This window comes from Pyrus communis, chromosome 14 (assembly GCF_963583255.1).
Source record: "Pyrus communis chromosome 14, drPyrComm1.1, whole genome shotgun sequence".
Lineage (NCBI taxonomy): Eukaryota > Viridiplantae > Streptophyta > Magnoliopsida > Rosales > Rosaceae > Pyrus > Pyrus communis.
Genome location: NC_084816.1, coordinates 6,266,332 through 6,338,420, shown reverse-complemented (window position 1 = coordinate 6,338,420; position 72,089 = coordinate 6,266,332). Strand labels below are relative to the sequence as shown.

General features: G+C 38.2%; 4 protein-coding genes across 4 annotated transcripts; 2 read left to right on the top strand and 2 right to left on the bottom strand.

Moving 5' to 3' along the window:
* Positions 1–29,041: 29,041 nt before the first annotated feature.
* On the top strand, positions 29,042–32,213 carry LOC137715043 (actin-like). The gene is made up of 5 exons (XM_068454258.1): positions 29,042–29,173; positions 30,037–30,126; positions 30,267–30,660; positions 30,959–31,572; positions 31,817–32,213. Exons 2-5 carry the CDS (start codon positions 30,067–30,069, stop codon positions 31,880–31,882), a joined length of 1,134 nt encoding a protein of 377 aa, XP_068310359.1. The 5' UTR covers positions 29,042–29,173; positions 30,037–30,066; the 3' UTR covers positions 31,883–32,213.
* Positions 32,214–35,260: 3,047 nt separating this feature from the next.
* LOC137716323 (U-box domain-containing protein 33-like) lies at positions 35,261–40,791 on the top strand. Its single transcript, XM_068455761.1, has 7 exons — positions 35,261–35,692; positions 36,055–36,173; positions 36,739–36,848; positions 37,758–38,247; positions 38,646–39,197; positions 39,296–40,018; positions 40,325–40,791. Exons 1-7 carry the CDS (start codon positions 35,296–35,298, stop codon positions 40,505–40,507), a joined length of 2,574 nt encoding a protein of 857 aa, XP_068311862.1. The 5' UTR covers positions 35,261–35,295; the 3' UTR covers positions 40,508–40,791.
* Positions 40,792–40,823: 32 nt separating this feature from the next.
* Positions 40,824–42,931, bottom strand: LOC137716325 (uncharacterized). The gene is made up of 4 exons (XM_068455764.1): positions 42,507–42,931; positions 42,114–42,236; positions 41,730–41,891; positions 40,824–41,580 (listed from the first exon to the last, which is right to left on the bottom strand). Exons 1-4 carry the CDS (start codon positions 42,644–42,646, stop codon positions 41,031–41,033), a joined length of 975 nt encoding a protein of 324 aa, XP_068311865.1. The 5' UTR covers positions 42,647–42,931; the 3' UTR covers positions 40,824–41,030.
* Positions 42,932–47,303: 4,372 nt separating this feature from the next.
* Positions 47,304–50,823, bottom strand: LOC137715323 (probable protein phosphatase 2C 4). Its single transcript, XM_068454606.1, has 4 exons — positions 48,964–50,823; positions 48,752–48,865; positions 48,114–48,378; positions 47,304–48,011 (listed from the first exon to the last, which is right to left on the bottom strand). Exons 1-4 carry the CDS (start codon positions 50,635–50,637, stop codon positions 47,896–47,898), a joined length of 2,169 nt encoding a protein of 722 aa, XP_068310707.1. The 5' UTR covers positions 50,638–50,823; the 3' UTR covers positions 47,304–47,895.
* Between the last annotated feature and the right edge of the window lie 21,266 nt (positions 50,824–72,089).

Genomic DNA, 72,089 nt, shown 5'->3' with positions numbered 1-72,089 from the left:
CTTCAGAATATCAAGAAAGGGTCAGAATCGGTTTCTGTTTATCTCCAAAAGATTAAGGATGCCAGAGATCACCTTGCTGCAGCTGGGGTAATTTTTGATGATGAAGACATTATAATTCTTGCCTTAAAAGGTCTACCTGCGGAATTTAACACATTTCGATGTGTGATCAGAGGCAGGGAGAATGGGATATCTCTCAAAGAATTCAGGTCTCAACTCCTGGCTGAAGAAGCTATCATTGATCAGTCTTTTGACAGTTCTTCTGGATTGGCTTTTGGTAGTGCCATGGTTGCTGGAATCCAATCTGACCAAGGGAAAGCACTTGTTCTTGATCAAGATCAACCCCGATCCTCTTCTGATTCATCTTTTAGGCACAATGAAGGTTCCAGTCTTCCTACTTCCAATCATACTCCTGGCTCATATAACACTGGGAGTTATCACAACTTTGGCCACTTTAAGAGTAACAATTTCAGGGGCAAAGGGAGAGGCAGATTTCAATGAAGGATTTGATTTTGGAATGCGAAACAACGGAGTTTTGAGATGGTTTGGATATCTATGACATGAAGGAGCCTCATGAATCGCGTAGGTTCAAGCATTTGTATTAACTCATAACTGCCTTTTGAATAAGTCAAGTTGATCAACATATAACCTGAAATGGAGTGTTATCCAGATTGAATCTTCGGTGTGGTTCTTTGTTTTCTGGTCATATATTTATTCCTGCAATACTTCATTTTGATTTGTTCTGTCAATGATTGTGCAATTTTGAATTTTTTTTGCTGTAGTTTATAATTGATGGGAAATCTGTATAAGGTGGGTGTTTCGTCGGGTTATGGTGTGATCATTATGTTGAATGAATGAATGTACACCTTATGGTTATGGTGTTACTATTTGTGTTGAATACACCTTATGCCTGTGTATGTTTATGAAATTGATGGGCGTTTTGTCTTTAGTTTTTCTATTTCTCTATTGTTCATATCATGTCCTACTGTATTGCAGTTAATACGTCTCTACAGCTGGTATTAGAAAATGGCCGACGCTGAGGATATTCAACCACTCGTCTGTGACAATGGAACAGGAATGGTTAAGGTATGTTTTTATCTCCAATCTTGCTGGCTATATCTGATTCTTCTCAGCTTTTGTTATGCTCATTGAGCATGGTATTGTGAGCATGGTATTGTGAGCAATTGGGATGATATGGAGAAGATTTGGCATCAACACTCCTGCTATGTATGTCGCCATCCAGGCTGTTCTTTCCCTCTACGCCAGTGGTCGTACAATTTCAGTTGATGTGGATTCAATGACTTGAACTAACTAATACATTATGCAATACGTCTGAGATGCTGTTAGTTAGCCTTTAGAAGAGCTTAGCTTGCAAATTGATTTGAGATCATTATTCAAGTGATCGTAAGATATAGCAGGTGCAACTGTTTTCTGGAAGCATTCAAAAGATATATCTCTAAATCTATCTCTGAATCACAACACACAGCACAAAGCACACCACTCGATTCCAACTAAAATATTGAGCATTCAAGGAATCTGAACTCATACATGATTACTAACTTATTTTCCACTCAACCAAATATGTGGTAAACTGCAAATAAAATATCCAAAACTTAAAAGCTGTACTGAAAAGTTGAAACATGCAAGGAGGGAATTTGAGATAGATGAAGAGAAGTAAAGGAATACTTTTGAGACCAAAGATGAAGACGACACAGTAGGATTAAAAAAATATATCATGCATATTCATTGTCGTTCATCTCATGCTTCTGAAAGTTAACATGCCAACTAAACCTTTCATATTACATTTTGCAAGTAATTTTCAGCATAAATTGTAAAGGAAAGGATGTCGATGGAACATCATGCTTCTGAAAGTTAACATGCCAACTAAACCTTTCATATAACATTTTGCAAGTAATTTTCAGCATAAATTGTAAAGGAAAGGATGTCGATGGAACGAAGACTCTTCTAATTAACTTCCAATCAAAACATTGGGAGTGTTAAGTTGTTGGATGAGGTAGAAAATATCAGATAAATGTTCTGATAACTATTTGCATGTATAACATAGGAGGCCATTCATAAAATGCAAACACATTTGGAAAGTGCTAAAAGTGCCAATGCTAAGGTTAGGAGAAATTTTGGAAATAACTCGGTGCTAAAAGCAAAAAGCCACCTATTTCGTTGTTCTCACCTTTTGTTTTCTTCAAGGCTCACTACCAACAAGACCTCTACGGCAAGAATAGACTTTCCCACCTTTCCTTTTCTTTGAGCTCCGATGAGTGGGTCTGCAACCAATGAGTCTGTAAAACCATACAAAACCATGAAATTTTTTTTTAGTAACATGAATTGCATGTGTTTTAAAAACTTTATTCCGATTTATGAAAATTGAAAGAGAACGAAAAAAAAACATGAGTTACTAAAAACAGTAATAAAAATTATTCATTACTCCAGCAAAATTAATAAACAATAACATAGGAGGCCATTCACAAAATGCAAACACATTCGGAAAGTGCCAATGCTAAGGTTAGGGGAAATTTTGGAATGATTGGTTTGGTGGGTCCGGAACTGTGGTCCTAGCCATCCCCGCTACTGGTGTAAGTGAGATTAAAGTAGGTAAAAAGAGGGGGAGGAATGAGGTGCCAACTGAAATAATTGAGGTTAAGCAGGAGGAGTTCTTATCAGGTATCAACATTATGTTTTTTTTTTTTTTTTTTGTGATCTTTTAGTTTTATCAATTGAAAGTGATTTATATCTTTTGACTTCTGCATTAATGCCTTGTTTTTCATTTATAACGTTGAGAGCTTAAGGAATTGTGTTACTAAATTTTGATGCATAGTAAAACTGTTAGCAGTATGTTTTTAATACTATGCTATGAATTTGAGATAGATGAAGAGAAGTTAAGAAAGGCTTTTGATAAAATATCATTTACAAACAGGGCATATTAGTGCATCTCATGCTTTTGAAAGTTAACAGGCCAACTACACCTTTCATATTACATTTTGCAAGTAATTTCAGCGTAAATTGCAATGGAAAGGATGTTGATGCAATGAAGACTCTTCAAGGCTCGCTACCAACAGGACTTCTATGGCAAGAATAGACTTTCTCAACTTTCATTTTATTCGAGCCCCGACGAATGGGTTAGCAATCAATGAGTTTGTACAACCATAAAAAACCATGAAAATTTTGTTAGTAACATGAATTGTATGTCCTTTAAAAATTTTAATCGGATTTACGAAAATTGGAAGTCAACGAAAAAAGAACATGTGAATCACTACAAACAGTACTCAAAATTCTTTATTACTCCAGCAAAATTAATCAAAATTTCAAAACACCGATTTTGTTTTATCTCTTCGTGTTGCTTCTGGTGACATGGAAATCAAAGGAGGATGGTGGTATGTTGTTGCCGTAGTGAATCCGAGAGTCAAAACTCATTGTTCGGAATTTTCTTCATCCTCTGCCTCTCCCCTCCATCAAGGTTAGTAGTTGGAATGGATCCAAGAACTAAAACGCCAGCCAAAATCATATGCTTTATTAACAAAGAGATTTGAACATTTCCTGAAAACCCAATTCTATGAACAAATAACTTTTATCAAATTTCCGAAAATTGAAGAGAACGAAAACTGAAAAGATAATCGCTAATTTTCGAGGAAGAATTGGTTCCCAAAGCTTCATTCTTCTACTAATTTTTGTCACTGAGTTTGTCAATCTTTTTCTGTAACATCCCGTCCCGAAACTAAAGAAACGTACATTTGAATTTACGTTTTTACCCCTAGTTCGTTATTTTACGGGTAGTTTTGTGAAGTGTGGTGTTGTAGGACCACACACACTCACACCTCACCCTCACTTTCCCGGGATTCCCTCCCTCTTTTCCTCACTTCCTGTCACTCTGTCTCTCAGTCTCTCTCTCTCTCTCTCTCTTTCTCCCCGAGTTCTTCTTCCTCACACACACGGCCATCACACAAACACATTCAAATCTTCACCAAACAAGAAACCAAGACCACCATCGTGTTCGTGGAGCTGAGAGGAGTCCAAAGGTGCCATTTTCAGGTAAGGATATCGTTGTTTTCACGTCGATATCACAATGGCCGATTTGAACACTGTTCATGCAAACCTAAACTAGCTTGTTTTTGGAATTTCTAAGCTTGTAGATGTGTTTGTGAGGTCCCAAGGAGCCTCGGAGTGGTTCGTTGGGTGAATTTGGACGTTGGGAAGGCTAGGTTCGAAGTTGGCCGAACTTGGATCGTTGTTGCAGGTGAGATTCTTTGATTTTTAGGCCTTAAAACTAGTCTAACGTTGTTCTACTAGTTCTAAGCTTCATTTTGGTATAAAGAACGTGAAATTTGGTTGAAAAACGAAGGAGAAAACAAGGTTTGAAAATTCCCAGTTTTCCGGCCACCGGCGCCGGCGAAGACAGGGGAATATTCCGTTAAGTCTAACGGAATATTCCTAACGGCAGTGGACGGAATCTGGTTAGATTTGACGGAATATTCCGTTAGTTGACGGAATATTCCTGACGGCGTCAACTGACGCCGTCAGTGTGCAGTGCACGTGGGGGCGCGTAGGGCCGTGCCTGTGACGGCGCGTGGGGGCGCGTGCGTGGTCCAAAATTTTTTCTAAAAATATGTGTGTGATCCTGAGGTTGTGTAGATCACATTGGTATATTCATTTGTCCAATTTGAGCAATGTATGAGAAGTTATTACGAGAAGTTGCTTAGGTGCTTTTAAATTAATGTTTTCGTAACTTTGTCGCGTATAGGTGATTCGTTTTCCGAGGACGAGCGTACGCACTCGAGGCAGGGGGGCTACGACCCTTCTAATTATCAGTGAGTGGGCTTTTGTTTTCCGTATATACCTATATACAGTTATATTCCCAGAAATTAAATAGAAAAGGTTAATTGTTTTATGCCATGCATTATATGAAGGTTGTTTACGCATCATTGCATGTATTATTGGTGACATACATACATATATACATGTGTATTTGGTGCTGTGGATGCACAGGTAAGTGCCAGGTAAGCGGTATTCAGGTGGTTATGCATTCCTGTTTATTATGCAATAGTAGTTGAAATGCTTAGAGAGCTCATAATCTGCACCCCCGGTGTTAGTGCTCCCGTCCAGGGCCAGGGCACAGCCTCCACGTGTATGTTCACCAGCACCGCATGCTCGTCTTGGATCCAAGTTAGGTGCAAGCCTGTTGTAGAGATCACATTAGGTGGTTCCGACTTGTAGGTGACCCGCGATTTATCGCCAGCTTCACGTGATCGTAGCACTAGAGCATACATATATATTACACCCAGCTTGTCGTGCAGACCACGTTAGGTGGTTCCGACTCGTGTGCAGATTCAGTGATTGAGTTGAGCGTGGAGCTCTAGGTGCAGCGGTACATGTCACGTTAGGTGACTCCCGGCTGCCAGATTATATGTTATTGATGTGATTTACGCTTGGGCATTTATATTTGATTATAAGATTCTGTTGTGGCATAATGTGAGCATGAATGGCATATCATGGAGCATGATTGACATATCTATACATACGTATATATGTTCATTTTCTGGGAAGTATACAGGTTTTACGGCGAGGGGTTAGAATGTATTTTGCTAAAGAGTTTTCAAAGAACTTTGTTTTTGCCCACTCACGCTTTTGTTTTTGCGCCCCTTCAGGTTCTAGTGGTCTAGCAAGTTCGGTGGTTTATCCCAGAGGGCGTCCCGGCATTTCTGACAGACACTCACCATTGTAGGGTCACCTTCGGGTGTATTTCTGTTGTATCTTGTCTTTTCGGCTGCTGTAGATTGCTCTGAAAGTGTGTCTCACATACACTAGTATTTGTATTAGTACTTGGTATGCTATTAGGTTTTTAACTATTAGTACTTTTATATTACTATCTTAATAGCTTCCGCACGCGCACATGGTTACGTCACCTTCGTGTGACGGCCAGCATGCCCTGATCTCGGTCGGGGTGTGTCAGCTTGGTATCAGAGCCTAGGTTTGGCAGTCCTGTGTCTTTGTGAGTATTCTAATAGTTGGTGTCTTCTGTCAGAATCATGCCGCCTCGTCGGGAACCACGTCGCTCAGATGAGTCTAGTTTACCTGATCTTACTCAGTTGGGGGAAGTGATTGCTACAGCCCTTCAAACAGTGATGCGCCCTCCCCAGAGGACCCCTCTGGAGACTATGTATAACCTGAAGTTGGATAAGTTTAAAGGTAATGAGGGTCACGAAGGCGCAGAACGTTGGTTAGAACACATAGAGAAGACTTTTCGTGTGTTGCATAACCAGGGGAACCTTCCTATGGATAGGTGGGTTGAGACAACCTCTTGGTTTCTGGAGATGGAGTCTGCAGCTTGGTGGGAGCAAGAACTTCGTAGGTTGACTCCAACTCAGAGGACCGATTGGAATGTTTTCAAAGACGTGTTTCAAAGGAGATTTGTACCCCCTGAGTATATCGACCGTAAGAAACAGGAATTCACTGAGTTAAAACAGCGAAAAATGACGGCTAACGAGTATTATCGTAAGTTTACTGATTTATCTCGTTACTATCCTGATGTCGCTGGTAATCAGGCGGAGATGCTTCGTCGTTTTCGCTTGGGCACTAGGAAGAGATGGCGTTCTATGGCCACTACTACTCACTGTGAGTCCTACCAGGAGTTTTATGAGATACTGTTGAGAATAGAGGACTCAGAGAATATGTCTAGTGACAGTGACGAAAAGAAAGATGAAAAGGGGAAAAGTCAAGTGTCACTTGGGCCTCGCCAAACTCAGAACTTTAAAAGGGGTGGTGCCAGTTCGAGTTCGTCTAGTGGTGGTTTCAGTGCCTCTGGACAGGGACGTGGAGGTAGATTTTATGGAAGTGCTCGAGGCCAGAGACAAGGTGATGGTGGCCGAAACCGACCTCCATTTTGCCGTAGGTGTAATAACCGACACTTCGGCGAGTGCAGGCAGATCAGCGGTGCTTGTTTTACATGTGGACGGTTGGGACATAGAGCGGTGGATTGTCCCCAGAGTCAGCAGCAGAAGCCGCAGCAGACCTTTATGCCGCCACCTGCACCGATTCGGCAAATCCAGGGTCCGAGTACTTATGGGCAAGCAGGTAGAGGTGGTGCCTATCACTATCAGGGTGATGTTGTTCCCTATGCTCCAGGACCGTATCAGTACCCCCAGGACCCGTATTCACAAGGTGGTTATCCCCCGTATCCCAGCAACTACATGCCGTATCCTCCAGCTCCAACGGGTGGTTCTCAATGGTACCAAGGAGGGCAATATCAACAGGGTGAGAATGCTACTAGTAGTGCCGGGTCTTCGAGACAGATGGGTCAGTCCAGTCAGGGACGTGGAGCTCAAGGTCGCGGTGTTCAAGCGAGCAGAGGTCGTGGCGGACGACAGCAGGGCCAAGGGCGTATTCACAATATTTCCCTGCAGGATGCTCAGAACAACCCGGACTTGATAATGGGTACGTTAAACATTCTTGGTTATTTTGCTAGAGTCTTAATTGATTGTGGAGCTACACATTCCGTTATTTCTCATACATTTGCTCAAATGACGCAACCTCGCCCCACACCTCTAGGGTACGATTTAGAATTCGCTATGCCTAGAGGAGAGAGATGTGTTGTAGATTGTATGTACCCAGGATGTCCAGTGTTAGTAGAGGGTGTTGTTATGCCCGCCGATCTTATCCCGTTAGATATTGTCGATTTTGATGTGATATTGGGCACAGATTGGTTGCACTTCTATCGTGCCAACATTGATTGTTACGGGAAAGTAGTTACATTTCACCGTCCTGGATTACCTGAGGTTACTTTTGTGGGTGAGCAGAGTGGAGTAAGACATGGTGTTATTTCGGCTTTGCGAGCAAATAAGTTGTTGTCTAAAGGTTGTCAGGGGTATCTAGCTCATGTGGTGCTAGAGGAGACCGTTCCTAGCAGAATTGAGGACGTGAGAGTGGTCAGACACTTCCCTGATGTTTTTCCTGAGGATTTACCTGGTTTACCCCCAGATCGAGATGTGGAGTTCAATGTTGAGTTGCTTCCAGGTACCAATCCTATTTCTTTAACTCCTTATCGTATGGCTCCTGCTGAGTTAAGGGAATTGAAAGTGCAGTTACAGGAATTAGTGGATAAGGGATTTATTCAGCCTAGTACTTCGCCTTGGGGCGCTCCAGTGTTGTTTGTGAGAAAGAAAGATGGAACTTTGAGGCTGTGTATCGACTACAGACAATTGAATCGGGTGACGATTAAAAACCGTTATCCATTGCCTCGTATCGATGATTTGTTTGATCAGCTGAGAGGTGCTTGTGTATTTTCTAAGATAGACTTGAGGTCTGGGTATTATCAGCTGAAGATTAGTAGGGATGATGTTCCTAAGACGGCGTTCAGAACTCGTTACGGTCATTACGAGTTTCTAGTTATGCCGTTTGGGTTGACTAATGCACCAGCAGCTTTTATGGACTTGATGAACCGGGTATTTCAGCCTTACCTGGATAGATTTGTTATTGTCTTCATTGACGATATTCTGGTGTATTCTAAGTCCAAAGCAGAGCATGTTCGACATCTTACTTTGGTGTTGAAAAGGTTGAGGGAACACCAATTGTATGCTAAGTTTAGCAAGTGCCAGTTCTGGTTAGATCAAGTTGCGTTTTTGGGGCACATCATTTCTGCTCAAGGCATTCTAGTTGATCCTCAGAAGGTTGCAGCTGTGGAGAGTTGGGAGCAACCACGAACCGTCACTGAGGTGAGAAGTTTCATTGGTTTGGCGGGATATTATCGGAGATTCGTTAAGGATTTTTCGGTGATTGCCTTGCCACTGACGAGGTTAACAAGGAAAGACGTTAAGTTTGAGTGGAATGATAAGTGTGAGCAGAGTTTCCAGCAGTTGAAGCATTGTCTTACTAATGCACCTGTGTTGGCACTCCCGGACGATAGTGGTGATTTCGAGGTTTATAGCGATGCTTCCTTGAATGGTCTGGGATGTGTATTGATGCAGCATGGTAGGGTGATTGCTTATGCTTCGCAACAGTTGAAACCTCATGAGATGAATTACCCTACACATGATTTGGAGTTAGCTGCTATTATCTTTGCGTTGAAGTTGTGGAGACACTATCTTTACGGAGAGAAGTGTAGGATCTTCACAGATCACAAGAGTCTTCAGTATCTCTTCACCCAGAAGGAACTTAATCTTCGCCAACGGAGGTGGCTAGAGTTGCTCAGCGATTACGATTGCACGATTGATTATCACCCTGGTCGTGCGAACGTAGTAGCCGATGCACTTAGCAGGAAGTCACATGGTCGTATCAATGCGTTGTACGCTAGTCGTATTCCTCTTTTGGTGGACTTGCGTGCTACATGAGTAAGGTTAGAAGCAGAAGATCGAGATGTGGCATTACTTGCTAATTTTCAAGTTAGGCCAATCTTGGTTGATCGGGTGCTTGAAGCTCAGGTAGCTGATGAACAAGTTCAAGAACTAATTCGAGCTCGAGATCAAGGACGGAGGCGAGATCTCAGAGTTCGTGATTCTGATGGCATGTTGATGTTAGAAGGTAGAATGTTCGTGCCTAGTAATGTGGAATTGAAGAAGGAAATTTTAGATGAAGCACATATCTCGGCTTACGCCATGCACCCAGGGGCAACTAAAATGTATCATACCATTCGACCATTTTACTATTGGCCGGGTATAAAAAGGGAGATAGCTGAGTATGTGAGCAGTTGTGCTGTTTGTCAGCAGATTAAAGCAGAAAGAAAGAAGCCGTTTGGATTGTTGCAACCGCTTCCCGTTCCAGAGTGGAAATGGGAAAATATCACTATGGATTTTGTGTACAAGTTGCCGCGTACACATAATGGTTTTGATGGCATTTGGGTGATTGTTGATCGACTCACTAAGACGGCACATTTCATTCCAGTGAGAGAGAAGTACTCTTTGAGCCGGTCAGCAGAGTTGTTTATCTCAAAGGTTGTAAAGTACCATGGTGTCCCTGTAAGTATTGTCTCAGATCGTGATCCACGATTCACGTCGAAGTTTTGGGTAGCTTTTCAAGAAGCTTTGGGTACGAGACTACTTTACGGTACGGCATATCATCCACAGACGGACGGACAGTCTGAGAGAACTATTCAGACCTTGGAAGATATGCTGCGAGCATCGGTGTTACAGTTCAGTGATGCTTGGCACCAGCGGTTAGATTTGATGGAATTTGCTTACAACAACAGTTTCCATTCGAGCATTGGCATGGCGCCATTTGAAGCCTTGTATGGTAGATCTTGCCGCACTCCGTTATGTTGGTCAGAGGTTGGCGAAAGAGTCTTAGTAGGTCCGGAGATTGTCGTGGAGACTACTCAAAATATTCAGGTAATTAGGTCTAACCTGAAAGCAGCTAAGGACAGGCAGAAACGTTTAGCAGATCGACATGCTACGGACAGAACGTATGAGGTCGGAGATTGGGTATTTCTGAAGCTTTCACCGTGGAAGGGTGTTGTGCGGTTTGGAAAGAAAGGGAAGTTGAGTCCCAGGTACATCGGACCGTACATAGTTACAGAAAGAGTTGGTGAGGTAGCTTACAGGTTGGAGTTGCCTCCGGAGTTGGCTAAAGTGCATAACGTTTTTCACGTATCTATGCTCCGTCATTATGTGGCTGATCCGTTGCATGTGATACCTCCTCAACCGTTAGAGATAAATCCAGATTTGACGTACGACGAGGAACCGTTAACGATCTTGGATTGGAAAGAGAAGGTTCTGAGGAACAAAACGGTGAATTTGGTAAAAGTTTTGTGGAGGAATCACTCGGTTGAAGAAGCGACATGGGAGACAGAAAATAGGATGAGGGAATTGTATCCTAGATTGTTCTTCGACCAGTAGGGGTGTATTTGGTTATTTTGAATTTCGGGACGAAATTCTATTAAGGAGGGTATGTTGTAACATCCCGTCCCGAAACTAAAGAAACGTACATTTGAATTTACGTTTTTACCCCTAGTTCGTTATTTTACGGGTAGTTTTGTGAAGTGTGGTGTTGTAGGACCACACACACTCACACCTCACCCTCACTTTCCCGGGATTCCCTCCCTCTTTTCCTCACTTCCTGTCACTCTGTCTCTCAGTCTCTCTCTCTCTCTCTCTCTTTCTCCCCGAGTTCTTCTTCCTCACACACACGGCCAACACACAAACACATTCAAATCTTCACCAAACAAGAAACCAAGACCACCATCGTGTTCGTGGAGCTGAGAGGAGTCCAAAGGTGCCATTTTCAGGTAAGGATATCGTTGTTTTCACGTCGATATCACAATGGCCGATTTGAACACTGTTCATGCAAACCTAAACTAGCTTGTTTTTGGAATTTCTAAGCTTGTAGATGTGTTTGTGAGGTCCCAAGGAGCCTCGGAGTGGTTCGTTGGGTGAATTTGGACGTTGGGAAGGCTAGGTTCGAAGTTGGCCGAACTTGGATCGTTGTTGCAGGTGAGATTCTTTGATTTTTAGGCCTTAAAACTAGTCTAACGTTGTTCTACTAGTTCTAAGCTTCATTTTGGTATAAAGAACGTGAAATTTGGTTGAAAAACGAAGGAGAAAACAAGGTTTGAAAATTCCCAGTTTTCCGGCCACCGGCGCCGGCGAAGGCTCGCCGGAGAAGACAGGGGAATATTCCGTTAAGTCTAACGGAATATTCCTAACGGCAGTGGACGGAATCTGGTTAGATTTGACGGAATATTCCGTTAGTTGACGGAATATTCCTGACGGCGTCAACTGACGCCGTCAGTGTGCAGTGCACGTGGGCCGCGCGTGGGGGCGCGTAGGGCCGTGCCTGTGACGGCGCGTGGGGGCGCGTGCGTGGTCCAAAATTTTTTCTAAAAATATGTGTGTGATCCTGAGGTTGTGTAGATCACATTGGTATATTCATTTGTCCAATTTGAGCAATGTATGAGAAGTTATTACGAGAAGTTGCTTAGGTGCTTTTAAATTAATGTTTTCGTAACTTTGTCGCGTATAGGTGATTCGTTTTCCGAGGACGAGCGTACGCACTCGAGGCAGGGGGGCTACGACCCTTCTAATTATCAGTGAGTGGGCTTTTGTTTTCCGTATATACCTATATACAGTTATATTCCCAGAAATTAAATAGAAAAGGTTAATTGTTTTATGCCATGCATTATATGAAGGTTGTTTACGCATCATTGCATGTATTATTGGTGACATACATACATATATACATGTGTATTTGGTGCTGTGGATGCACAGGTAAGTGCCAGGTAAGCGGTATTCAGGTGGTTATGCATTCCTGTTTATTATGCAATAGTAGTTGAAATGCTTAGAGAGCTCATAATCTGCACCCCCGGTGTTAGTGCTCCCGTCCAGGGCCAGGGCACAGCCTTCACGTGTATGTTCACTAGCACCGCATGCTCGTCTTGGATCCAAGTTAGGTGCAAGCCTGTCGTAGAGATCACATTAGGTGGTTCCGACTTGTAGGTGACCCGCGATTTATCGCCAGCTTCACGTGATCGTAGCACTAGAGCATACATATATATTACACCCAGCTTGTCGTGCAGACCACGTTAGGTGGTTCCGACTCGTGTGCAGATTCAGTGATTGAGTTGAGCGTGGAGCTCTAGGTGCAGCGGTACATGTCACGTTAGGTGACTCCCGGCTGCCAGATTATATGTTATTGATGTGATTTACGCTTGGGCATTTATATTTGATTATAAGATTCTGTTGTGGCATAATGTGAGCATGAATGGCATATCATGGAGCATGATTGACATATCTATACATACGTATATATGTTCATTTTCTGGGAAGTATACAGGTTTTACGGCGAGGGGTTAGAATGTATTTTGCTAAAGAGTTTTCAAAGAACTTTGTTTTTGCCCACTCACGCTTTTGTTTTTGCGCCCCTCCAGGTTCTAGTGGTCTAGCAAGTTCGGTGGTTTATCCCAGAGGGCGTCCCGGCATTTCTGACAGACACTCACCATTGTAGGGTCACCTTCGGGTGTATTTCTGTTGTATCTTGTCTTTTCGGCTGCTGTAGATTGCTCTGAAAGTGTGTCTCACATACACTAGTATTTGTATTAGTACTTGGTATGCTATTAGGTTTTTAACTATTAGTACTTTTATATTACTATCTTAATAGCTTCCGCACGCGCACATGGTTACGTCACCTTCGTGTGACGGCCAGCATGCCCTGATCTCGGTCGGGGTGTGTCATTTTCTGTTTGGAATGAATAGAAACCACATAGTGAACACCCTTGCTTTTTGGTTAGTCAGCAAACATGTGACAATTTCTCGTTTGATCACTCAAAGAGTCCGATTTCGCGTGTGTTGCTCTTCTTGAAAGTGTATTTTCGATGAATTATTTTCATTTGGGTTAAGAGATCATGTGTGCAGTTGTGAAAATGGTAAAAAGGAAAAAATAGAAACATTGATACATGAGATTGAATTGTATGATATGAAGTAGTAGGCTCTCCATAATTAGAGAGGTGAGAGCATCTCTCCAATGCTCTGATTGAGTTAATTAGATTGATGTACCATCGGCGGCATGACAACTAGGATGAAAGGGAATAAGCCAATATTGCTACAAAATATGTGAGAGAAAGATCCACATGCGCTGACTTGCGCCAATCCTTTGTTACCGCGTCCTCCTCCTTCCTTTTTATTGGTCAACATCACCCTCCTTCCTCTTTTCCGACAGTACCCTTACTTATCCCACTTTTCTTTTCGCGCTTTTAATTCGCAAGGTAATCAAACCAAAAGGTATATGGGAATCTGATTCCCCATGACTACCATTACCATTAATTTGCAAGGTAATCAAACCAAAAGGTATATGGGAATCTGATTCCCCCATGACTAATTTGCAAGGTAATCAAACCAAAAGGTATATGGGAATCTGATTCCCCATGACTACCATTACCATTAATTTGCAAGGTAATCAAACCAAAAGGTATATGGGAATCTGATTCCCCCATGACTAATTTGCAAGGTAATCAAACCAAAAGGTATATGGGAATCTGATTCCCCCTTGACTACTATTACCATTAATTTGCAAGGTAATCAAACCAAAAGGTATATGGGAATCTGATTCCCCCTTGACTACTATTACCATTAATTTGCAAGGTAATCAAACCAAAAGGTAATCTATATGGTAATGGTAGTTTGATGGCATGGCATATGTAATATGTTGTATTACATGTGTTTGTGACTTGTGAGCGAGTGAGCTTGGGAATGTTGAAATATTATATAGCTTCATGCATGCATGCATCTACTTGATGTTAATTTTGAAAGAAAATTAACCCCATTAGTTATTAATTATTAATTCAATGTTTATAGTGTTATACTATGATTTAATAGTATAGGAATAGGATACAAGCTAGTTAGCTACTTAACAACTTCTATCAATGTGCGAGGCAACCTTAGTAAATAGGAACCCATGCTTTACATATTTAGCACATCATAATATAAGAAATGATCACTTGCAAAATCCCCACTCTACATTTTCTTCCAACACACTCTCTATATACTTATTTTTTACCAAACTAGTTTATACATCCCAATGCTTTTAGTGACAAATTAAACCCACAAACGCAGCTACGTGCAAAATTTCGATATTTATCCTTTGATTTTTCTTCTTGTACAATGGAAAGCGGGGGTAATTGCAGTCATTAGAGCATCTCCAAAGGAGATGTCAAAATTACCACATAGACATATATGGGAATCTGATTCCCCCATGACTAATTTGCAAGGTAATCAAACCAAAAGGTATATGGGAATCTGATTCCCCATGACTACCATTACCATTAATTTGCAAGGTAATCAAACCAAAAGGTATATGGGAATCTGATTCCCCCATGACTAATTTGCAAGGTAATCAAACCAAAAGGTATATGGGAATCTGATTCCCCATGACTACCATTACCATTAATTTGCAAGGTAATCAAACCAAAAGGTATATGGGAATCTGATTCCCCCATGACTAATTTGCAAGGTAATCAAACCAAAAGGTATATGGGAATCTGATTCCCCATGACTACCATTACCATTAATTTGCAAGGTAATCAAACCAAAAGGTATATGGGAATCTGATTCCCCCATGACTAATTTGCAAGGTAATCAAACCAAAAGGTATATGGGAATCTGATTCCCCATGACTACCATTACCATTAATTTGCAAGGTAATCAAACCAAAAGGTATATGGGAATCTGATTCCCCCATGACTAATTTGCAAGGTAATCAAACCAAAAGGTATATGGGAATCTGATTCCCCCTTGACTACTATTACCATTAATTTGCAAGGTAATCAAACCAAAAGGTATATGGGAATCTGATTCCCCCTTGACTACTATTACCATTAATTTGCAAGGTAATCAAACCAAAAGGTAATCTATATGGTAATGGTAGTTTGATGGCATGGCATATGTAATATGTTGTATTACATGTGTTTGTGACTTGTGAGCGAGTGAGCTTGGGAATGTTGAAATATTATATAGCTTCATGCATGCATGCATCTACTTGATGTTAATTTTGAAAGAAAATTAACCCCATTAGTTATTAATTATTAATTCAATGTTTATAGTGTTATACTATGATTTAATAGTACAGGAATAGGATATAAGCTAGTTAGCTACTTAACAACTTCTATCAATGTGCGAGGCAACCTTGGTAAATAGGAACCCACGCTTTACATATTTAGCGCATCATAATATAAAAAGAAATGATCACTTGCTAAATCCCCACTCTACATTTTCTTCCAACACACTCTCTATCTACTTATTTTTTACCTAACTAGCTTATACATCCCAATGCTTTTAGTGACAAATTAAACCCTCAAACGCAGCTACGTACAAAATTTCGATATTTATCCTTTGATTTTTCTTCTTGTTTATTGACATCTCTTTGTTTAACAATGGAAAGTGGGGGTAATTCTGTCATTAGGCCTCCCGTCCGCGGCTAGCAATGGCTTTTGGAGATCAAATCTTCTGCACTCAAAATATATGTGGCCTTTCAATGGCCTCAATAAGTATTTGACACATATTAAATTTATGATAACAAAATTAGAAAATGTTAAGATATTGAATACGTGTCAGACACTGTCACATAAAGACCATCCCCATTTGGGATGCAGAAAATTTGGTTTCATACTTTTTGTAGTCAAGATTTTCTTGTCGACATTAATTTAGCCAATTGTCCACCTTGGACACGCACCAATCGGGTGTGTTCAATTCAATCGTGCTTCGACATAAGTCACCTTGGATTTATCAAAATCCAAGCACCAATCGGGTGTGTTCAATTCAATCGTGCTTCGACATAAGTATGCCAAATTAGAGAATTTATGCCTTGAAAATTGATTAAATGGTTGAAGTTATTATAATTTTTAAAGTGGACTCTTATTTGTAGTCGTTTAATCAAATTTCAACGATATGGATCCCCTGATTTGGTGGATTAAGAGGAAATGATTTGGAAATTATTTTTTACCTTTACCTATATATATCAACCTGATCTCTCCTCCTCTCTTCTTTCTCTCATTACAAGCCAACTACATAGAGAGAGATAAGCTTCCTCTGAAACTGCAGGTCGTGTTTCAATGGAGGCAAAGGATGAGATGGATCATGACTTCCAAACTCACTCCCCTTTCAATAACCTGCCCCCCTCTATCAGGCCTTCGTCCCACCAAAGTCCTACCCATTCTCAGCCCCCTGCCACCCCCCACGCCTGCCTCGCTTCTTCTTCAACCGCAGCTGCAACTCGCAGCTTCCAATGCTCTTACTGCTCCCGCAAATTCAACAGGTACCAAGCCCTCGGCGGCCACCAAAACGCCCACAAGTCGGAGAGAGCCGCTGCTCGCAGGTCTTTTGTAGGCGCCGGTGGAGATGGCTTCCAATGCTCTTACTGCTCCCGCAAATTCAACAGGTACCAAGCCCTCGGCGGCCACCAAAACGCCCACAAGTCGGAGAGAGCCGCTGCTCGCAGGTCTTTTGTAGGCGCCGGTGGAGATGGCGGCTACCCCTCCCGTCCCACCCACTCTACTTGCCATCCTCATCATGTCCCTACTTTCAACGTCCCACCTGCCCCTTCTCAGTATCAGATCATGCCCATCAACGTGCCACGTCAGCCTCGTGACGTTGATGACCATGCTCAACATTATTCGTATGGGCCTCACCAATACCATCAGCTCCAGCAGAGCCACCAGCAGCAGCAGCCAGAGGCCGCCGTACGCGACAGCAGCAGCAGCTTTTCAATAGAGACGGGGCACACTATGCGGCAGGTCAACCAGCCACCTAACTCTTGGGCGATGGACCTCTCCAACATCAACACTACTAACTACCACCCCCACCACCTCATCCCCGCCGCCGCCTCCACTTACTCTCTTCCCCAGATGATTCACGGCCCCACCACCATTGAGCTGCCTCAACCCCTCTTCTCATCTGCACCTCCTTCTTCCCACACCCATCAATATTATCATGGCCATCCTCAGAATGCCACCGCCGCTCATTCTCCTGGTGACAACGACACTCCTCACAGCCTTGACCTCTCCCTCCACCTTTAATCATCATTTCTAATTTACGCTCTCTGTCAGTGCTCTCTCCTAAAATCTGTCACCCTAGCCCATTTCCTAGTTTTTTTCGTTTATCAGAGAAGACGAAAAACAAAAAAAAAGAATTGGATCTGCTCCGGACCTTAGTGTCCGGAACCTATGGATAAATTAATCTGGACCGTTGATTGATGTGCAAAAGAAATCAGAGCTGTTGGTTGTGTGTGGTGGGTCAGGAAAATGAATGTAATGGAGGCCGTTGAATTCCATTTGTGCGGCCCAAATTAAATGATTTGTAAGCTCCGAACACTAAGATCATGAGCGGATCCAATACCAAAAAAAAAAAAAACTTAATTGCTTTTGGAAATGGAAAGTGGATAAGTACGTGCTTATGTGTCCTTTCCTGTGGCTTTTTTTTTTCTTTTATTTGGTTATGGAAAATTGAAAATTTGATACGTTGATGAGTGAGAAATGCTGGGCTAAAGTTGATATGTTGATGAGTTTGATTTCTTGTTCAATCAAATTTTCAAGTTTTATGATCTGCATTAATCTCTCTCTCTTTTGTAGTACTGAACTGATCATCTCTTTGTCTGTCTGTGGGATTTTATGGATATAATCTTAGATGATGATGATCATGCATGTCAAAATTAAATTTCCATCCCAAAAACAACAATGTGTTGTGAAAACAGGGATGATATGAATCGATGTAATTTTTGAGACCATCGAGATGGGATTAGATCATGGATGATATAATGTTTTATATTACGAAACTACCCTTCTGAATTCTGGAAAAATGCCCTGCAATATGCGGCCCGCGCGATCGATTACGAATTTACGATATTGCTCATCATCCATGTAATTCTAAATTTTCTTGGGGTGTGCTATTTACACACCTTTTTTTACTTCTCACACACATTTGTTAATTTATGTCCATTGATTTTCTTCAATTCATCTGATCCGATGGTTGAAAATTAAAAAGGTGTGTGAATGTGTGTGGAACGAAAATTCACTCAAAACTCGTTTTAGGCGCACCAAACGTGAGACGGAACGCTTTGTCTCACTCTGTTCTGTCTCATCCCACGTACCAGACGGTACCTAAAAGGCCCATGGGTTTTCTGGATCTGACATGTATTAAATTGTACAGATGGCAAAATTCTAGTGGAACGTATCACCACTCAGCAATCCCAGCAGGTTTGCGTGGGATGAGGGGCAGATGAGGAGGGGGAATATGTTTTAAAGGAAAGGGGGAGAGGAATATTTTGACCTTTCTGTCCCCGCATTGAATTCAAAGGGAGACAGATAGATCCGCATCCATTTAATTAATTAATTCATTTGCACCTTTTTGTCCACGCGTCTAATTTACAAGGCGATCTTATTCTCCCTGATTCCCTTTTGTTTTCCATCATCAGCTTCTTGTCTCTCTTTCTTGTTTGCTTCTTTTCTTTTTCATTTCGTTTCCCATTCGTTTCCCGCTATGCAGCTCTCATAGTAAATAGGAACCCACGCTTTACATATTTAGCACATCATAATATAAGAAATGATCACTTGCAAAATCCCCACTCTACATTTTCTTCCAACACACTCTCTATATACTTATTTTTTACCTAACTAGTTTATACATCCCAATGCTTTTAGTGACAAATTAAACCCACAAACGCAGCTACGTGCAAAATTTCGATATTTATCCTTTGATTTTTCTTCTTGTACAATGGAAAGCGGGGGTAATTGCAGTCATTAGAGCATCTCCAAAGGAGATGTCAAAATTACCACATAGACATATAATAGTTAAAAATGGCAGCAAACTCTCTCCAAACGAGCCTCCAGTTTCTTAGGTGGCGCTGAGTCATTTGAAGGCAAAGCCTTTTGCTGTCAAAATTGACAGCAGATGTCAAATTTATTAAATGATATTTTAATAAATTAATATAATATATAATAAATGTTGTTATATTTTTTAAATATTTGATTGGTTGCTTAATCATTGGACTCCATAAAATGATAAAAAATTTATTAAATGACATTATTATTTGATATATCGAGTGAAACAAAATATTGTACAAAATATCAAATTACCACATAAATTATCAATTATTATTTTATTATTTAAAATTTAGTATCTTTTGTAAAGAGGCTCTGACGGCTTGCACCGCCCGCAATAGCTTCGTAGGCAAACTTTGTTGTCAACCTTTAGCCCGATTGTCCCCCTTATCAAAATCCACGCGCCAATCAGGCCTGTTCAATTACAAAATCAGATGCACTGGCCCGTCTACTCCCTTGCTTTATTTTTGATTCGGAGGAAATTCCTTCCTCGTAGTGCACAAAATTAGAGAATTTATGTCTTTAAAAGTTGATCACATGGAATAAAGTTATTATAACTTTTAAAGTGGACTCTTGTTTATAATCGTTAAATCAAATTTCAACTGTACGTATTCTCTAATTTAGTAGAGTAAGAGGAAACAATCAGGAGAGATGATTCCTTTCCTTCAGCTATATGTACATCAACCTGATCCCTCCTCCTCCCTTCTTCCTCTCATTACAAGCCAACTACATAGAGAGAGATAAGCTTCCTCTGAAACTGCAGGTGGTGTTTCAATGGAGGCAAAGGATGAGATGGATCATGACTTACTAACTCTGATGAACCCACCACCACCTCCTCCTTATCCTCGTCATCCCAACTCCTCTCTCGCTCTCCTTGTCCCTCCCATTTCCCTTTCAATAACCTGCCCCCCTCTATCAGGCCTTCGTCCCACCAAATTCCTACCCATTCTCAGCCCCCTGCCACCCCCCACGCCTGCCGCGCTTCTTCTTCAACCGCAGCTGCAACTCGCAGCTTCCAATGCTCTTACTGCTCCCGCAAATTCAACAGCTACCAAGCCCTCGGCGGCCACCAAAACGCCCACAAGTCGGAGAAAGCCGCTGCTCGCAGGTCTTTTGTAGGCGCCCACAAGTCGGAGAGAGCCGCTCCTCACCATCCTCATCATGTCCCTACTTTCAACGTCCCACCTGCCCCTTCTCAGTATCAGATCATGCCCATCAACGTGCCACGTCAGCCTCATGACGTTGATGACCATGCTCAACATTATTTGTATGGGCTTCACCAATACCATCAGCTCCAGCAGCAGCCAGAGGTAGCCGTACGCGACAGCAGCAGCAGCTTTTTAATAGAGACGGGGCACATTATGCAACAGGACAACCAGCCACCTAAGTACTCTTGGGCGATGGACCTCTCCAACATCAGCACTACTAACTACCACCCCCACCACCTCATCCCCGCCGCCGCCTCCACTTACTCTCTTCCCCAGATGATTCACGGCCCCACCACCATCGAACTGCCTCAACCCCTCGTCTCATCCGCACCTCCTTCTTCCCACACCCATCAATATTGTCATGGCCATCCTCAGAATGCCACCGCCGCTCATTCTCCTGGTGACAACGACACTCCTCACAGCCTTGACCTCTCCCTCCACCTTTAATCATCAGTTCTAATTTACGCTCGCTGTCAGTGCTCTCTCCTAAAATCCGTCACCCTAGCCCTTTTCCTAGTTTTTTTCGTTTATTAGAGAAGACAACAAATAAAAAAACAAAAAAAAAAGGATCCGCTCCGGACCTTAGTGTCCGGAGCCTATAGATCAATTAATTTGGATCGTTAATTGGTCTGCAAAAGAAATCAGAGTTGTTATTGTGTGTGGTGCGTCAGGAAAATGAATTAATAAAAACTATTGATTTTATTTGTGCGGCCCAAATTAATTGATCCGTAGGCTCCGAACACTAAGATCCGGAGCGGATCCAATTCCCAAAAAAAAAAAAAAACTTAATTGCTTTTGGAAATGGAAAGTGGACAAGTACGTGCTTATGTGTCCTTTCTTGTGTTTTTTTTTTTTTTTCTTTTATTTGGTTATGGAAAATTGAAATATTGATATGTTGATGAGTGAGAAATGCTGGGCTAAAGTTGATATGTTGATGAGTTTGATTTCTTGTTCAATCAATTTTTCAAGTTTTATGCTCTGCATTAATCTCTCTCTCTTTTGCAGTACTGAACTGATCATCTCTTTGTCTGTCTGTGGGATTTTATGGATATAATCTTAGATGATGATGATCATGCATGTCAAAATTAAATTTTCATCCCCAAAACAACAATGTGTTGTGAAAACAGGGATGATATGAATCGATGTAATTTTTGAGACCATCGAGATGGGATTAGATCATGGATGATATAATGTTTTATATTACGAAACTACCCTTCTGAATTCTGGAAAAATGCCCTGCAATATGCGGCCCGCGCGATCGATTACGAATTTACGATATTGCTCATCATCCATGTAATTCTAAATTTTTTTGGGATGTGCTATTTACACACCTTTTTTTACTTCTCACATACCTTTGTTAATTTATGTCCATTGATTTTCTTCAATTCATCTGATCCGACGGTTGAAAATTAAAAAAGTGTGTGAATGTGTGTGGATATCACATACCATTTTTTTATATTTTGTAAACTACACCTTGTTATAATTATTTATTATTGTGATTCAATATATGGATTACTTGTTGAGATATAATATCGACAAGCATAGAATAGTGGGTTTTCCAAACCCTAGTCGCGCAGAAACCACAGCTCTAAACCGCGCCACCAAGCCGCGAGGCCACCGTCGTCCAAAACCCTAAGCCCTAGGGAACGACGTGTCATTTTCAACATTTTTCCTTCCTTCAAACTTGGCCGCCGCCACCCTCTCCCCTCGGCTGAAATCGAGCGGCCACGAGGCTGCAAGTTGATCGCTGGAATTCGAGATCTTCTCTCCGCTAGATTCAACTACACTCGATGAGGATGGCGATTTGAGATTTGAGATTTCTTTTTAACAATGCTCAAGTTTCCAACGTGTTCATAGGATCGTAGAAAGAAAATTAAACATCGAATCGTAGAAGATGTTCGAGACTACACTTTATCAATTGTAAATTGATGCTTTCTTAGTCAATATCAAATGATAAGCAGAAATAAATAAACAGACCTGGAAAGTATTAGCGTTTGAGTTTTTTCAGCGTGGAGCCGTGAATTGGCGTGTGGAGATGCTCATTTAATCATTTGTAGCTTCCACAGAAGTGTAATTCTCTAGGTAGATATCAGCAAGAACCTGTGGCTTCAACCATTAATTCTCTGGGCTAGATTCAACTACACTTGATGAGATATAAGTATGCAGAATAACATGAAAGATCAGAAGAGAACCAATCCTCTTCAACTGACTTCAAGAGTATTTTTCCCTTTGTCAAAGACTTCAACAGTATTGATTATACTAGTTACAACATATAATGCTACATGACAGAACCTGGAAATCAATGCTAATTTAGGCTTATTTTGGGATTTCAATTCTCTGATATTATTCTTTTCACCAAGGAGGCAAATATATATATTACAGACCTTATTTACAATATAAGAATATGCAATAATATTTACTCTAGTTATACGGACTAAACAGGGAACAAAATCCCCCTAATTACACATAAAAGTCAACTCACTCTAACACTCCCTCTCAAGTTGGTGTGTGAATATCGTTGGTGCCCAACTTGCCGAGTGAGTTGTAGAAGGCTTGATTTGCAACAGCTTTTGTGAGGATGTCTAACAACTGATCTTCAAACTTTACAAAAGGAAATTGAATAATATTCCGATCCAACTTCTCCATAATAAAATGTCTATCCACTTCCACATATTTAGTCCGATCATGCTAAATTGGACTATGCGAAATAAAAATGGTCGCTTTATTGTCACAAAACGAATTTGATCCAGACGTCGATGAGTACCCAAGTTTTGAAATTCTCCAAAGCCATAATATTTCACATACTCCTTTCGCCATACCTTTGTATTCCACTTCTACACTAAACAAAGCAACCACTTTCTGCTTCTTACTCCTCCAAGTCACTAAATTGTCTCCTATAAATGTAAAGTACCTAGAAGTAGACCGTCAATCAGTAATGTTCCCTGCCCAATTTGCATCAGTATAACCAACCACTTGAAAATGCCCATTCTTTGAAAACGTCATGCCTCTACCTGGTGTAGACTTCAAGTAGCCAAGGTTCGTTCAACCCACACCCAGTGAGCTTCACTCAAGAATGCATAAACTAGCTTATAACACTTATTGCATAGACAATGTCGGGTCTAGTGCAAGACAAGTAGGTTAGTCACCCAACCAACCTCTGATAGCAGTCTTTATTAGTTAAGATTTGGTCAGGGTACATGGTAACAAGATGGTTTTGAACTATAGGAGTGTCAACTGGTTTACAGTCAAGCATTTTGGTTTCTGTCAACAAATCCAAAACATATTTCCTTTGAGATAGAAATATACCTTATTTCGATCGAGCCACTTCTATACCCAAAAAATACTCAGGTACAATGACCATGGTCTAGAATTTCACTTTGAAACCATTCATACGCATAGATGTATGCTTACATGGCAACGTATACAGCTTTCTAAGTTGTATAATATTTCAATTATGTTTGTTCATATTTTGAAAGTAAAAAAAGTGAAAGGAATACAAATTGTAGGAAATTTATTCCAACTAAATTCTTCATAAATTTTCTATTTCAATGAACTGACTCTTACCAAAGTTAGATATGGACCATGATCAGTGTTATAAAAATCGGCCTAGGTGCTAAAAGGCAACCAGTCGCTGCGCTTAACTCCTAATCGGCTACAAAATCGGAGAGTAGATTAGGCGGGCATTGGACAGGATTAGGCAGGACTAGGCAAAGATATGCAAGTCTGGGCGAGGCTAGGCAGAGCTAGGTGAAGACTAATTGAGCTTATATGAAGATGCTGAAATCTGCAATTTTTTTTGTTGTAGAGTCGGCTCTGCGAAGAAGAAGACTGTTCCTAACCTGATTTGCACAATTCAATTAAGATGGTCCCACCATCTTTTATCTATAGCTACAACATTTTCTTTGAAATAGTCCCCACCATTTTTTTTCTTTTCTTTTCATTACATTTTCTTTTACTCTTTTCCATTACTTTTCGTTCTTTTTATTTTTTATTTTTTTGTTGTAATGTTTTATTATTATTTTTTTTAAAGATCATACCATACGTATTTTTATTATGTACCTAAAAATTCTTATCCATGAATTTCATTCAATTATAATTTTTTATAAGTGTCAATATGCACTTATTTACAAGATATACAAGAAATTTATCTAAATCCGTCTAGCTTTCCTAGATCCTGCCTAGCCGCCTAGGCGTTAGGCGCCAGTCCGCCGCCCTACTAGCCTAACGTTTTTTAGAACCTTGACCATGAGAAAGAACGGAACTTTTTTTATTTTACTTTTCTTAATTTTGTTTACCTCTTTACTATTCAAAGATCAAAGAGAAAACAATTCGGTTATTACATGGATACACATTGGGAAACAACATAATAGTTAATTCCAATTGAAATGAAATCTTTAGGATAAATCAATGCAATTTAGAAGGACTCAATGAAAGGACATTAATTCAAATCATGGTCTTAGAATCAGAAACAAAAAAATTAAAAAAAAAAACAGGTTTGACTCTTCAATTGAATTGAATCAAAATAAAATTCCAATCCAAACTCAAGTGCGCGCATGCATTGAATTAATTTTGCTATAAATTAACTTCAACTTTTGAATTATATTGCCTTCAAGCTGCATTGATGGATTTTCAAAGGATTTTTCAGTTATAAATTCGATGTATATGAAAAACAATAAAGGACTACAGAATTATGTCGTGTGGCTCATGATATCCATGTTAATTTCTGAGGCTATTTTAAATTTTTTTTTTTTATTTTGTTTATTTCTCATATGCTCAAATCGAAGTAGACTTTCTTACGCCGGAAGGTCACCTTAGTATGCAGCCCAAATTCTGCCAAGTCGAGACAAGGGAAGACTGATTTGAACTCAAGAGTCATAGACATTGTACATACAACGTCTGTAGATCAGAAAACTGAAATTAGAAGCGAAGTCTCTAATTTTGTGGATCCATTGCTTCGTTCCTTGTTGAAAAGAGCTTCAACAATGAGGAATCCCGAAGCAGCGATGGGAAGGAGCGCAAGTGTGCTGATGCATGCTATGGAACCGACAGGAAACATGTACATGGTTGTTCAAGGGTCAATCAAAACAGTAATGATGCGCTTCGCTATACTCTCCATCTCTGTTTCATATGCCCTTTTCCTAAAAAAAGTTCTAGGTCAGTCCAGAGGTGCAAATCAGATCCCCTATCTACACCACAAAGAACAGGCTTAGACATGGATGGGGAGCGCAGATTCTACCTGTACAATGACTTGGGCTTGTGTTCCCTCAATGCCAGGAAAACTAATGAAAATGGTTTGAAAACTTTGAATTTTAACGATAAGGACAAAATAAATGATAAAATGAATCGTATCAGGATTAACTTTTTAGTATAAAAATATGGTTTTTCGTTAAAATAAACAATACCAGGAGCTTTTCGTTAAAGTTCCTGTCACTCAGACGCTGATGAGGGAAGGGTAATGTCCATATTTACAATTGGTCATGCATACGCGTCACACTCACATATCGAAACGAAAGTTCGCTTGATGAACTTCATTTTTTGTTTTTTTTTTTTTTTGTTGCATTGCTGCGCAAATATGAATGCTTATAAATTTGCATTTGTCTTTTCTTTGATTCTTTTTCCGCTGAACGTGGAATACTATTTCCCGAATGATCCAAAAACTTCAACATCAACTGAAACGGCATTTTCCCTTGTTTTTGTTTACTGTGTTCCTCTGTGGACATATTCTCATATATACATATATTGTTGGTCATTTCATCTCAAATGACACTAACCCTGTTCTACCTGTGTCCAGATCATTTAGCCTTTCATTTGGTTGGTTGGTGGTGATGGTGACTGATATTTTGTAACTCGGAAATTAATTTGGGCCGGCCATAAGTGTATTATGTGGTCATTTGCGCTAACTTTGCTCTTTTTGGAGGGAAACCACATACGGTATTTAAATTTGTGGGGCCCATCAGTCACATATACATACAACAATAATAAAATAATAATTAGCGCAAAAGTGACGAGGGGATGGGAAAGAGAGGGAGACAATACAACTTAAAATTCATAAACCATTAGAAAATTCATTTTCTTGTTTTTCTTATTAAGTTGTCAAATATTTTAAACTTTTATATGTAAATTATACAATCTTGTAGCTACTATGCATTTAGTCCTCGTAGGTTCTCAAAATGAGGACTTTAGAAAAGCAGGACTCCTATTTGAAGAGTATTATTAATAATTTGTTTTCATTTTGGTTAAGGGATCATCTGCGGAGTTGTGAAAATGGTAAAAATGAAAAATAGATACATTTAGACGCACCATTGAACTTCCTGTTGTTTCCAGAAAAATTACCCCTTTGCTGAAATCGCCTATTTCCATAGCTTGCATAACCTGATCCACCTTGATTACCATCATATTCACCTTGATATCACCTTGTACATACATAGCTGCCATATAATTATTCAAAGAATGCATTCTTAATTCCATACTGGCTTCTGCTCCAAGTATTCGTGCCCAAAAATCCTTCAATGGCACAGTATTGTCTCTTGCAGATTCACAGTCTTGATCATCTCATATTCAGTAGGTAATCCAGACAAATCTGCAATCATGTAATCATTATCTGAGACTTTTTCCCCCCATAGACACCAACTGATCTTTGATTCCTTTCGGTTTAAGCATGAATTTATCCACAGATTCACTGCCCATTGTGCAGTGTGGAACTCAGTTTTCAACTGATTAATGCAAACCGTTTTTGCAAACAACTCCATGCTTCTTGCCAAGTTTGCAACCAATGATATGCTCCATAGTATCATCAAACCAATGATATGCAGCTGTGAGTTCTTTTGTGATTCCATATTTTGTATTAGTCACAAACTTGGGTGGACATGGTGATTCCCCAGTAAAGAACTCAAACAAATCGTAACCTCTGAGCACTGACTGAAATTGATAACTCCACTTATTAAAGTTATCATCTTCAAGTTTCACAGTAAGCATTTCTAGTAATCCTTCGATTTTCACAGATTCAGCCATGGTGATATATCAAAGAAATAGACTTTCAATGAAATGAAAACAAGAAATCACAGAAGAAACTTTGCAATTGATATCAATCAAACCAACCCAACTGAATTCAAGAACTGCTCTTCGGCCTCGGCCTCTGAGGATTGCAGATTTCCAACAAAAATTTATCAAACCTCTCGGAGGAATGGCATTGGCCTTCTGTTCCTCAATTCTCGACACATATAACTTGGCATCGGCCTTGAGTTATATCAAATTACACATAAACTTTTCACTAACACATTAAAGAAAACAGAAGGTATGACATGATGAAAGAAGTGATTGCAACCCAATGAACAGGAGATCACCAATTACCAATCGAATTCCTAGAAAGCACAGTGGAAAACAGGCACCGAGAACCTTCCGGCGAGTGATGCCATGACAACAACACTGAATGTTGCAGAAAAAGTAAAGAATGCAGAAGAACAATCTCAGGAAGAAGAAGAAATTAAGAGAGAGAGCTTTCAAGATTGTATTTGAATGACTTGAATGAATTACACTCTAGCTTTTACAATGTTATAGATGGAAAACTAAAGCTAAGCTAACCAACATGGCTAACTAACAACGACTCAACATTATCCAACCATTTCTAACTAACAACGGCTCCAACTAACTCCTGCTGACATGGCTAACTAACTTTGCTGACTTGGCTTAACTGATGTGGCAACATTATCCAACAGTGATTTCGCCAAACCATGAGAGCTTAAATATTGCCGAATTAATTATTTATTACCCTTTTTCTCCTTTATCATGTTTGTTTCTTCTTTTCAAGGGCAAAGTGCGGGTGGAGTTTGATGTTGCTTAAGCTAGTTATAAAGTTTGTGAGGCATTAATTAGCTAAATTTTGACAATATTAACTAAATTCAATCAGTAGTTGGTTCATTTTCGACTTTGATCGCCATTAATTAACTAAATTTTGACAATATGATTCCTATAGTTTAATTAGTTTAATTTCAATCAATTCCGATGGAGAAGCATTTAGCTTGGAACGAGCCCCAGGAAGACACATGGAGATGTCAGCCAACTTGTTTGAGATGAAACATTAGTAACGTCAATGGCTTTGCTTGTGAATTGTGATCCATTCTCAAATGTAGTGGTAGTCAATATTGATGTGCATAGTTCCAGCATGGATAGGGCTAAAGCGCATAAGGGTTGAGACATGAAAATAAAAACTTAAAAGTTGAATGGTTTAAATCGTTGAAATATCGTGTAGAATGAACATTAATTATAAATTTATAACCGAGTCTATCAAATAAAAGCTTCAGTAACTGTGCCGTTGGACTTTCTTGTGTCCAAGTTGAGATTTAGGTTAATTTTCCAAAGGCCCATAAAACAAGCCCAAGGCCCAACATGTGGTCCATACAAGAAAACAAAGTATCAGGAAAAAGCATAACTCACTGACACCTGGATTGACAAAGCATTTGAAACAGCCTGTAGCTTCGGGAGCCCCAGATCAGAGGGGCACGCGTCGCCACGAACGCGAATCTAGTTGAACAATCGGACGGCCAGGAGTGAGCGCTGGGAGAGCTGTGGATTTAAAAAGCGAATTTCAGGTGGGGTTTGAGGTCTGAATTTTGAACCCAAGGGCGCGCAGTTGAGATCCGAGGGCTCCTCCGTCCACGCCAAATCCAAGGTCAGGTTTCTCTTCCCCCCTCATTTTCCGAGAAAATTTCGACATTCTCCTTGCAACCGAACAGAGCATGCTGATCTGTTAATCTAATTCGACATTGCCGATCTCGAGTTTCGTGTGGAATTATTCGGTTTTGGATGTAGGATCGTTTCATTTTTGTTCTAGATTTTGTTAGTTTTTTTTTGTTGAATGTAGGATCATTGTGAATTTGTGATCTGAATCTGCGGGAATTTAAATTTTGATGCTTCTTTTGCATTTGTGCGGTAGCTATTCGATTTTGAATGATATTATGGGAGTATTACTGTCTGATTTTGTTTATTGTATCTGGTTTGTTTGTGATTTGATTAAATGTTGAAGATTTGGTTTCAATGAAAGATTTGATTTTGTAATGCGAAACAATGGAGTTTTGAGATGGTTTGGATATCTATGACATGAAGGAGCCTCATGAATCGCGTAGATTCAAGCATTTGTATTAACTCATAACTGCCTTTTGAATAAGTCAAGTTGATCAACATATAACCAGAAATGGAGTGTTATCCGGATTGAATCTTCGGTGTGGTTCTTTGTTTTCCGGTCATATATTTATACCTGCAATACTTCATTTTGATTTGTTCTGTAAATGATTGTGCAATTTTGATTCTTTTTGCTGTAATTTATAATTGATGGGAAATCTGTATAAGGTGGGTGTTTCGTTGGGTTATGGTGTGATCATTATGTTGAATGAATGAATGTACACCTTATGGTTATGGTGTTACTATTTGTGTTGAATACACCTTGAGCCTGTGTATGTTTATGAAATTGATGGGCGTTTCGTCTTTAGTTTTTCTATTTCTCTATTGTTCATATCATGTCCTACTGTTTTGCAGTTAATACGTCTCTACAGCTGGTATTAGAAAATGGCCGACGCTGAGGATATTCAACCACTCGTCTGTGACAATGGAACAGGAATGGTTAAGGTACGTTTTTATCTCCAAATCTTGCTGGCTATATCTTATTCTTCTCAGCTTTTGTAATGCTCATCTTGTAAAGGCAGACATTATCTCAATGGAAATCTCAATTTAATAGATCATGATTATGTTGGATTCTCATATTTTAGGCTGGATTTGCTGGAGATGATGCTCCAAGGGCTGTCTTTCCTAGCATTGTCGGCCGCCCACGTCACACTGGTGTGATGGTTGGAATGGGTCAAAAGGATGCATATGTTGGGGATGAGGCTCAGTCGAAGCGAGGTATCTTGACTCTGAAATACCCCATTGAGCATGGTATTGTGAGCAATTGGGATGATATGGAGAAGATTTGGCATCACACTTTCTACAATGAACTTCGTGTGGCCCCAGAAGAACATCCAGTTCTGCTCACTGAAGCACCTCTGAACCCAAAGGCTAATCGTGAGAAAATGACCCAAATCATGTTTGAGACATTCAACACTCCTGCTATGTATGTTGCCATCCAGGCTGTTCTCTCCCTCTATGCCAGTGGTCGTACAACTGGTAAGCATTTTGAACAATTTCAGCCTGTTGTGGATTTGAGTTGATGTGGATTCAATGACTTGAACTAACTAATACATTATGCAATACGTCTGAGATGCTGTTAGTTAGCCTTTAGAAGAGCTTAGCTTGCAAATTGATTTGAGATCATTATTGAAGTGATTGTAATATATAGCAGGTGCAACTGTTTTCTGGAAGCATTCAGAAGAAAAGTAGAAGTGATTTTTAAAAGTTGCGGAATGATAATTATGTGCATCTCCAATGTCATTTAGACAATTTCCTTTTTGGAACTTCTGTGCAGGTATTGTTCTCGACTCTGGAGATGGTGTCAGTCACACTGTCCCCATTTATGAGGGATATGCTCTTCCCCATGCCATCCTCCGTCTTGACTTAGCAGGTCGTGACCTCACCGATGCCCTTATGAAAATTTTGACCGAGCGTGGCTATTCCTTCACCACCACAGCTGAGCGAGAAATTGTCAGGGATATGAAGGAGAAGCTTGCATACATTGCCCTTGATTATGAGCAGGAGCTTGAAACTTCCAAGACAAGTTCTTCTGTTGAGAAGAGCTATGAGTTGCCTGATGGGCAGGTGATCACTATTGGTGCTGAGCGCTTCCGCTGCCCAGAAGTACTCTTCCAGCCATCCATGATTGGAATGGAAGCTGCAGGCATTCATGAGACGACATACAACTCTATCATGAAGTGTGATGTCGATATTAGGAAGGATTTGTATGGAAACATTGTCCTTAGTGGTGGTTCTACCATGTTCCCTGGCATTGCTGACAGAATGAGCAAGGAAATCACAGCTTTGGCACCTAGCAGCATGAAAATCAAGGTTGTTGCTCCACCCGAGAGGAAGTACAGTGTCTGGATTGGTGGATCCATCCTTGCATCTCTTAGCACTTTCCAGCAGGTATGTAAATTTACTATACGTGACACCGATTATGATTACATATCACTTGGCATGTCATCTTAGAAATGTGGATTATCTTTATCATCGCGAAAGCCACCCTTTTGTTCAATATTTTGGTTAACCCTGCTCGCATTAACAAATCATATGATATGCTGTTTTCCCCGATCTCTCTCTCCCAAAACCAAATAGCGATTTCTTCATTTTCTTGTGTAATGGAGTGTTATTGTTTATACTTGGAACTCAGATGTGGATCGCCAAGGCAGAGTACGACGAATCTGGCCCATCAATCGTACACAGGAAGTGTTTCTAATGTGTGATGGGAGCACTAGAAGCGTGATGTCTTGCCTGGTTTCGGAATAGCAATTGCAGCTCGCAAGTTTTTACTCTACCGTTGTCTCTCTCAACTTTCTGTGTCCAGTGTTGGTTGAAACAATGAACTACGAGACGCGGAGGTTATGGCGGAGAGTTGAACTCTTTAGCTGTTATTTTCTGTATTAACCGTTGAACAGTGTTCGTTCGATGCTAAAACCTCTGCCATTTATAAATTCTTGTTCCTCCCACCTCCTTTCTGAGTGAAAATCTAATTTTCCGTCAAATTTTTAAGGGCCTCTCTGTTTATTTAATAAATTAATATTTCTCTATTTTTCTCAAGGGCCTCCTAAGTTTGATGTAAATGTTTCTTTTGCTTTCATTTGATCTCAATATTTCCTTAAGAATGTGCTCGCCTTGACGTGACTTCAAACCCTAGTTGGTGATACGGGTTGGACTTAAGTTATGAATTGTGCTTCAGTTAGTTGCTCATGCGCGAGCGGGAAGCATCCCGTTGTTTATGCATGTTGTGCTTACAGTGTGTCACTAGGTTTTTTATTTTTTCTTAAAAAGGAGACTAGCTGGTAGTTTCTATTAACTACATTGCAAAAGATGAAATTGGTACAGAGGAAGAGAAAGAATTGGTAGAGAGACAAGATATTGTATTAATTGATTAGAGAAAATGTATGTATACAATTGAACTTAAAGAAAATGATAGCTATACAATCCCTTATATAGTCATATCTCCCAATTACAATGATACCCTTCTAACTATATTAACAAACTCAACCATTAGAATAATGTCATGTGGCATTTCTGTTATATCAGTTATTCATAGTAGTCTATCATTTCAAAAGTCAGAAGACTCACAGAGGCATTTCAGTCTCCTCTTGGTCATCATTGTGTGATTTACCACCGTCAACAATCAAACTCAAAACGTACCATATAGAATACAACCCTATGATTCGTTCTCCGCCATTGAGCCGTCCTGTGGTGGTTCATCACTCGTTGGAGCTTGTTAATTGGCATGTGGGGTTGCCCTTGTCAAAGTAGAGACATTTTGGTAGAGCTCTCTTACTAAAGCAACTTACTAGCGCGGAATCTGCTGATATCAAAATACAAGAGTGATCTCATGCCTTTTATAAGGGATGCACCGTAGAAATGACGTGGTCATTGGTCATTACCTAACTTCATCTGGCAAAAATCCTTTTGGAATTATTGATTAGTTTGATTAATCTCAAAATATATGAAAGAAAAAGAAACGTGATTAATCACTACCGTTGATCAAATGTGTTCATACCAATAATCATTTTAAACCTTCATGAAAAATCCAGTTTTCAAAATAATTAGCGACATTCACGCACAAAATAAGAGACTTAAGAAGGTGGGCCATTGGTTTTACTTTGGTGCCTTGAGATATTAGCCGTTATAACCCTTTAAATATTATGCATGTAAAGCATTTTCAGTCCATGAAAATGGTTAGGTAACCTTAAAAGTCTCACTCATAAGAAATTTAGAAAGAAATGAATCGTATGATATTGACAATTGCTTTGCCTTTTACGGCTAGACAAATTTTTTTGTATCTGAAATACAAGGTGATACATCACGTGTTATAAAATTATTAAACGATAAGTTTGATATGTCTCATATTTGAATATATATTTTAATATTTCTCTACTTATATCATGACACGTAATTTACCGATTTGTGTTCTCTGGTACATTGAAAGACTAAATGCTCCAACGACTGCAATACAGATTTAACTTATTAGAAAACATTTCAAAAAAAATTAGGAAATAAGTATCAAGGAATGAGTCGTTTTCTTTGTTATAACTTCCAAACACTATAATTGACTAATACTAGCACATGGGAAATTAAGCAACTACTTGGATTTTCATGTGTGACGACAATTGCAACATCCCCATTTCAAACTTTTCAGGTTGCAAATCATAAATCAAAAGGAAACTAAAGAAGACTAGGGATCATAAGATGAAGAAAGACGATAACGTGAAATCTAATCCACTGTTGGATAACTATTTCGGTTTCAGTTTTTAGATTTTAAATTCATTGTTTTAAATAAAAACTTGTTTGGTAATTATTTTTAATTTAAAAAAAATGAAAACTAAGACGCCAAAATTTGAAAACTTAAGAAAATATTTTTCACTTTTTTGAATAAAACTGAAAAATTGAAAGCAGTTAAAAAATAAAATTTTAGTTTTTAATTTTCTTAATAAAAATAAAAAAATAAAAACGAAAAACAAAGTGTTTATCAACACCCTTTACATTTTCCAGAAACCTCATATGGACGATGTTATTTCCTTCAAACTTGGCAACTTGTAGTCTTTTACTAAAAAGAGAGAAGAGGGAAGAAAGTGTAAGTCCATGTTTTAACTTTTTCGTGTAAGGTGTTTCCACGAAACGGTCTCATTGCATGAGAAAATGCACAAAAACAATTGAATTGTGCAATATTTTCTTACAAAAATTTGGGTTCCTTTTAAAAAATTCTTATTCACACTTTAAATTAGTCATCTTGTATTTTCGTTTTTCTGATATCTTTTTACTAGCGGTGTAAAATGATTATTTTGAATCATAAATAATGCCTCCTAATTTCATTTGATTTGTTATTTATCTTTGTTTTGTTTTTGGACAATATTCCTTTAACATTGATCTATTTAAACTGCATTAAAGAGAGTACTAAATATATACGTGCCTTAGCCATCACATCTTGAAAATTAATTTATTCAACTAATAATGTAGTTTGTTTGAATTCATATAATTTTCATTGAGAATAATTACGTCGCAAAAGTAATATTAGTAGCTACACTTCTGTTAAGTAATAACCTCTTCATATAGTAAAACTGATTTGATCATAAGATTATGAATATAGAGGTTTTATGACGTCAAGTCATCATATCCGTTATGCCATGGGCGACATACATACTACAATGGTCAGGACAAGGGTCGCAATCCCTCGAAGGTGAGTTTAACTCCAAACTGTTAAGTAATAACCTCTTCATATAGTAAAACTGATTTGATCATAAGATTATGAATATAGAGGTTTTATGACGTCAAGTCATCATATTCGTTTTGCCTTGGGCGACACACATACTACAATGATCAGGACAAGGGTCGCAATCCCCGAAAGTGAGTTTAACTCCAAAAATTCAAAAGAATAAAAAAGATGCCATGAAGATGCCCTCATGTTTTTTTTTCTTGTGTTTTTATTTTTAAACAATCTTGACCGAAAACAGAAGAAAAATTAAAATCTAATTCCTCCCTCCACCGTCAACATTTTCGAGTGTCACTATCAAGTCAGCACCAATGGTCAAGCCTCCATTGGAAACAAAGAACTCCAACAAATCCATACAAATTCCACGAATTCTCACTCCTGTAATCATCAATTCCAATCCCCACATGCGCCCCTCCCACTTGCTTCCCAACAGAACCAACACCCGCAAACCTCAGACCCCAACTCCGCCACCACCGGCAGAGCTGCGTCCACCTCACCCTTTCATTTCCATGGAGCTCGTACATCCTTCGCACCCGCACCATGGCTCGGTGGCTGTATCCCTTTCTGGGTTCCCTTCTCCGGTGAGTTTCCGACGTGGGTTTGACCGGCCGGCGACTTCCTCCACTCAGTCGCCTGAGATTTTTGAAGAAGACGGTGGTGGTGGTGACAAGGTGCACGTGGCGGTTGGGAAGTCTGTGGAGAAAGCTCTGAGCTTGCTTCGTTGGACTTTCAAGCACTTTGGGTGTAAAGAAATTTGTCTTCTTCATGTTCATAAGCCTTCTCAGCACATTCCAACTCTCTGTAAGCTTCTCTCTCTTGGGTAAAATGGTTCCAAGTTATTCACTTATGGCGAAAAGCTTCTAATATTTCTTGATTCTATGAGTTTCTCGTTGAAATTATTTTACTTGTATGGTTTTTGAGGAATTGTACTTCAAAAATGTTATGAATATATGTGTTATGAATGGAAAGTCAATCATCTTCTGTCTGCTGCCCTCCATTTTGCATCCCAGAAAAGAAAGGGGTTCTTATGATCTACCATTTTCAGTTCTTATTTCAGGCGTCTGCTAAGTGATCTGAGACCTTTTTCTTCTTCTTATTCTTCTTTACTTCTTCTTTGATTTGTTTGAAATTGTATATAAATCATGATTACATCGATTGTGCAGTAGGAAAACTGCCCGCAAGTCAGGCAAATGCCGAGGTGGTGTCGGCTTTCAGGAAGGAGGAGAAGGAGCGGAAAATGAAGCTGTTGCAAAATTATTTGAGGGCTTGCTCTATAGCAAAGGTGTTTGCTTTGTTTTTCTTTTTTGATTTCTTAAATCAATCTTTACGTTTTGTGTTTACTTTCATAGCATGTATAAAGTTACGCAGTTCGTTAGGGAAGAATTGAACATAGTTGCCCTCATTTGATGTTCTTCATATTTGGCAAAACCTTTTAGTTCACTTATTCAGCTCTCTAGTTTTTTGCTTCATGAACAAAGTTTTTGTTGCTTTACATATTTTTTTTTGCTCCATCGGTGCTGAAAACAGTATGCCTTGATAGTTCAGCTTCGATGTTAAATTTTTCTGAAAAACTAAGAGGCAAATTCCACATTTCTTGAAGGGTAGTGCTATCCACACACCCTTTTTTACTTCTCACACACCCCTTTCAATTTCTGGCAGTCGGATCGAACGAATTGAAGATCAATGGCCAAAAATTAACAAGGGTGTGTTGGAGGTAAAATTGGGTGTGTGAATAGCACCATCCTTCTTAAAGTGATAATTGCATGATAACTGATTTGAAATTGCATATATCGTGCATAAATAAATTATTCAAAAGAAGTATAGTAGTGTAACGATTTACTTTACAGGTTAAAGCAAGCATTGATATGGTTGAAGCTGATGAAATTCAGAAAGGAATTGTAGAGTTGGTCAACAAAAATGTTGTTAGGAAGCTTGTTATGGGAGCTGTACCAGAAAAGTAAGTGGTGCATAAATTGGATAAGTTTCCACTTGAAGTCTAATCTTTGCTTATGAAAGTTAACCTACTTCTATAAAAGCACAATTAGGTCGTATACTGTGGTCTGCATAAAATTGCGAATCACTCAGACACGAACTTGGCTGTCCAGCTTATTTGTACTGCAATAAAAAAAAGGGGATATCGAAGAGCTTCCTCAAACATTGGTAAACCTGTATTTGGGAACTGATTATGCTATGGTCCAGTGGTCGTCCCTCCTCCCTTAGGGTAGGCAAATGAGGCCTATAAATATTCACCCTCAGCTAAAGCCCTGACTTCAGTCCAACCATGAATGCATATCTTAGAAAAGAAAATAAAACTATGTTTACTTAAACCCCAATGCGTAACCTTGTTTCAAGTGCTTTAATACAAAATGCCAAGTATAAATAACTGTGGACATGTGGGGCTCAAGTGTTTTTTGTTGACTTAAGATGTACATATATCCAAAAACTTTGTCTTGTGAGTACTTTTGTTTCGTTTTTTGTTTTTCTGTACACATATTGAATTATTATTCTGTCAAGTTTTATGTATTAGCTATTAAGGGACGTATTTAAGAATTCACCTTGTGCTCCCAAACTCTCAAGACCGGTTCTTACCGAGGGAGTGGTCCATGGGTCAACTCCTACTCCACTAAGTAGGAGTTGAACACACCCTGGGGGAGCAAGTAAATTGACTAAGCAATAAACAAAATGAAATGTAGTTGTGAAGTTTTATTTTCTGAAGTTTTCTTTCTCGGTTAGGCAATGAAATTTATGTTTTCATGGTTTTGTTCTCGTGAAACTTGAATGCTTTATCTTTTGCAAATACATAATTCGTTATATTTTTATTAATATTGCATAGTAGCTGAGTTGTCTTTCTAATATTGTAATATAGTTGGCTGAAGGTGAAAAAGAGCTCCAACAAGGCAAATTACGCAGCCAAATGTGCTCCATTGTTCTGTGAAATATGGTTTATCAACAAAGGGAAACATGTCTGGACGAGAGATGCTTCAGAAGGCCAAAGTTTTCCAACCTCATGTAGGCAACTGCAGGTTGCATCTGCAGAAAGTTTGAGGTCTAGATCGTTTGAAAATAGAGAGAATACGAACCTCCGCGAAGCATCGCCAACTTTAGCTTGTCCTACAGATACGTGCTTACCCTACAATATTCATACTTCAACTAGTACAAGTACTAGCTCTGGTTCTGGATATATTTCTGCTGAGGGAAGGACGTCTTCAGATTCTGATTTAACCATTGAGGAACAGAGCTTATATCGTATGCTTACGGAAGCTACAACAGAAGCTGAGACCTCAAGGGACAAGGCATTTGCAGAGCTATCGAAGTGCAAAAGTTTAGAATCAGAAGCTATGAATGCTATCAACAAGGTAACTGCGAGTTGATGTTGCCTCTTAAGGACTAACATTTTGGTTTGTGATTCCTAGAAGTTACGGTACATGATCCATTTCAAGAGTGTCACGCTCGAAATAAATTTGTTTGATCCAATGAAGGGAACTTCTTGAGTACTTTCAGGTTTATGACTATGAGTGTGAACATAAAAATAAATTTTTGTTACGCATTGAAGGGAACTTCTCAATACTTTCAGAAGATTAGTAAGCACAAATTGCTGATTAAGAATTTCTTGGCAAAGAAGATATTTGAAAACATTTTATATGTGGGTTATAACGACATATCTAATGATCTTAAAAACTATGTTGTAATGAAATAATTTATTCATGAATCTGGTGAGTTACTCCTAACTCACAATTGTTTTTCTCCGTTTCAGGTCAAGGCATTTGAGTTAGCCCGTGCCCGAGAAGTTAAACTTAGAAAAGAGGCTGAGGATGCCCTGAGAACCACGATTGAGGAAGAACAAAAACTCTTGGAAGAGAAGGAAGAAATTAGTGGTGAGATAAGGAGGGTCATGAGAAATATTGCCCTTCTAGACATCCGAGCACAGGAAGCAAGTCGAAGGGTTGATGAAGCTTCTGGGGAAGTGAAGCAAATTCAGGCTTCGATTGCAACTCTTTGGCAGGAAAAACAGAGTATTCAAAGACAGAAGATGGAAGGCCTTCGCTGGATTGAGCGGTGGAGAAATCATCGACAAGCTGGAGCCGCAAACTGCAATGGGCTCATTGGGTTTGTTGAAGAACTGCCCAAGTTAGCGGAATTCTCATTGTCAGATTTGCAGACTGCAACATGCAATTTTTCTGAGAGCTTTAAAATCGGGCAGGGGGGATATGGTTGTGTTTATAAGGGGGAAATGCTGGGCAGAACTGTTGCCATAAGGAAGTTGCATCCACATAACATGCAAGAACAAGCCGAGTTTCAGCAAGAGGTCTCTCTCTCAATTATATGTCAAGCTGATACAGTGATTAATGTCAACGGCACTTCAAAAGATGCTCATATTTGTTTTTCTCTGTGCTTTGCTTGCAGGTGCAAGTTCTTGGAAAATTACAGCATCATCATCTTGTGACCTTGCTTGGTGTGTGTCCAGAAGCATGGTCGCTTGTATACGAGTACTTATCAAACGGGAGCCTGCAAGACCATCTTTTTAGGAAAAGCAATATATCTCCAATGACATGGAAGACCCGAACACGGATAATTGCTGAAATCTCTAGTGCCCTTTGCTTCTTGCACTCATCTAAACCTGAGAAGATTGTCCATGGTGATTTGAAGCCGCAAAACATACTACTAGATTCTGAACTCAGATGCAAGATCTGTGATTTCGGGATTTGCAGGCTGGTAACTGAAGACAATCTTTACACACGAAGTTTCCGCCGGGGGGCTGAGCCAAAGGGTGCTTTTCCTTACACAGATCCAGAGGTACAGAGAATCGGAGTCCTGACGCCCAAGTCTGATATTTATTCCTTTGGGCTGATCATTCTGCAGTTAGTCACCAGACGGCCGCCAGTTGGCATAGCTGGTGAGGTGCGCAAGGCAGTTTTAGGTGGAAAGTTGGCATCAATCCTGGATTCTTCCGCTGGAGAATGGCCTATATCTGTGGCAACGCGATTGGTGGATCTTGGTTTGCAATGCTGTGAATTGAATAGTAGGGAAAGACCAGAGATGACACCAGCTTTAGTGAGGGAATTGGAGCAGTTGCATGCCTCGGAAGAGCGACCAGTGCCATCTTTTTTCTTGTGTCCGATCCTTCAGGTGAGTTATACTAATTACCCTCGTTTGCTAATGTTCCTAATTCAATTAATCCTCGGATTCAATTGATTTTCTGTTTATTAATTCATGAAGGTGCCGTGAGGCCTTAAAACCGAAATTTTGTTTGACATGCCTTAGGAACTTATCACAAGAAACATTGAGATCAATGATTTAGACTCAGGACTAAGCTACTCAATTGTAACTTTTGCACCAAAAAGCTCCAAGCTTTTAACTTGAATATAATATAAGAGCTAGGGTGTCAAACAACTTTCAACTTAATGGCTGACGCACATTGTTCGTCGTTTTCAGGAAATAATGCATGACCCTCAATTGGCAGCTGATGGCTTCACTTACGAAGGTGAAGCTTTGCGTGGATGGTTACAAAATTGTCGCGAAACTTCTCCGATGACCAATTTGAAATTGAGTCACTTGCATCTCACTCCCAACCACGCCCTGCGGCTTGCTATTCAAGATTGGCTTTGCAAGACTTGAAATCTCAGTCCTTTCATGTAAGTATGTCGTCGCTATGTCATTCATACCGACATTCACACGTGTAGATTTTCGTTGTAACGATTGTATATCATGCAATGATAGGGAAAGTGCTTGTTTTATAAAAGCTACCAAAATTTGAAAGCATTGTAAAGTTAACGAGATACAATCACACTATGCAAATAGCCAGATTAGTTTTCTAATGTTACGACTGTATTAGCTTAAGCATGCTCCAAGACATGGTTTAATTGTAAGTTTACTAAATTGGGAAACATCAAGATAGAGTATATTTAGTCATAATCTCAACAGTTCACTGGTGTAAAAAAATATGCGGGTTCGGGTTGCACACTATCAACGCTATTTGTAAATAACATACTCTTCAAGTTGCACACTATAAACGATTAGACTAATAGTGTATACAATACTTGACTTCTCGATGTAGATATTACAGTTGGTTCTCGTCCTTCAGAGATTACGAGCGTAATAGGAGCATCAGTTGACAAATGGTCTTTTTTATACGAGTGCATTAACTTGCAGCAAGCAATGAAGCAGCACTTGGATTGTGTGTTTCATTGAAGGGGTGTTCATTCTCAGCAGAAACTTCAAATCCAGACACATCTTTCTCACCACCCAAAAGTGGGTTAGACTCTCCCTTGCAGTTACACCTCTCTAACTCTTCCTTCTTTGGAACCAAGTTTTCTTTAAAACTAAAAGTTTCGGGTTTCTTTGCTTCGTCCTTGACGGCCTCAATGATCGCAAGGCTTCCGTTGCTCCGCTTTGATTCTTCAACTTTCTTAGTAAAATCTTCGACGTCAGATGATGGAAACTGATTCTCTTGGTTTTCATCGTCGCTGGAGAGAAATTGAGAATTCGACCTTCCATACGTTTGAAATGATGATTCTCCAAGAATTCCTTGTGCTGAAGAACCAGATGATCTTTGGCAGAAGCTTCCAAACCCTTGGATCCCTCTTGTTAGCTTCCTAGCTCTGTCTCTCTCCTCTTTGAGAAGAGGCCCCTTCTCTAGCAGTTTCAAAATTCTCCCCGACTTCTTTCTAAGAGCAAGGCCCCAATTGAATCTGCATTATAAATATTTAGACCTCTCACAAATTACTCCTCAAAGTCATGCTGCACTCCTCCCATTCAAAAATGAACTAGAAGATGTTCAGAACGACTATGTTTTGGAGTGCCAATAACAGTTCTCGGAAATGATACCAGAATTACGTACCCTTTCTCATCTATATGCTGAAAGCTTCCCATCTGTTCAATAACATCTTTGTCAACCTCAAACTCAACTGCAACACTTTCCGGTCCATGAGTAAGTAAATGCTCAACTACAATCAGAGAATTGTAGGATACCCTCCAGTTCTTTCTGTCAAAATTCACCAATCTGATACACAATTACAAAAACATATATTAATCACCAAAGTTACATAAATACTAAATCTCAAGCGAGCGTAAAGATAGTGATTTCCACACTCATTTTTCTCCTCATACAATCCTCCCTGTTTTTCTAGTCGCCGGATTGAATAAATCAAACAGTAAAAGATGGGAGGAGAAAACCGTACCAAACAAAACAGAAAGAGAAAGTGAAAAAAGTAAAAACAGATACCTTTTGTGCAAAATCTCCACAATTCTTGTGTAATCATCCAGTTCAAAAGCAGCCTTTGAAATTGAACCCAAGGTCCTTGTGTCTGGTGACAATGGATTCCCATTTGTAGCTTCTTCAGTCAATCTTCACACATTAAACACCGATCAAAAGGTTCATCACATCAGAATCCAGAGTCACAAGAAGTTCCATGACCAAAACCAGACCAACAAAAAACCACCAAATCCCATCTCACAAAGTTCAGCTAATAAATCAGAAAAACGAGAGGAGGCGGATATTCTAATCTTATCTAAACTATGAGGAGACAGATTCAAACTTGGCTGCAGGAGGGAAGCGGGAGCACGCTGCTCTAGCCTACTTAGCTACGCACCAGAGAAAAGATTGATTGAAACTTACAATTGAGCTGGTGTAACATCTGTGAGGACTAGTCTTGCAGTCTTGATCTTCTCCTTGAAGAAGAAAGAAGCTTGTTTCTTGAACTCATGAAATGAAGGTGCTCCATCGTTGCTGCTGCTATTGTTGCTTAAGATCGACATTTCTGAGTTTCCGAGTTGAAAAACATGAGAGGAAAGAGAGAAGAAGAAGAAGAAGAAGAAAGTCCTGTAGACCAGTTTGGCGTTAGATTAGATACAACATCTATTTTCTAACAAATAAAGGGCGGTGAGACTTCCTTTCCATATGTAATCATATTGGAAGAATGAGACACAAAAGTCAATTGTTTACGTTAATTAATTGGGGAGAGTGTTTTTTTTGGGGGAGAAGATTTCAAAGTTGAAAAGTTTGAGTGATGTAGCAACCGACGTGAGAAGGCTTTGAAATTTCCAACTTGAAAGCAAATGTTGTTTAAATTAATTTTGAAGACGTGTGTTTTGTTAAGTTGGATAGAGTCGTGTACTCTGCTTATTGCACTCAAATTTAAATTTCTTTCCCGTAGGCAAGGTTTTAAAAGACACTAGGTTAAGTTGGATAGATTTATTATATGTTGTATAAATAAGTCTATTTATACTTAAAAAACACATATAATTATATTGGGATACATAAATTGCAAAATAAAATGATATATATGTTACAAAGTATTAGAACATGTTGAAAACAAGAGGAACAAGCATATAATGAGCCTTCATCTAAGTATTCATTAAGTCTTACATTTTATTGAAAAATCAAAGTGCAAAATGAAAGCTATCAATTTTTTGTCTAAGTGAAAGTCGTGACCTAGGTGGTTTATAAGGGCAGGTCTAGACACACTTCCCTAATTTTCGAACGCCTAGGGACTAATTGGGAAGGTGACCAACTGCCTAGCGCCTAGGCGGAGATTTTTAGAACAGTGTTTGTTAGTAAAATGAGTGGAGTTGCCCTAACGAGGATGTGAAGTCACCATCTGATTTGTCTACGGACAAGGATTGTCTGCCCTCCCACTTCCGGTGCCCTCCTGTTTGTGTGGTCATGGTTAAGTCACGTCAACATTTTATATTACTATTCATTTTTGTCTTATTATCTCTATAAAAAAATAATGTAAAATGTTAACGTGGCTTAACCGTGACCATACAAAATAGGAGGGCACGAAAGAACATCAAAAATAGGAGGGCAGACAATCCTTGTCCTTTCTTTACATGCATTAGTGCAGAACGGTCGGTGTTTTGGTTTGAATTTGAAGTGGACCGCAAAGAAATTCGAGTCTTGTGGGCAATTTTGCCCCATATTTAACGGTGTAACTGTACACCTCTTGCACTTGCCACTTTCATGCACTGTGTGACAATAACGTTGCTAAAATATCATTTGCACTCCGGCTTACCACTTCTATTTAATTGACAAATCATAGGTTGCTTATGGTTGGGAATTGAAGATTAGGAACATCTGATCTGTCGAGTAGTATAAAGTTGACATCGTCAAAGTGACCAATCGATGGCTATAGAGCTGATTATTCTCCTGACCTTTTGTAGTTAGCTAATTTCTCCGACATTAAATTTGGAATTTTTCATCCAATTTTCTACCTATTTTTGGTCACATGGCAAATATTTGAAGGCAATAAAGTAATTTTATCCTTAATGCGGACATCAGATTATTTTTTTTTCCTTCTTATTCTCTTTCGCTAGTTTACTTGGTACACTTTCTGTTTGAATTAGTTATGAGAGTCCAATTAGCAGAGGTTAAGTGTTGGCTTAGCGCCCAATCTACCAAAAAGAAAATATGTCTTTGCCCTCGTATAGTTGTCATAAGTTTGTCCATGTGACAAAATGGATAGAAAATATGAAAATTTTCAAAGTCTACCGTAGGGAAAAATTAGCTATTTATAAAAGTTCAAAAACTAATCAGCTAAAATTACAACTCAGGAAGAAATTGACAATTTCATACAAATTAGGGAGCAAATCGACAAATAAAAAGTCAAATCTCAAGCAATGTCCATGAATTAGTTATAATATTTATAATTTGAATAAATTCGTTTGATGACACTAGCAATGACTTCTTTTTTTCTTCTGAAACTCACTAGCAATGACTTTAGCAATGTGGAAGTCCCAATGACTACTTAGTACTTGGAAGGAGTCACCAATAAATACGTCATTTGCAATGACTATACAGTGTAGTGCATTTCTAATTGTCAGTTTATTTCTTCCTATTTTTTAATATAACGATATTAATTACACAAAATGATGGAGGATTGGCGTTAAATCACATTTTGACCAAATGAAAAGAGAAATATCACTAGTTTCTAGTACTAATTGACATTTTCTTCTCACTGAACATGACCTTATTATGCCACTTAGTACGATCTAGTGGTATTCCTTTTCACTCTCTTCACTTATAAGCAAGAGGTCTTTGATTTGATTCTCCCAAAGACGAATTTGAATCACATAATTGTTTGTCCATTGTGATGTTTGGTTCACACTCCACCCATTTTTTGCAAAAAAATTACATCCCACACTTTTAATGTAGAGAATATCGTTTGTTAAAAAAAAATGTACTTATTATCGTGTTAAAGCCCAAACCAACCCAATGTAATGTACAACACACAAAGTTCAAACAGAGCCCATTTTCTTGATTGGGCCGGTTCAAGTTTCCAAGCCCCCATGCTCACTAGGAACCTCGACTGACCGCCATTATTCCTAAATTTCAAACATCTTTCCTACTGTTGTGGGGCGTAAAGCAAAATACCTTTCAATTGGCCGCACAAAAGCTCTGCACTTCTGTCCTCTCAACGAAAAAAGTGAATGGGATAGGTTGAAATTGCATTAACTTAACTGCAGCGGTGGATTCAGAATAGGGTTATTCGTCGTCGACGACTTTTACAACTTTATAAATATTATATGTGTAGTTGATCTTATAAACAGTGGGGCAAACTAAATTACGTCTTCTTACTTTTTATATTTGTTTGCCATCAATGGTTTTTTTTTTTCTCTTTTCTTCTGTGCGAGTCTATTGTACACATCAAATAATCGAGGAAATGCTTCAGTTGACAAGTTTTGGTAGTCTTCAACATTACTCTGCAATTTCTTATAGTCATTCTTGACTAGACTTACATATCATAGTAGTTGTTGACATACATCGGCAAGAATCGACATGTTCGTACTAGCTACTCAACGAAATAGTCCAATAAAGTTTTTTCAATTGAAATTATGACCCATTATTTAAAAATCTTAACTCAACCGCTGCAACCGAAGAAATATTCAGAAGATTTGCAGTTTGAAACTTCAATGACATAGATATATGGTGATGGGTAGTCTTATTACATCATTCATTAGTGAGCGAGTCTCTGTCTGATTCCGGCATCCACCTTTCCCCAACTGCGTTGTATTTTGCATTTACTATGGATTTCAGAAGTGGATAGCAGTTAGGAGAACTATAATTTCTAATTAAAGCTCCAAACCTATGAGCAAAAGTCCTGCATGTCTTGGCGCTCTCCATTTGCTGCGTGGCATCACCAAAATACATATATACAAACATATATACAATTCAACAACACTGTATGGCATGTTCAAGAACAGTTGATGGTTGGATATGCGATCAATGATTCAACAGTCAAAGATCTCAGTATTTATATACTATAAACGGGTGCAAATAAAAAAAATCTCGTATGCGTGTATGAATAGAAAATGTCTGACTTTTTATGTTTAAAGAGTCTTTTTTTTTTACTGTAAATGAATCAGTTTGATCAAAAGATATGTAAGATGCATGTGATAACAGCTATTCTGACTCTCTTACCCTTACACGTGGAGTTTTATAATACTATTTAAGACGCCTAATGACTACAATGTTGATATACTCTCGAGTATTTGTGAACCCTACTAGAGTACATAAGACAAATATACTAAAAAAATATCAACAATGTAATAAATTTTGTATGACTAAATAGTATTTCTCGCCACTTAGTACTACTATCTAGTGATATTCTTTTTCACTTGTAAGTGAGGGGTCTTAGGTTCGATTCTCGCGAAAAACGATTTTGAATCATATTATTGTTCATCCATTGTGAGGCTAAACTCATCCATCTCTCTTTCGTTCGTTAAAAAAAAAAGCATTTCTTGACTTATATTTCTCACGTGCATGAAATAGTCAAAACTCAAAAGGGCTGTGGATTCCAATTGGCTAAAGGAACCGGATCCCCTCCAGACCCAATAAAACTAAATCTGCTAAGCAAAGGATCTGTGCCGTTGCCGTTGCCGTTGAAATTTGATCTAACGGCTACAAACAGGAGGCCCTCTAAAAATTATAATAATGATAGTCGTTGCATCAAATTTTAATGACACGAATCATTTACACGACAATCTCAATTTTATTAGGTCCAGAGGAGATCCGGTTCCTTGGCTAAAACTTAGAAACAATGGTTTGGGTTTTATGCACATGGTCAATTAAAAGTTGACCTATTCGCTTTGACCTTGTGATGATTCTTCATTCAGAATAAAAGAATATGTTGGAAAATAAAAAGTGGGAAATTCTCCACCAAACTACCGTAACCTCTGATTCAGTACATGATGGTACATTGAAGTTGCACAATTCAACTTTTGGTACCACACAAATCTCACACAGAAATCTCACAAAGAACATATACCCTAATGAATAAGTGCAACACAAATAAAGAGCTTCCCTTTCTGTGTGTGGAACCAATATATATCCACTGATGGTGCTATTTACACCTTTTTTTTACCTCCTGGATACCTTTTCAATTTCTGATTTTCTATCATTTTACCTCCCCACGCACCCTTCTCAATGTCCGACTCTCAGATTGAATGGATTTAGAAAGATTAGAAGATAGAAGTTGATAGAAAATGCATAAGAGATAAAAAAGGATGTGAAGATAGCACCCCCTCTATCCATGCATATGCTGAAAAGGGAGCACAAATATCCAAAACCTAGTATTTGTAACGGCAGAAGAACATTTGGAAAGCCAACAATGCAATTGCTCACAAAAAAAGCAGAAGATGCAGATGCTGCTGAGATGAAAAGTTGCATAAAAAAAAGATTTACAGGAAAGCGATGGTAGAGAAGACTGTGCCAAACTAAACCCTTTTCGCAAGGAACGTCGCTTATTCGAAAAATTACAATTTTGTCTTTCTATGACAAGTTTATATAATCAACTGGAGAACAAGATTTTATATCTTTACAGTCCTCACCACCCAGAAAACTGCACAACCAAGTTCCTCCTCAGGTACTTCCTGAAGCTTAATTGGTATTTTACAGAGGTGATTAGGGAAAAAAACGAAGAAAAAAATGTCGAATGAGGAAGGAAAATGCATGACTTTTTCCGGGATTCTCTCTATATTGTTGTCTGTTTATGTGTTATTTTCTCTACTTATACACATGATCTCCATATTCTTCCTTCTAATGAAATAACGATGATAGAAACATCATCGTGGTACCGCCTTCGATCCCCTTGTGGTATTTGGAGAAGGTCGTGGAAGTCCATTCCTGAAAGTCATGTAAACCAAGTTCGTTGTGTTAGTGTTCTGCAATGAATTACACTTTTCTATTTTAAGAACAATATTTTCTCTAATTTTGCCAGCAACTTACCGGCCCTTTTTGCAGCACGAAACAGCACTTCCTCAACCAGATGCTGCGCCGGATCTCCTTCAGGTTGCAATGTGATGAAAAGTTCGACTTCAGAAACAGCTTCTTCGTTGGTAAAGTATTGATACAATCCATCGGAGGATAATATCAAAAACCTGTCTTTGGGACCTAATCTGTGGTAGTGGAGAGACGGAGAACAAGTGATGTATGGGGAAGTCCCTATGTAGTCGATTTGGAATGCCTCTAGAAGTGCATTGTTCCATTTAGGCTGCACGCAGACAGGGAAATACTGGATGTCAATACGCAAACAATCTTGTAACATAACATTGTAATCCAAAATCACAGAGATCATTGAATGTGCAAAAATTGGTAAAGCCTCCATCTGTTGCATCTAAAATCTCAAAAGTTTATACTTTGCAGCTCAAATATTCCTCTAATTTATCGAGCAATGATAATTCAAGTGCTTCCTAATCTTCCTGTGAGTCATTCGTGCGGTTGGAGGTTACAAATCACAATGGCTGTAATAATCATATGCCTCTATTATCTACAAGCACAATTGCTTGAGATGTAATGGAGTACTAAACCAAAGAATGCTAACAAAATGGCTGAAGAAAAGCAATAAGTGTAGAATGCATCAATACCTGTTTGAGAAAACCTGCACCGAAAGCCCGAGTGACCTTCAAGGAGCCCTTGACACGGTCATTCATCACAGCGCAAGCATCTTTCGGATGTTCATTTCGGATTCTCTGAACTTCCTGAAAAGAAAAATGCAGCATACAAACACATGAATCAACCCTCTCAAAACCAACAACCCAAGCACAAGAAACAACACGAAAAATGGAACACAACACACCTCTTCTTCACTTGTGCTGTGATCCGTGGTCAGCTGAAAAGCAGTCAAATTGGGAATCGCATTGCCTCTCTCGCCGTCACATCCTTCCATATCATTCAAAGTTTCCTCATTAATCCTCTCCAAATCCTGCCTAATCTTCCCTAACCAATAATCGGGTTCCGCCTTCTGCGCCAAAACCACGCGACTATCACCCACATTCATCACATAAACATCCTCACCCTTCATCAGCATCACAAGAACACAAGAACCCATCAGAGCCAATTCAGGATTTTCCAAGAGCATCTCATCAGCAACTTCTAAATATGCCTCCTCTGTTTTTCTCAAGGCTTCAGACAGAGCCTTCAAAACATCCGAGTGATTCGCACAAGAAGCTCCGGTGGATGCATCGGAGCCCGAAAACTTACTCATCTGTTCCTTCAACCTCCTATCAAGCTCCACTCTCTCTCTATCCCACTCACACCTCCACCTCCTCTGATTATCCTCCCATTTCCTCGCCGTGCCGCGGTACTTTGTTTTCAAATTCCTCCCTTCTTTTCTCCTCGAATTCGAATCCAAATTCCCCTCTCCACTTGCACAAGGATAATTCTCCTGCTCATCCACCACCGGATTCCTTCCCAAGTCACCATCACTCTCCGAATTCGAATCTTCGGAGCGAACAGGGGAGGTTGCAGGGGCGGCCACTGCACCCGGTTCCGCCCTCTCATCCCACAACAACCCCTTGAGCTCTTTGTTCACGGCCGTGTACAAGTTCGACAACAAGTAATCCGGCGCATCCGGGCCGTTGAATCCGTCGTAAATCCCGACGAAAACCCATCCGTCCTCCTCCGAAACGACGACGTGCACCCGATCCTCCCCAGCCTTCCCCTGCGCCCAGTGGAGATTCTGACACCCTAACGACTCGTCGTCTTCCAAACTTCCCTCGCTGCTGAAATTCACGCTGCTAACGGTCAAATTCTCGTTGTGATTAATCTTCTCCTGCCCGCCGCCGACAACCCAATCCTCCTTCACCGAAACGACTCGGCTTTTTATCGGCAAAACGATGGCGTTTTGACCCCGGTATACCGTCTTCGATATCGCCCGCCGTAAAGCCCCAATCAATTTCCCCTTCCGGGATCTCGATTTAAATCCGAGACCGCCGATAGAGAAGCTCCGCGGCAACTGCTCGGAGTAACCCTTTTCCATCGGACCCGAGAAGATGCCCCGCTCGAGTGGACCGGACATGAACCCGCGCTCGATAGGACCCGAAAGGAACCCTCTTTCCAGAGGACCCGACCCGGGAACTCCAGCTCCAAAATTACTCGAAATCGGACCTGAATTTATCAGATTTCTCGGGATGGGTTGCAGTGGAATCGAAGCGAAAGAGGTGGAGCTCTCGAACGCCGCCGCTCGATCGATGCTGTTGTAGGAGTAAAGATCGAGTAGGGAGGTGGAGAGAGGGGTGGAGGTATTGGCACTGACGGAAGCACCGGAGATAGTTCTGAAAGTGGTTGCTTCTTCGGAGTGGACTTTGGAGGATGCGAGCCAAGTAGGGTCGGGTCGGACGTAGCAGAAGGAGTGCCCGAGTCCCTCGTCGTATTGGTCCGATGCTAAAACTGACACGTCTTGTCTGCCGTGACGGCGGCGTTCCTTGACGCCGGTGAAGCACTCTCTTACTTTCCCGAAGCCGTTCCCCATAATCTGATAAACCCAAATCAAAAAATTAAAAATTTAAGTGAAAGATATCGAGCTTTTATCTTTTGATTTAGCTCTCATGGCCGATCGGTAGAGTGAGAGGGAGAAATGAAGCTTCGAAGAAGAAGAGGGAGAGGCGTTGACTTTCAGGGCGAGGCTTTTTGAAATGTGAAAATAAATAAGGTTTTGTTGGTGCATTAAGTAAACTCGTGGGTTTAAAGTCTCGAGATTAATTTTATGCTTACTTCTTAGAGGAGCGTGGTTTAAACGCGCGGTTGCCAGTGGATGATATTTGCACGCCTTGGTGGGCCCCGAAAGAGAGAGACGTGGTTGATTTTTGCTGTGTGTGAGGTTGCCTCACGCGCTCGTGTGAAGCGTTGACATGACGTGGGGGAAATGTTTGAACTATCAAAAAAGTCAAATAGCAAAAGCCAATAAATAGTGCTGGAAAACGTGCCACAAGCGGCGTTGGATCGGGACGAGGGGGAGTCAGAAGACGCGTCGGATGGGAACACGTGGCACGCGTATTACTCGCGGCATATCTTTTGTCAACTCGAGAACTGTCCGCGGTTCACAGCTCGAGCGCTTGATCTCATTTAAAACGGATTTTATTTTGATAAGATCAAATTTGTAAAATATGTAATGTTACCGATAAAAAATAAGTACATTAAATAGTTGAACTTCATAGCATATTATGATATTGGTTGATAAGAAAAATGAACAAGTAACAGGATGTAGTGAGTCGGAGTCTGCAACCAAATTAGAAAAAACAAATATTATTACTTTTAAAATTAGATCAACAGCTGAATTCAAATAGTTTTCAAACTAAACAATCTCTCAACCCATAAATTTTTTTTTTGTTTTTTATTTTTTATTTTTGGTTTTATTTATTGGGGGAAGTTTTTAGTTGGATTTGGATTATTAAATTTGGTGAGGTGGGGTGGTTGAAGATTACTATTTAGGTTAAGCATTTACTAAGTTGTACTGTGGGAGTTCTAAACGGGGCTTGACCAGTGGGGGACTTTACTTTTTGTTGACCTTTGAATGTATTTTGACTATTAAATATTGATGGAAGTGGGGAGGGAGGAGAGAATAATTTAGTATGGCAGTTCCAAGTCGGCTGTGATATTTTAATTTAAATAAAAATAAGAAAAACTAATGAAAAATGTGTGAAAATTTTGAGTTTTAACAAGAAGGACAAAATAAAATGTAAATTGAATAGTATCATAATTGATATTTTAGTGTAAAAAAATAATTTTTCCGTTAAAGTGAACAGTACCGGAAATTTTTCGTTAAAATTCTCATAAAGTGAACAGAATTGACTTTTTAGATGATGATGTTTAAGCTTAAAACCATTGACTTCATGTACAAGCCAATTAAGGCTAAGCCAGTTTTTAAATAAGTCTCATTTATTTCTTGATTTATCTTGTGGGTTTGTAGCTTACTCCACCAATTACTTTCCACACCAACTAACAATCTTCGAAATTTAATTGTAGTTGTTTTAAACTTTTAAGATACTTAACTAGATGTCTAGTTCGAAGATCAAGTCTCTATGTGTAGTTTGTCTCGTCTAATTACTGACCTTTATTCTGAATGTATTTTATCCCAACTTTCTCTATTTGTACTAGAACTTTTATTTTATCTAATAAATAGTTTCGTTTCGGCTCAAACAACAAAGATACTTAGATTGAGAACTCTTTTCTTTTAATTGATAAATTAAACAGTACAATTTTAAGGAGAACACCGAAGATAAAACTTGGAGGATGGCCAAACCAAACAAAATATATATCGTGCACTAGGGGCAATTTGGTCAATTTATGCGTCACAAAATTCACACTACTTCGGACATGAATAATATGAGACTTAGAGAAGGATCTCCAACAAGCTTAAACATCTCAAACTAGCTTTCACGCAGTGAGGAGTCTTATTTAACGTTGCCTGCAAAATGAACAAGTTGAAGAGAATCACATTTGAGTATAAATTGATCGTAAGACGATATATATTTGTATTGAGTTTGATATCTATGACTGATTTATAATGATGTCATGACTTTATTTTTTAAGTGAATTATCTCATTATGAAAGTTGTGTACATTATGTGTTTGAAAAATGAAATTGGCTGAAATAATGAAATACAAATCTCAGTTGCTAAAATGATCACTTTTTAAAATTTTTTGTCAATATGGTCAATATTTAACCAGCATGTCATGTTAAATAATTTTAAGCATTTCAATGTCAACCAATTTCTGTAAAAAAGAAATTGCAAGCAGTAATAAAGTATCACAATTGAGTTTGGTTTAGCCTTCTATTGAACTACAAGTTTAGAAGATACACAACTTTAGACCTTGAAAGAAGAATTTTGAAGTTGTTGAAGTACACAAGGGGTTGGAAGAGTTCAATGAGAAAGGAGGATTTTGGTAAAGAGGGGTGAGTACAGTGGTAAAGCCGCATAGGACAGTATTTTTCATCTAAAAAAAAAAAAGACTAGTTAGTGGCTTTGCCACGACAGTCTATTTTTTCAGGATCGGGAAGACTCGTATACACGCCAAGTACGTTGAAATTCACTCTAATTTTAGTCACCAACATTGTCAAACATGTATGAAACCTAAACGCTACCTCCACCTCCATTCAAACGTTCATTCACACTAATTTTGGAGGGTGAAGTGTTAACTTGGTTTTACTTTGACCTAGAGGTGCTAGCTTTTCCTACTTGACATCAAAAGATTTGTTTTTATAAGACAATATACTAATTAAACTACTTTAATTTACAAGGAGGAAGATTCGAATTTAAGTGGTCTCACATCAGAAAACTTTAAATCTAAGTCATTTATACCAAAAGCAAGTGAGGCTATATTAACTTATTAAACAAGAATCATATGGATTTTAAGGTAAATATGAAGTTAAAGTCAATGTAAATGATGTTTTGGAAGGTAAAAAAGGTGGTTGAAGAGATTGAACAAGGCAAAAGGAAAACGGGTGATAAGTCTAAGTTAAGAAGATGAGTTATTTTTGGTCACTTATATCTTTTGCTCGCAAAAATTATATCTAAGAAAATTAAGGTTCCATTATATGAAAAATTGTCAAACACTTAAACACATATAAAGTTCATTATTTTTTTCTAATATAAAATTCGTACTCTCGACATTTTAGCTTTTCAAGATAGTCATCTTGCCTTACTTTCTTACCTCCTAAGTGGTTGCTTCCCACGCTTGACAAAGATCTGAACATTTTAAGATCTGAACCCTTTGTTTTTTCCTCTTTAGAAAACATCTTATTCAAAACATTCATTTCAACCCTAATATTGTCAAACCTCCATGTCAATTTGAATCTTGATTTTTTAAACAAATATTTGGCAAAGACAAAAACCCTAACCGTAATAAGTGTGAGAAGAAAAATGTGATCAACTCATTTTTTCCATCATTTTCCTATATATATTATTCCAAAAAGGACTTATTCTAAGTTCATTTCAACATTGTTGTCGACCATGGGATAGACACAGCCATCGATGTAGAAATCACCACCACAACCGAATACAACGCGCAAATAAATAAATAAATCGCATCCAAGCCAAGTGGAAACCTGAAGACATGGTTGACATTGATCCAAAGCCGAAATATGGATGGTCGATAAAAATAAAAAAAAAGGTAACGAAACCTTAGCTAGATTATATGTGCTTATGTTGTAACGTGTGAATTCGTTAGTAGTAAAGTTTAAACTTATGTTTTAGAACATGTGAATTCAATATCTCGTTGTCATCGAAAACAATAATTTCACAACTACGGTGGTAAATCATGAGGCAAAGGTAATTGTTTTTTGGTTGAATGATTGCATTCGACACTTGAGAAAAATAAAGGGTGAATTTGGGAATATTATTAGGAGTTTTAACGAAAAATCCATGATACTGTTCACTTTAACAAAAAAAATCATATTTTTACACTAAAAAGTCAAACCTGGTACTATTCATTTTATCCTTTATTTTGTCATTATCGTTAAAACTCAATGTTTTCAAACCATTTTCATTAGTTTTCCTAATATTATATGCCTTAACCAAGCATTCAAAAGTTTATATTAATAGTGTAAAGACTCATTTGTAAGTGTTTTTAAAATAACAAAAAGAGTTTTTAGAAAAAAATGTTTCTGCTTCTAAAAGCAATTAAAGTCCTTCGTGCAAGAAACGTCATTTAGATACTGCTTGGAGGAAACACTGCAAGTGCTTTTCCATAAGAGCAATGTTTGTCTACTCAACGATGAGTATGAGCTTCTACTAAAAAAATTTCGTGTCTCATTCATAAAACTTTATACTTATATCGGAACCATTAATATTATAAATGACTCGGTAAAGATCATGTCCGAAAAAAAAAATGAATTGAAACTAAAGTCATTAAGTCAATCAACTGTAGTAAATAGATAGGCATTTCATAATGCTTTTACTATTTCTATCCATCTGTTCTGATACAATTTAATGACTAAACGACCTTAGTTTTAATTGATTTTTCACAGATATGATTTTTGTAGAGTGATTTATAATATGAACGATTCTGATCATAAACATGAAGGTCTATGAATCAAAAACAAATTTTTTTTTTTAGTAGAAGCTCAACTTATCTTTTGAGTAGCCAAATATTATTCTTTCCATAATTCACTTACATTTTCTAAAAAAGAACTTTTAGTCATTTTAAAAACAATTTCAAACTAGCCCTAAGTAGGCATCAACTTAGGTTGTTAATATAATTCATTAAACAATACAAATCCCATCAATTGCCACTTTGTGAATTCTATCCCATTCATAAATTAATTCAAACCCATCATCATTCCAAGATTGCAAGTGGAGTAACCTTCCAAAGCCACCACCACCAGCACCTATGTACATACATTTGCACATCCATTTGCTTCACTCCTTGACCCACCCACTCTTCCCCAACTTTTTTCTATTTTATCAGCACCCTGATCCTTTTATCTTAAACTAATCCGACCTAACATATAACCAAATAGGCCTTAATTTATGTGTAAATCTGCATATGTAACCAAACCACACACTCCCATTATACGCATATTACCGTATTATATTATTAACTAGTTAGATTATGAACGCTTTTATATATGCCACAAATTCAGTAAAATTAATATTCCATAGAGTAACTTAGGCTTGACAAACAGGTCGTGTTTGTCATTTTCTTGTTATATCCGTTATCTTAACAAGTCGTATGGTGTTAAACTCGTTATCTTAATGGGCTCTTCCTAACAAGTGACCCAAGAACGACCCGATTTGTTCAAGTGTTTCGTGTCGGGTTAACGGGTCATGCAAAAATTGACATGCCTAATGTCAAGATCTGGCAAAGATATCTTATCGAGTGACCCGATAACGATTTTACTCGTTAATAGTTGACCCAAAATCTATTATTTTCATGCCGAATTAATGGGTCATATAAAAAATTATCAAGCCTATGTAACCTTTTAAATTATTAAGTGTTATCTCATCATTTAAATATGGTGGATGTTTTAACACTTCCACTGTAAAATATATTTTTAACCAAGTGAGGCTGTGAATAAGTGAATTTTATCCAACGAACTTTTGTTTACTTATTATTTTGTAAGTAAAAACTCCACCCATATTCTGGAAAAGATTTCACAATCTTGGACTTAATCTTCAAATGCAATTTCCTATTTATGCAGAAATATATTAAAATGTCATGTAATGAAGCCCCATAAAGTTGAATATCTTCATATTTGAACAATGACTTGCATGCATATCCAAATTAATTTTTAGGGGAGCACAATTATTGTGGCTTTTAAACAACTCTAGAAGAAAGAAAAGAAAGATCATAGCATGATGCATTGATTCACCAACTTGAAGATAAAAATAACCATGCCTTGGATCCTTAAATCATTTTTTGGTTATTAAAAAGATACATCCAATGGGTTTCAACTTTTTTTTTTCTTTTGGTTTGTTGCAGTTTGATGAGTTTTTACTTAGGGTAGTGCTTTTCACATATGAACTTCTACTTTTGTTTCTGTTCATTTGTTCTCATTTAATTTATCCAATCGTATGACTAGAAGGTAAAGATAAGAGAATAAAGTGTGAAAATCGCTTCTCTTTACTTATTACCGTCTCAATCCTTTTGTAAGTTTTCTGCCACCATGTTTGTTGACTAATGGACTCCTAATGCTATACACTTCAGCTAAGCCTTCGTTTAAGCAAATAAGGAGAACCCAATAATGTGCATGTCATGACATCTTTGGCAATCAATCTGTGTTTTTTTGTTCTTTATTTTTCTTTCCCTTGATTATTAGAATAAATTAACAACTGTATGGCATTGTTTAAACCCAATAAAATACATATTAAGGCTTGATCATGGTGCCTTTCAACTAAGTTATGTATTTTAAATGTTACCTAATTTGAGAAATAAAAAGGGATCCCTTAAAAAAGTGTTAAGGATCAATTATGATTCAGCACACCAGTCAATCAAATGATAAATTAATGAAGAGGGTTAAAACAACTAATCTTATTTCTTGACTTTCATTACAATTTCTCATTTTCCAAATGCACATAAACAAACTTGAACCTTAAGAATTCTTGTTAATTAAGATAATTAATCCAACCTGCAAAAACAATTTTAATTTTATTGCAAAGTCAAGAAAGCTTGATTATCAAGTAATTTAGCAGGGTAAATGAAAAATTCTCTCTTGCAACTATTTCATAGTTTCAATGGCATCATCCAATTTGTCAATTCACGAGTTAAAAAAGTACATTAGCCATCAATATCATTATCACGTAGTGAAATAATTGTAAAAGAAAATCTCACAAAGATAAGATATTGTATATTTTGTGCAAGACAGATTTTAGTTTTAGGAGTCTACCAAAAAGGAAAAAGAGATAAAAATTTTCATAAATGCCAGCCATAGAGCAAACACAATCTAGAGAGTTTGACTGAAAAGGAATTCATAAATATAGACACCATGCTCACCGTGATTAGGCTTAAGCTCCACCACCACCCCCACCACCGCTGCCCACCACTAATTACAACCAGCAGTGCATATTTATGTTGTTGTCAACATTCTACGCCACCACATCTTGGCCCTAAATTTGGCAATTTTTGACAGGAGAGGGTTTGGCTGAGATTTCACCAACATTTAGTCCATCGTTTCCTTTGTTTTCCCCTTCCTCAAATTTGGGGACAACACTTTTGTTTCTTTATTTTTAAGTAATGGTACATAAATTTGTAGCGAATCGCTTTCAAAATCATACGCTTCAATCTTTGCAACCAATCTATTTCCTTAATCAATATGCATGAGCTAGTTACTCTTGACTCTCAATTCAAAAGAATATTTGGTTCTTCATTTTACTTCACCAGGCAATGACGAGATTCAATACGTAAATTACATAATTGTTAAGGTTATTATTTGTACTCCAAGATTAACTTGGTGCACTCGCATACATTGAACGCCACGGCGCTAGGTTTGTAGTGCATTCATAATTTCCTAATTGATAACCAAATTATAGAACTATTTGTTTTTTTACTTCTTCAAATGAGAAAAATGTGAATGGATGTTATAATCATTTGCAGTAATCACGGACTAGACTTTACATCAATTGTATTGATCAATGTTTTTTTTTTAGAAATCCAGTTCCCACATGGAACGAAGAATGATCATATGTTGTTTGAATATACCAACAATGTGAATTCCATAGTTCCATTATATATTTCAACGGGAACGAAGTGTGGGGAACGAATTCTATACAAACATAGAATTATTCTGGTCATCGTTCAATCAAGAAAAGAATACAGGTTGTTACACTAATTTGGCATGAGCCAAAAGTCTTTGATACATATGTTAGACTCAGTAGATGGAATGACGATGCATACTCTAGTTTCTTGGCATAAGAGCAGTTACCTCTACACGGCGGATGGTCGTGGTCTTATTGTAAGGATCCTAGTGAAGAGAAGTTAAGGATCAAACTAAATGACACTTGATGTAAGGATCCAAATGAAGAGGTTAATCCAGGTGAAGATAAGATCAAGGTCAAACTAAATGACACTTGATGTAAGGATCCAAATGAAGAGAAGATCAAGGGTCAAACTAAATGACTCTCTCTCTCTCTCTCTCTCTCTCTCTCTCTCTCTCTCTCTCTCTCTCTCTCTCTCTCTCTCTCTCTCTCTCTCTCTCTCTGCATTCTGTGAATCTCTCAATAACACATTCATCAATATTTACATTGTTGTCAACATTCTATGCCACCACATCTTGGCCCTAAATTTGGCATTTTTTGACAAGAGGGTTTGGCTGAGTGCCTGGAAATTTTTTACACGACCCGTTAACACGACACATAAATGACACAAAAATAACGGATTTCGGGTCAATACGATAACTATTCGGGTCAATACGATAACTAATCGGGTCATTATCGGATCACACAATAATAACCTGTTAATAACGGGTCATTACCAGGTTTACACGAGAGTGATACGCGGGTAACTGATAGGAGCATATTCATGCGACTTAAATGGTTTGTTCTCGTGTATTTACGTTATGTTTCTCTCGTTATTTTAGTCCTTTATGCTTCTTTTGTGTGTTTTCAGGTTCTAAGGGCCTAGGGAGCAAGTAAGTGCATTTTGAGGCCATTTGGAGCATTTTTGGGCATGGATTGGATAGCTTATCCATGGAGCCAAGAGGATGGACGAATTTGAAGGCCTTGTATGCACTTGAAGACACAAAACAATGGCCCTAACCCAATCACATAACACATTATGCCATACAAACCAACCTATTTTAGGCCCATTCTATGTACTTAAACCCTAGCCCTTTAAACTAGTTCATTTATCACTTATCAAACCATTCACTTATCACTCACCACATATCATTCACTTATCACTTAACATATCATTCATTTATTTCACTTCCATACTCCTCTTAATTCCACATGCATTCTCACACATGCACATCATTCACTCACATTTCCACCATTCATTCTTTATTCCTTTCCAAACATCTCACATGCATTTCTTCATTATTTCCTAACCCTACATGCATTATTTATTTCATCATTACACCACCATTCACACACACATGCACTTACTCTTTCACACACACATGCACTTACTCTTTCATCATTGCACCACCATTCACACACACATGCACTTACTCTTTCATCATTGCACCACCAATTCAACACATGCATTCACACACCAACAACCTAGCTCTTTTTCCATCATTATTTCATACACATGCACTCTCAATCATAACAACCACATTCACTCTTAAACAATCACCCACATATTCTCCCATTCCCCCTATAAATACCCTTGCATTCATTCATTCAAGCATCATCTCATTCACAACACAACACCCCTCAAACACTCCCATTCTTTCCTTAGCCGTGAGTCCCCCCTCCCTACTAATCCAAACACCAACCATCTTTCCATTTCCATCACTCCTCACTCCATTCCACACTTCCATTCCCCCAAACCAACTATCCTTAGACCTTATGCTACAACAACGAGGAAGAGAAGAGGACCTAAACGTTCATACAATTCAAGTTTGAGTTGTTGGAATGTTTAGGTGATTCTTTGATTTCAATGTTTCATTTTAATTCTCTTTGTTTTGTACGTATAAGGAATGGAAGAGAAGAGTGCCTAAACGTTCATACAATTCAAGTTTGAGTTGTTGGAATGTTTAGGTGTTTCTTTGATTTCAATGTTATGAAGAACTAATCCCCCTTTAGCTAGGGGGTAATTCGAAATAAATGTTTATGCTTGCATTTTGATTTGATTACTTCTAATTGCGTTTCATAAGTTGTGAATTCAATTTGTTTAACTATTTGATTGATAACCTATTTATGTATGTTTATTGAGAGTGCACGCTTAATTTTCATTCATGAATATGACGCTAGAATATAAGTGAGTTTCACCTAATCGTTATGAACTTATATTCACAAGTAGTGGAGGTTGCTTATAAACAATCGCGTTAAACGAATTCTTGGCATAAGTTTCATGCGTATTCCATAGTAACGAATGCCTCGTCAACACTTATAGTTTTCAAAGAACTTAATGATTCTTGCTTGTATCTCTATTATGCAATTCATGTAGGGAACTTGTGGGGAATGCTTTGGGTTGTCGTATGCAATCATCCAATTCATTAACTTAAGGAAAACTTGACGGTTAATTTAAGCGGACCTAATTAACCCGGGGTGATGAGTTTCATAATTTATTGAAATGCAATTGGAAATCTTTTTATTATGCAAGTGTAACATGTGTGGAGAAGAACCCCTTAGCTAGCCATACCATCCATTCATTTCCGTCAATTTCATATTTACAATTTGTTTTCTTTACAATCTATCCATTTTAGTTTAAATTCGTCCAAAATCAATCCCCCCATATTTCGTTTAAAGTCTTAGTCTTAATCTTTCTTATTTTTAATTTTGAATTCTTCGAGTTTAGTATAGCATTTTAGTTTGTGTTTTTAAAAGCATTTTGAGTCTTTTGATTTGTTTTAGTGTTTTAAAGTTTAGTTTTACATTCTTTGAGTCTAGTTTAGTGTTTTATATTATGTTTTTACGTTTTTAAGTCAAATCCAAGTGATTAACAATCCCTCCTAATCCCCGGTCCAGAACGATCCCTACTTATACTTATACTACAATTGTCAAAAAGAGGGTTTAATTTGTGTGCGTATAAATCTCGCATCAAATTTTGGCGCCGTTGCCGGGGATTAGAAAATTTGCTAATCCCTTGGATTGTTTGTTTCTGTTTTGTCTTTTAGATTTAGTTTTTATTTGTGTTTTGTTTGTTAAGAACAACATGGCACTTGATAATGCTTCTCTTTTGACACAACTCATGGAAAGGTCCCAAATGCAAAGAGTTGATATATTTAATCTTCAATCAAGGAATAACGTGTTTTCCAATACTTACAATTCGGATTGGAGTGATCATTCAAACTCTATGTGGTGGGAACCTCAAAATGCTCAACAAGGAGGATATTGGCAGCCACCACAACCTCATATTCAATATGCCCAACCAAATTTAAGTTCGTCAATAAATTATAACCAAAAGCTTGATGAATTAATTTGTTTGGTGCAGGGCTTACAAAATCAAGACAATGAGGCTCAACAAGAAGGATATTGGCAGCCGTATGAGGAGTTCTATTCAACGCCTATGCAGCCACCACAACCTGCCCAAAGTAATGTAGGTAATTCAAATGATAATGATACGATTTTTCAATTACTTACTACTCTGGAAAAGCAAATTGGGCAGATAGCGGAGTTCGAAGGACAATTTTGCGACCAAGGCGAACTCCCTAGTTCAACCATTGCAAATCAGAAGGGAGAATTTGAAACTGCCAAGGAAATCATGTTGAGAAGTGACAAGGAGGTTGGAACGGACCCTCAACCATCAAAATCAAATCACAAGGAAGAGGAATACACCTAACCCACGGAAAGGGTGGAAACACCTTTACCGGAGGCTCCTATTGCTCCTATGCCATCTAATACAGGTATGGTTGTTCCAAATTTCATTATTTTTAACCCTATTCCTTGCAGATTCATGACTTCCAAGGAAGAAGAAGGTGAAAAAGACATCTTGGAAGCCCTTCCAAAGGTGACAAGTAGGGAATGTCATGAATCCATCAAAGAGGACGTTCTTGAAACCACAAAATCCAAAGAAGTTAAATTTGATGACATTGGACAAGTAATAACCATCACTTGCAATCTGGCCAAGTCCAATATCCCTGAAACTTTCAAAGGAGTGGTATTTGTCATTGAGTTCTTGTCGGACAAAACAAGTAAGTATTTTTTTCCAAATTCCATTAGATTTTATACTAACTTGCTATTTTTTTTGAATCAGGCACCTACACTAGAATTCAAACCAATGCCGGTTCACTTCAATTATCACCTTCCATTCAAGGACCAATTCCATGCCGTTTGATTTTATTTATGTTAATAAAAAAATAAAAAAAAAATAAAAAAAAAAAAAAGAAAAAGAAAAAAAGAAAGATACTAAACATGGAGAAAGGTGGAGCTTCACAAAGGTTGTTTGCGTGAAGTCCCACTACGAGGCGCAGAAGCGGAAGGCGCAGAAGCGGGAGGCATAGAAGCGGGAGGCATCGAAGCGGAAGGCATCGGAGCGGGAGGCATCGGAGCTAGAGCATTCCAAGCCTCAATACTTGGCCAAGCGCTGGATGACCCAGGAAAAAGGTGCCTCTGGAGATAAGACGCAAGCCTTTGACGGTCACTGTGAATTCGACCCTCAGATTCTTGCAGCTCATCAAGCTTCCTCTTCATCCCCGACGAATAGTTATTTGCAAGCACATGCAAACTTCTATTCTCGTACTTAAGCTGCTGGATCTCTTGCTTAAGTCTTTCCACCTCTGCCATCAACGATTCCACCTGACGGGAGCGGGCAAGCAGGCGTAGGCCCATGTTGGACACAGAGCTCGCACACTGAACACTAAGTGCGAGGGACTCTTGAACGGCCAACTCATCGGACCGTCCTGACAGCAGCCTACTATCTTTTGGAGTGAGGAGGTTTTTAGCTACTATTGTAGCTGTTGCGGCGTCCTGCATCACAGAGTCTTCACCTGAAAGAGGACCGTTAGAAGATAAAAAAGAAGGGCGCCATACATTACCTTGACGGGGCGCAACCGGATCGCTGCTGAGACTCAAATCTAAGCTAAGGTTCGATGAGTTTGCCATTTTTTTCAAAAGTGTTCAAAGAGAAGGGGTGGATGGAGTTAAAAATTTCACAAAAGGCCGGAGTCGAGTTTCAGGAATGGGAAATCTTCAGAGTGTGTTTGTTGTGGTGATCGATAGCTCAATAAAAAAGCCAAGGCGACGCGTCCACCGATTCAAAAAGCCGGAATTTCCGGCGTAATTTAGGCGACGCGTTCTCGACTTTTCAGAAGACGCGTTCAGCTTTGTCAAAAGATTTCTGACAAAGCTGAAAGCACGTGGAGGCCATCATCGCAACTACACATCTTTAGCCGACAAACGCAAAGTCCGGCGACGCTTTCTCTGCTTTTCAGAAAACGCGTGCAGCTTTGTCAAAAGGAGCCGCATCTGCACTACCACGTGTCGTTCAGAAAGCGAAGGGGCGTCGTTCAGAAATCGAAGGGGCGCCTACTCAGAAATCGAAGAGGCGCCACTATTTCAAAAAGCCAGAGTTGAGGGATCAAAACGTTTGTCGACAAAGGTAAAAAGTACCACCACTTGCTATTATCTCTATATATGTCGACCTTCGTATTTTATGGCAGGGCAAACCTGAAGAAAATGCCCAACTCTCCCTCACCTCTGAGGGCGCACTCCCAGCAAGGCCTTTCAAAATACTCAATTCTTTCTTCTTCCCCAAAGATAATACCAGATGCCTGGAGTACATATGACCCAGGAGGAAACGGCGGATTGAAGCATGTGCTGATTCATCCACCGCTTCTTCAAAGCAAAGAAGCAATCAGCCGGCACTTGGAGTCAATCTTCCGATCTGGAGCCAACTGCCTGGAATCTATTCCTGATTGCTTACCTAGCGTTGCTCTCGAGTAGTCATCTTCAACGGTTGATACACTTCCAGAGAAGGGACCACTTCTGCAAAGGGGAGCGAGTAAGGCAAGTGAAAATGATACATTGAAGCATGTGGAGACAAACATAGGCTGAGTTATCCTCCAACCCTTTTCAATACGAATTGGAAAGATTGAACAAAGAAACAGACCAAAAGGGTATGCTCAGACCTTCGGGGGAGACCAAAAGAACCATCCTGCTGCCCAGTTCAAGAAGTAGCACAAAGGAAAATCAATGATGGGCGGAAACCAGTTCGAGAGTAAGCCTGTGGAATCATCAAGATCAAGCCTCAATGGAATCAACAAGGAGAAGATGGAATTTACATTCCATAACCAGATTTGCGTCCCTAAACTCTTCTCTTTGTTAATTACATTTTGCCATGTTTAGTATGTTTAAGTGCTTTTTGTGTGTTTACTTATGTTTTGTGTGAATCTATGCTTAAAACATTGAGGACAATGTTTGATTTAAGTGTGGGGGGGTAACTAATGTTGCTAATGCAAATTCGTGGGATTTTATCACCCATAACTTCAAATGTTGTTCCTTGCTGTTTTAAGGTGTTTTTAAATTGTTTTAGAGTGTTTTAGTATGTTTTGTTTTTATAACTCCGAAAATCACATAAAAATTTGAAAAAAATGTTTTGAAAAACCTAAAAAGAGTGTTTTGAGTCGTTTTTGTGTGTTTGTGTCTTAGGGTACCTTCCAACACAATAATGAGGATTTGGTTTGTAATTGCATGACTGTTAAAAAGAGTTATTAACATAGAGAAAAGTTTGATTTACTCTTGGTATATGCTTGGTTATGGTTATAATGTATGACTTCACATGCAATCATAAAAGAAAAAAAATTCGTTTTTGTAACATGCTTGAAGGAAGGAACTCAAACAAACGCTACAACCCTGAGAGACTTGAGCCTATAACGTTCTTTGGAGAGTATAATCTGTGATTTCTTGTTTTCTAAAGTCGTTGCATGATCTCATTATTCTTTGCTTGGTTACTACTTAGAAGGCGTTTCATCATATAGTTCCAAATGCTAGAACTCATGCCCATTTCATTCAAAGCATGTTATTGATTTGCATAACATATATCAAGATGAAGTTGTGTAGTTGCCACCATAGCCAAATAGCCTCGCTTCCCATATTTCGTATATGTTGTAAGTTTTACCCCCGTTGAGCCATGTTAACCCATGTTCTTTGTTAACCCACTTTATCTTCACCTAGCCTAGTTTAGGACAATCCCCACCCTTGTTCTTAAAAGATAGTGAGCATGACTTAATTGAATTCCTTTTGAGTTACATTATGAAAGAAAATAAGCTAAGTGTGGGGGAGAGAATGTTTAAGTGTTTTTGTTTTGAGATTCAAAAAAAAAAAAAAAAAAAAAAAAAAAAAAAAAAAAAAAAAAAAAAAAAAAAAAAGAGAAAAGAATAAGTGATTGAAGAAAGGTTCCAAAACACCAATTCTGGGCGTAAATTGTCTAAATTCTCCCTTTTTGTTCAAAAGTTGAGTTTTCATTCAAAAGTGAATTCTAAGTTGATTCAAATGCTTGCTCACTATTTCTTTAAGAACCTTTGTTTTCCATATCCCTTCTTTGTTATCCACATACCCCAAGCCCCGTTACAACCCTTGACTTCTATCTTGAGTGTTGTGTATTTCAATTTGTGGAGTTTGAACTTGGTATGAGCTTATGGTGTCACTGGTTCTTGCGTCTAAGTAGTAGCATTCCATTCATGAGATCATATCTAAACTTGATTATTAACTCCAGAATTTGCGTTCTTTGTGATACATATATGTGAGTGTCTTTTTCATGTTTACATCAATCTTCTCACATATGACTAGATTAAGGTGTGTAGTTAGAAAATCTGAGTAAAAATTGAGTGCATATCTTGAAAGAAATTGAGCAAATTCTCTAAGGCATGTTACTACATTCAAAACATGGTTTTAAATGCTTAATTGTGAACTAGTATATGGTGACTATGATTAAGAATGTACTTAAGTGTGAAGATGACTAAAATCTGTGAGAATGATGATTTTTAACATGTCATGTGCATTGGAAATCCCTAAGACGGTTGTTGGAAGGTTTAGGTTGTGTTTTACGTGTTTAGTGTCGTTTTGTTTATTCGTTTTTATTCTGTTTTGCTCGAGGACTAGCAAAAGCTAAGTGTGGGGGTATTTGATAGGAGCATATTCATGCGACTTAAATGGTTTGTTCTCGTGTATTTACGTTATGTTTCTCTCGTTATTTTAGTCCTTTATGCTTCTTTTGTGTGTTTTCAGGTTCTAAGGGCCTAGGGAGCAAGTAAGTGCATTTTGAGGCCATTTGGAGCATTTTTGGGCATGGATTGGATAGCTTATCCATGGAGCCAAGAGGATGGACGAATTTGAAGGCCTTGTATGCACTTGAAGACACAAAACAATGGCCCTAACCCAATCACATAACACATTATGCCATACAAACCAACCTATTTTAGGCCCATTCTATGTACTTAAACCCTAGCCCTTTAAACTAGTTCATTTATCACTTATCAAACCATTCACTTATCACTCACCACATATCATTCACTTATCACTTAACATATCATTCATTTATTTCACTTCCATACTCCTCTTAATTCCACATGCATTCTCACACATGCACATCATTCACTCACATTTCCACCATTCATTCTTTATTCCTTTCCAAACATCTCACATGCATTTCTTCATTATTTCCTAACCCTACATGCATTATTTATTTCATCATTACACCACCATTCACACACACATGCACTTACTCTTTCACACACACATGCACTTACTCTTTCATCATTGCACCACCATTCACACACACATGCACTTACTCTTTCATCATTGCACCACCAATTCAACACATGCATTCACACACCAACAACCTAGCTCTTTTTCCATCATTATTTCATACACATGCACTCTCAATCATAACAACCACATTCACTCTTAAACAATCACCCACATATTCTCCCATTCCCCCTATAAATACCCTTGCATTCATTCATTCAAGCATCATCTCATTCACAACACAACACCCCTCAAACACTCCCATTCTTTCCTTAGCCGTGAGTCCCCCCTCCCTACTAATCCAAACACCAACCATCTTTCCATTTCCATCACTCCTCACTCCATTCCACACTTCCATTCCCCCAAACCAACTATCCTTAGACCTTATGCTACAACAACGAGGAAGAGAAGAGGACCTAAACGTTCATACAATTCAAGTTTGAGTTGTTGGAATGTTTAGGTGATTCTTTGATTTCAATGTTTCATTTTAATTCTCTTTGTTTTGTACGTATAAGGAATGGAAGAGAAGAGTGCCTAAACGTTCATACAATTCAAGTTTGAGTTGTTGGAATGTTTAGGTGTTTCTTTGATTTCAATGTTATGAAGAACTAATCCCCCTTTAGCTAGGGGGTAATTCGAAATAAATGTTTATGCTTGCATTTTGATTTGATTACTTCTAATTGCGTTTCATAAGTTGTGAATTCAATTTGTTTAACTATTTGATTGATAACCTATTTATGTATGTTTATTGAGAGTGCACGCTTAATTTTCATTCATGAATATGACGCTAGAATATAAGTGAGTTTCACCTAATCGTTATGAACTTATATTCACAAGTAGTGGAGGTTGCTTATAAACAATCGCGTTAAACGAATTCTTGGCATAAGTTTCATGCGTATTCCATAGTAACGAATGCCTCGTCAACACTTATAGTTTTCAAAGAACTTAATGATTCTTGCTTGTATCTCTATTATGCAATTCATGTAGGGAACTTGTGGGGAATGCTTTGGGTTGTCGTATGCAATCATCCAATTCATTAACTTAAGGAAAACTTGACGGTTAATTTAAGCGGACCTAATTAACCCGGGGTGATGAGTTTCATAATTTATTGAAATGCAATTGGAAATCTTTTTATTATGCAAGTGTAACATGTGTGGAGAAGAACCCCTTAGCTAGCCATACCATCCATTCATTTCCGTCAATTTCATATTTACAATTTGTTTTCTTTACAATCTATCCATTTTAGTTTAAATTCGTCCAAAATCAATCCCCCCATATTTCGTTTAAAGTCTTAGTCTTAATCTTTCTTATTTTTAATTTTGAATTCTTCGAGTTTAGTATAGCATTTTAGTTTGTGTTTTTAAAAGCATTTTGAGTCTTTTGATTTGTTTTAGTGTTTTAAAGTTTAGTTTTACATTCTTTGAGTCTAGTTTAGTGTTTTATATTATGTTTTTACGTTTTTAAGTCAAATCCAAGTGATTAACAATCCCTCCTAATCCCCGGTCCAGAACGATCCCTACTTATACTTATACTACAATTGTCAAAAAGAGGGTTTAATTTGTGTGCGTATAAATCTCGCATCAGTAACCTGTTTCGACACGATAAGAAAAAAGTTATTTTGATGATTTTAATTTTTTAAACTACTAAAAAAACTTACTAGAAAATACAATAGATATAATGAATATGTATATATTGTTTATTAATCATTATTCTATATAAATTTTAAAATTTAAGTTTTATTTATTTATTTTTATAGTATATTATAGGCAAAACACTTGTAGTCGCATCCTAGCTCTACGCTTTGAAGATGGGTATATGATCGGTTGAATTTTTAAAACCATACAAACTCTCATGAATAGTATTTTTAAGGGAGTTCAAAATAAACAAAATTCATAATCATTAATGTATAACTCTGAAAGATGTTAAAGCATAATAAACGTTCATAATTGCATTCTCAACGCTTAGACGATGGTTACATGGTCGTTTAGATTTTTGAAACCCTCCAAATCTCATGAACAATGTTTTTTTATTTGAGTGCAAAATTAATAATAATTATTGTAGAAGTGTGAAAAATGTAATCACTCGTAATGAAAAGATTTACAACTTTCATGAAAGAGTCAACTCCGAAATTTAGTATGTATATACTAATTTAGTATTATGTTTTACATTTTTTGTGGTCAAATTATGTTTTTCATTTTCATTTTTATTGATTTAAAATATATTTTTCTTAACGGGTAACAGGTCGGGTCATATTACCTGATAATATTAACGGGTTGATTTCGTGTCAGGTCATATTACCCATTTACTTTAACGGGTATTACACGAAATGACCCGTTAAGCTATCGGATATGACACGAAAACGATACGAACACGAGAAATACAACACGAATGCCAAGTCTAGATTTCACCAACATTTAGTCCATTGTTTCCTTTGTTTTCCCCTTCCCCAAATTTGGAGACAACACTTTTGTTTCTTTATTTTAAAGTAATGGTACATAAATTTGTAGCGAATCGCTTTCAAAATCATACGCTTCAATTTTCGTAACCACTCTATTTCCTTAATCAATATGCATGAGCTAGTTATCCTTGACTCTCAATTCAAAAGAATATTTGGTTTCAACTTCTTTTTTTTCTTTTGGTTTGTTGCAGTTTGATGAGTTTTTCCTTAGGATAGTGATTTTCACATATGAACTTCTACTTTTGTTTCTGTTCATTTGTTCTCATTTGATTTATCCAATCATACGACTAGAACGTAAAAATAAGAGAACAAAGTGTGAAAATCGCTTCTCTTTACTTATTACCTTCTTAATCCTTTTGTAAGTTTTCTGCCACCATGTTTGTTGACTAATGGACTCCTAATATGCTATACACTTCAGCTAGCAAATAGGGAGAACCCAATAATTTGCATGTCATGACATCTTTGGCAATCAATCTGTGTTTTTTTTTTTCTTCATTTTTCTTTCCCTTGATTATTAGAATAAATTAACAACTGTATGGCATTGTTTAAACCCAACAAAATACAAATTAAGGCTTAATCATGGTGCCTTTCAACTAATTTATGTATTTTAAATGTTACCTAATTTGAGAAATAAAAAGGGATCCCTTAAAAAAGTGTTAAAGATCAATTATGATTCATGAATATTGTTTGACAATTTATATAAGGCAGCACACCAGTCAATCAAATGATAAATTAATGAAGATGGTTAAAACAACTAATCTTACTTCTTGACCTTAATTACAATTTCTCATTTTCCAAATGCACATAAACAAAACTTGAACCTTAAAAATTCTTGTTAATTAAGATAATTAATCCAACCTGCATAAACAATGTTAACTTTATTGCAAAGTCAAGGAAACTTGATTATCAAGGAATTTAAGAGGGTAAATGAAACATTCTCTCCTCCAACTATTTCATAGTTTCAATGGCATAGTCTAATCTATCAATTCAAGTGGTTAAAAATTACATTAGCTGTCAATAAGGACATTATCACGTAGTGAAATAATTGTAAAAGAAAATCCCACAAAGATAAGATATTGTATATTTTGTGCAAGACAGATTTTAGTTTTAGGAGTCTACCAAAAAGGAAAAAGAGATTTAAATTTTCATAAATGCCAGCCATAGAGCAAACACAATCTAGAGAGTTTGACTGAAAAGGAATTCATAGATATAGGCACCATGCTCTCTGTCATTAGGCTTCAGCTCCACCACCACCCCCACCACCTCTGCCCACCACTAATTACAACCAGCAGTACATATTTACATTGTGGAAGCCTTTAAGGGAAGGGATCCTCATCTAAAAAAAAAAAATGGGGATTAGTTGTGGGGTCCACACCACATCAAACATTAACGATCCGAACCGTCTATTTTTCAAGTTACACCTCATCAATCATCCTTGCAAAAATATTAACCAAATTGGAAATATTTAAGACATCTAATTGGGTTAAAAAAATTACTTTGTTATATAAGAAACAATGAAATTTTATCTTGATAATTAAATAGGCAAATGGTTTCGGATTGAATTGAATTTTTGTAAAGATGATCTATGAATCGAGACTTACAAAGAAAACTGTTCAGATCGTTGAAGTTCGATGTGGAGTGGACCCCACACATAATCCCTATTTTTTGGAAAAAAAACTAGAAATCCCTTTGCATAAAGCGCCTGTTTACATTGTTGTCAACATTCTATGCCACCGCATCTTGGCCCTAAATTTGGCAATTTTTGACAGGAGGGTTTGGCTGAGATTTCACCAACATTTAGTCCATCGTTTCCTTCGTTTTCCCCTTCCTCAAATTTGGGGACAACACTTTTGTTTCTTTATTTTTAAGTAATGGTACATAAGTTTGTAGCGAATCGCTTTCAAAATCATACGCTTCAATCTTCGTAATCACTCTATTTCCTTAATCAATATGCATGAGCTAGTTACTCTTGACTCTCAATTCAAAAGAATATTTGATTCTTCATTTTACTTCACCAGGCGATGACGAGATTCAATACATAAATTACATAATTGTTAAGGTTATTATTTGCACTCCAAGATTAACTTGGTGTACTCGCATACGATAAACGCCACGACGCTAGATTTGTAGTGCATTCGTAATTTCCTAATTGCTAACCAAATTGTAGAACTCTTTTGTTTATTACTTCTTCAAATGAGAAAAATGTGAATGGATGTTATAATCATTTGCAGTAATCACGGACTGGACTTTACATCAATTGTATTGATCAATGTTTTTTTTCTTTCAGAAATCCAGTTCCCACATGGAACGAAGAATGATCATATGTTGTTTGTATATACCAACAATGTGAATTCCATAGTTCCATTATATATTTCAACGGGAACGAAGTGTGGGGAACGAATTCTATACAAACATAGAATTACTCTGGTCATCGTTCAATCAAGAAAAGAATAGACAGGTTGTTACACTAATTTAGCATGAGCCAGAAGTCTTTGATGCATATGTTAGACTTAGTAGATGGAGTGAAGGTGCATACTCTAGTTTCTTGGCATTAGAGCAGTTACCTCTACATGGCGGATGGTCGTGGTCTTATATAGTAGCAAGTTTGAGCTTGAAGGTGTTTTTATAGAGCATGTGTGGCATTCTGGTGATTGTCTTGTTTATTTTTTATTTTTTA

Excerpts from the sequence above, each read along its gene's own strand:
- LOC137715043 (XM_068454258.1), top strand. The coding sequence starts at position 30,067 with ATGGCCGACGCTGAGGATATTCAACCACTCGTCTGTGACAATGGAACA. Across the intron at positions 30,127-30,266 it reads ATGGAACAGGAATGGTTAAG|GCTGGATTTGCTGGAGATGA; the intron begins GTACGTTTTTAT and ends CTCATATTTTAG. Across the intron at positions 31,573-31,816 it reads CTCTTAGCACTTTCCAGCAG|ATGTGGATCGCCAAGGCAGA; the intron begins GTATGTAAATTT and ends CTTGGAACTCAG.
- LOC137716323 (XM_068455761.1), top strand. The coding sequence starts at position 35,296 with ATGCGCCCCTCCCACTTGCTTCCCAACAGAACCAACACCCGCAAACCT. Across the intron at positions 36,849-37,757 it reads ATGGGAGCTGTACCAGAAAA|TTGGCTGAAGGTGAAAAAGA; the intron begins GTAAGTGGTGCA and ends ATTGTAATATAG. Across the intron at positions 40,019-40,324 it reads TCTTGTGTCCGATCCTTCAG|GAAATAATGCATGACCCTCA; the intron begins GTGAGTTATACT and ends CGTCGTTTTCAG.
- LOC137716325 (XM_068455764.1), bottom strand. The coding sequence starts at position 42,646 with ATGTCGATCTTAAGCAACAATAGCAGCAGCAACGATGGAGCACCTTCA. Across the intron at positions 42,237-42,506 it reads GATGTTACACCAGCTCAATT|ATTGACTGAAGAAGCTACAA; the intron begins GTAAGTTTCAAT and ends TAATGTGTGAAG. Across the intron at positions 41,892-42,113 it reads GTGGAGATTTTGCACAAAAG|ATTGGTGAATTTTGACAGAA; the intron begins GTATCTGTTTTT and ends ATTGTGTATCAG.
- LOC137715323 (XM_068454606.1), bottom strand. The coding sequence starts at position 50,637 with ATGGGGAACGGCTTCGGGAAAGTAAGAGAGTGCTTCACCGGCGTCAAG. Across the intron at positions 48,866-48,963 it reads ACAGCACAAGTGAAGAAGAG|GAAGTTCAGAGAATCCGAAA; the intron begins GTGTGTTGTGTT and ends TTTTCTTTTCAG. Across the intron at positions 48,012-48,113 it reads TCGTGCTGCAAAAAGGGCCG|GAATGGACTTCCACGACCTT; the intron begins GTAAGTTGCTGG and ends CATGACTTTCAG.